A 59,782-nucleotide genomic window follows, 5' to 3' on the forward strand; every position below is an offset into this window, starting at 1 on the left:
TAGGGTGTTACAGCCCTCCCCTCTTAGAAAAATCTCGTCCCGAGATTTGGAAAGCGTACCATTTAATATAGAAAGTTGGATGATTTTCCTTTAGATAATCTTCCCGCTCCCAGGTTGGATCTCGATCACTATGATTACTCCAAACTACCTTGTATAACTTAACTACTCGTCTATGAGTCACTCTTTCTTGAGTATCTAGAACCTGCATGGGCTTCTCCTCATAAGAAAGATCATATTTCAAGTTGATTCTCCTCGTAGCTACTCTTTCCTCGGGAATACAGAGACACTTCTTCAGCTGAGACACATGGAATACCAGGAATATAGCTCCCATTTCATGTGGTAGATCGAGTTTATATGCTACTCTTCCACTTTTCTCGATAATGCGGTAAGGTCCAACATATCGAGGCTCAAGTTTCCTTTTGATTCCAAAACGTTTTACTCCTTTCATAGGGGATACCTTCAGATAAACATGGTCACCTACTTCAAACTCAATAGGTTTTCTTCTCTTATCAGCGTAGCTCTTTTGTCTAGCCTGAGCGGCAGTCATATTCTTCTGTATAGTTTGGACTTGCTCTTCGGCTTCTTTTACAAAATCAATACCATAGAATCTTCTTTCCCCGGGTTCCACCTAGTTCAAAGGAGTTCTACACTTGCGGCCATAAAGCGCTTCAAAAGGGGCCATTTTGATACTTTCTTGATAACTGTTGTTATAAGAGAATTCAGCGAGAGGCAACCATTCCTCCCAAGAGCCTTTGCAAGAGATAAGATAAGCTCTAAGCATGTCTTCAAGAATTTGATTAACACGCTCAGTCTATCCTAATATTTGCGGATGATAGGTAGAACTGCGGATTAGATGAGTGCCAAGATTCTGATGTAAGCACTCCCAAAAGCGAGCCGTGAATTGCGGTCCTCTATCTGAAACAATAGATTTGGGTACACCATGGAGATGTACCACTTGTTGAAAATAAATCTCAGCATAACTATGAGGGTGATAGGTAGACTTGACCGGAATAAAGTGAGCGGATTTAGTTAGACAATCTACGATAACCCAGATGGAATCACAACCCTTTTTGGTAGTGGGTAATCCAACAATGAAATCCATAACAATTTCTTCCCACTTCCAGCCAGGAATAGAGAGTGGCTGCAATAATCCGGGCCTCATGTGAATAGCCTTGACTTTGCAACAATTATCACACCTTGCCACGTAGGCTATGATTTCTTTCTTCATCTTGGTCCATCAATAATACACCTTGAGATCTTGATACATTTTACTGCTACCATGATGGATGGACAATCTAGAAGAATGGGCTTCAGCCATAATTTGATTTCTAAGTTCTTTGTCTTTGGGTACTACAAGGCTATCATTAAACTAGAGAATTCCTTTGTCATCGACCCTAAAGTGCTTGGTCTCCTGATCTTTCATCTTCCGCTTGATATGAAACACACCCACATCAGTCTTCTAGAGTTCGATAATTCGACTTCTAAGAGAGCAATCCACAGTGATATTATGGAGTACTACAGGATGAAGGAGGTGTGCCAGATGAAAGTCTTTACTAACTAAGGAATTGCAATGGGCCTTTCTGCTTAAGGCATTAGCAACCACATTGGCCTTGCCAAGATGGTAGTGCACTTGAAGGTTGTAGTCTTTGATTAATTCTAACCATCGTCGTTGATGCATGTTCAACTCGGGTTGAGTAAAGATGTACTTGAGACTTTTATGGTCCGTATAGATGTTGCACACATTACCCAGCAAGTAATGTCTCCAAATCTTCAGGGCATGAACAACCGCGGCTAGCTCTAAGTCATGGGTAGGATAATTGACTTCATGTTTTCGAAGCTGGCGCAAAGCATAAGCAATGACTCAGCCCTCCTGCATAAGAACACACCCCAAACCGGTGCCACATGCATCACAGTAGACATCAAAAGGCTTCTCGATGTCAGGTTGTGCCAATACAGGAGCAGAGGTTAGTAAGGTCCGCAAAGTGTGGAAAGCCTCTTCACACTTCGGAGTCCACACAAACTTCTCATCCTTTTGAAGTAGTTGAGTCATGGGCTTGGCAATTTTTGAGAAATCCAGGATAAAGCGACGATAGTAGCCAGCCAAACCCAGGAAACTTTGGACTTCTGTGACCATAGTAGGTGCCTTCCACTCTAGGACTTCCTGCACCTTAGCAGGGTCAACCGAAATTCCATCTCTAGATAACACATGACCTAGAAAAGGTATCTTGTTCAACCAGAATTCGCACTTGCTGAACTTAGCATAAAGCTGGTTGTCACGTAATCGAGTTAAAACAATTCTCAGATGTTCAGCATGTTCTTCTTCATTATGAGAATATACAAGGATATCATCAATGAACACGACAACAAACTTGTCCAATTCTGGCATGAATACTGAATTCATCAGGTACATAAAGTGTGCCGGAGCATTTGTCAACCCAAAGGACATGACAAGGTATTCAAACAAGCCATAACGAGTAGAGAAAGCTATCTTAGGTATATCTTCAGGACAAGTTTTGATCTGATGGTAGCCAGACCTCAAATCGATCTTGGAGAATACCTTAGCTTTGGAGAGCTGATCAAACAGAATATCAATGCGAGGAAGAGGGTATTTGTTCTTGATAGTAACAGCATTAAGGGGGCGATAATCTACACATATGCGTAGAGACTCGTCCTTCTTCTTCACAAAGATAGCCGGACAACCCCAAGGAGAAGAAGTAGGCCGAATCAAACCTTTCTTTAATAGCTCATTTAACTGACTCTTCAGCTCAGACAACTCATTGGGCGGCATTCTATAGGGCCATTGAGAAATAGGAGCCATACCCGGAATGAGTTCTATCTTGAATTCTACATCACGGTCCAGAGGTAATCCAGGCAAGTCATCAGGGAAGACATCTAGAAACTCATAGACAACCGGTATATCTTCAATGGCTTTGGCTAGGGTAGCATTGGCTGTATTGTGGATAGTTATATCACGAGGTAACTGCACTAGAAAACCCTTCTTATCCACAGGATCCCTCAACATTACCACATGGGTTGATGTATCGATCAACACTCCATTCCCGTTCATCCACTTCATCCCTAGGATTACATCGATTCCTACCCCCGGCAGAACTACAAGATCTGTAAGGAACTCTCGATCCCCAATCTCAATCTTTACATCTTTAACTACTTGGTTAGTCATGATATTATTTCCAGCAGCACTAATACAATAACCACCCTTGATAATTGTAATCACATTCATCTTATGCTTAGATGCAAAAGTAGAACTCACAAAGGAATGCGAAGCACCCAAATCAAAGAGCACAACTACAGGGTGATCATTAACAAGGAACTTACCAGCGGTGACCACTTCACCAGCAGGAATTTCCTCCACAGTAGTGTAGTGAACACGCCCCTAATGGACATTTCCCTGAGTATTCTTGGGAGGATAGGGACAAGTACTAGCCTAGTGACCAGGCTTGTTACAGTTCTAGCATAGCCTGTTTGTTGGCGGGACATTGGAGCTGCCCTGCCCAGAGGTATTCTTTGGCAAGGAAATTATGTACCCCTTGCGGAAACCAGTTTTAGCTTGATTCTTCTTCTGAGGTGGGCGGTACCGGACATTAGCATTGGGTGGATGATACTGGGTTTTGGATACCACTGGTGCCTTAGGCTGAGAAGCACCTGCCTCAAAGTTTCTTTTACGGGTCTTGGAAGCAGCATATACCTTATCATTATTCTCCTGAGTCAGGGTGTCACTGATAAACTCATTGAAGGTGATACACTTGCAGTTGCCCATAGACTTCATCAGTTTAGGGGAAAGTCCCCTCTTGAAGCTAGCTATCTTTTTGGTGTCAGTATCAACAAACTCCGGAGCATACCTCGCTAGGTTGTTAAATGCCTAGAGATATTCAGTAAGACTCTTGTTGCCTTGGGTTAGCTTCATGAACTCGGTATGCTTAATGGCCATGAGGCCAGGAGGGATAAAATGTCCCCTGAAAGCTACCTAGAACTGGTCCCAAACTATCTCGACGTTTGTAGGGAAGGTGGTCCTGTGATGGGTCCACCAGATGCCTACAGGGCCTTAGAGCTGGTGTCCTGCATACGAGGCCTTCATACCTTCTGTCAATCGGAGCAATCCAAACCTTTGCTCTATCGTGCTTAACCATTCATCAGCTTATAATGGTTCTTCTGCCTCTCTAAAGATAGGAGGCTTTGTGTCCATGAAGTCCTTAAAGCTGCTGTACTGGTTCAGCTCGGGTCCCTGGCGGACATGTCGATCATCGCGGTTAGCCATTTGGCGCATAGCCTCAGCTAGCATGCGCTGACTTTCAATGACTATCTGCATTAACTCAGCTGGTGTGGGCGATGGAGGAGGTGGTTGTTCCTCATCTCCCATGCTATGACCACGACGAAGGTTATAAGCCATCTGCAAAATGTATAGCCAATGAGCACTGACGATGTGGAAATTTTTTTGTAGATGAATTGTATAATTTGCCAAACTAATTCCATTAGAGAGAATGCATTTATAAAATCAACAGAGGCACAATTATTCATCACAATCACATAACTCATCAAGCGCATCAATTGACACATTAATGCGATGAACTTAACCAATAACGAGATCTATAGACCGCAAAGACGAAATTTATCAAAGGCTCACATACGTGGAGCATAACACGTTTGATAGGTTACATCCAAGCCATAGTGGTTCCAAACTTACATCCAAGATAACATAGGGTTCGATATTACCTCCCAACGATTAACTTATTACAAAGCTACTCGTTCATGCATGAGGATCAACAAAAGACTAGCTCTAGCGCATTAGCTAAGTAGTAAGCTAAACTACACATCGTCCTCGGAGTCAGTGTCGAAGATCTCTCCTCCATCTTCATCACTAGTAGGCTCTAACTCCTCATATTCCTCCTCTTCAGGTGGAACGTCCTCAGGTCCATTGACCTCAATGTCATTATCACCTTCAGCCATGATGACACCAGAGCCCATCTCATCCTCATCATCAGGGGGCAGGAGAGGGTGAAGTTGATTGTGTAACAGGTGAACCTCCTCATGGAGATGGTCATTGTATTCTTCGGCAGCTGCCAACTGCTGCTCCAGTTCTACCTGTCGCGCTCTCAACACATTCTCTTCGTTCCAGGCTTCATTCCGTTGGTTCAGCACGTGAATCAACATGCGCTCACAGTTGCGGTGAGCAACTGTCAATCTCTAAACCTTCAGGGTCTCTTGATCCTATTCCTATGTTACTTGCTCCAAGCGGTGCTGAGCTGTAGTCCTCTCAGCAGTCACCCAGGCTAGTTCTGCCCTCAGCCTTTCCGCCTCAGTAGGCTCTGGACGGGGCTCACGAGGAGCTAACCGATGACGAGGCGCCCTGCCTTCGGCGGACTTGCGAGCAGTGCGTTTCATGCGTGCCATCTGTAGCAAAAAGTTGCAACGTAAGGGGGGAATCATTTAAGGGATACGAAATTTAATTAGTCGGGACCATCATATTTTAAAGGAGGGAGTAATGCAAGAAATGCCATGTATGCTTGAACATGATGCATGCACGATCCGAACGTCCTCACAAACCTAGAAAAATTTAAAGGCTAGCGAAATATATGGTGGCATACATACGTTCTCTCATATACGGCAGCTAGTCGATCTACAATGATACGTTGTTAGTGTACCTGCAACAAATTTCATTTTAGCCCAATAATTTCCCAAAAAGACATGTAAAGTAAGCAGTAAACTAAATACTTTCGTACATACATCCCCCGATATATATACTCTAGTATCACAGCTACCCGACAGAGATACCCACACTTAAGTACTCTCATAGATACATGATCGAACATGTAAGTATGCGAGCAACCACAACTACTCTCCCCTAGACCGACGGTTGGATGGTCATGCTCTCACAACTCCCACTTACCAGAGCGTAGAGGTATTTTGATCCATACATTACCACCCAAGCGGATGGCATCCATACAATAGCACGCTGTATGGCAAACGAAACAGAAACAAGTAGGAACCCCCAAGTTAGTACTTTAATAAGCCACCTAAGAGTCCTTATTTGGGCATAAGGGATATGACCACTAGCAATACTTAGTATTTAATTTAGAATTTTCACAAATACTTTTGTTTTAAATACACAAATGACATGTTTAGTGTCAAATCTTGCTCTGATGCCAGCTGTAACAGAACCGACCAAATCATAAAAACGTAAGTACAAAAACAATCACCAAAGTGATCAAATTCCTGTACTTAAGCTCCCATAATCCCGGTAGTCCGGAAATCACGAAGGATTTCACCCAACTCTCGACATACAAACCAAGACCGTAGTGATTTAACATAACATATCATTCGTTACAACATTTCGCAAGTGGCATTAGGATTACATCCATCAGAGTGCAAAATAAAATATTACAAACTAAGTTCAAATTTGCGGAAGCAACATAGTTTAGTACATAACTTCATAGTTTCAAATACATTGCCAGATCTTAGTCATGTCCCACAAAAGCATCTTCAGGTACGAGAACTAGGAGAGACCACGCCCAACGGTCTAGTCTTCATCCCTAGCCGGGAGAAGGCAATACTTACAGCAACCAAAGTAGAACTGGTCATCTAAAATAGGTGGGAGATAAACCCTGAGTATGAGAAGATACTTAGCTAGTCTTACCCGTCAAAACTAGAAATAAAAGACACCAAGGGTCATGCAAGGCTTATGAGGTGGGCTAGCTGGACACAGTTGCATAAAAGAGCTTATGAATATAGTAACCAATTTAAACTTCGCATCAAGTTTATCAGCATTTACCTGTCCACTAGATTTGCACCTGTACTAGAGCACTCACTTATTAGGAGCAAACAATATTAACCATAGCAGGTATAATCAGGCTGTCATCATCATATCATCATTTCTGAACCATTATATTATTTAGTGTATCTACTTTGGAGATAAGCCCATCAAGTTCTCACTAACCGGGAGAGACGGCGACTCGAATCGAATTACAACTCAGCTGAGGGGGTATTCCTAACTCTCACCCTGGCATACTTTGTAAGGGTAGCCGTGGGTCACCTTTGGAATAACTCAAGAACCAAATTTGCGGGTTCGATCAGCGCCAGCACTCTCAGGGATTACCCTTCTACCAGGACGATCAGGACTTTTAAATCACCTACCCTTGGACTCACGCCTACGGCTCCCTTCCGAGGTGCACTTTATACTTATCGACTCCCGGCCTAAGGTGAGCTACTCGGCTTCGTGGTCGGTCTCTAGACCTGGCCAACTAAGAGAGAGGCATGCGTTCAACATGAATAGGAAAAGGCTCCAAGATTCAGTCCTTAAGCGACACAGACGGAGTCACTACAAACTGGCAAGCCTCTGCCCGGTCTTTATTTCAAATTAAGACAGGTTCTTTTCCACGATAGCAAATATAGCCAACCGTGCCATATGTATGTCCCTATATCTCGCAGGTGACAGGAAATCACCTGACTTCTACCGTGTTTAAGTAGGGCTAAGCACTACACAAGCCTGAGCTACATAGGATTCAGGGTATCAATATCTGGACAAGGATTGGATAACCAATGCAGCAAGTGTTTACATCCAACACCTAAACTTAATGCAACAATATATATGTAACAATAATACTTTAACTGCATTTCAGAAATTAGGAGGCTTAATATGCTCTGGGGCTTGCCTTTCACAAAGTTGCACGAACAGTGATCCGGGCACTCAACGGTGACCTCGTCTGACACTTCTCCTGAGGGCTGCACCTCCTGAATCTCCAGTGTTGGCTGCTGCTGCTCGCTCGGTTCCTCGAATTCCAGTAGTGTCACCCCTTTCGGTACACCTATTGCATGTCGATGCACAAGATAAATATCATGGATGCATAAGGAATGGCATGATGCTCATGATGAATGAATCACAGTAAATGTTTAACGAAAACATCACTGGACACTCATTTACCGATTAAGAATTGCTCTATTCAAATCACTTTAAAACATGCATCTAACTTAACTTGAAGACCGAGATCAACTTACCTAACTTGCATAACCTAAGATAAAGATGCTCATCTTCACTTAAAGGCCTAACACCTAGGAACATTACCACAAGCTTAGGAATAGTAAAGGCATACTTAAATTAACAGTTAAAGTTTCATATGTAAACGAGTAGTTCCTTAATTCAATCACAACTAGAGTTCTATAAATTCAAATGACTTACAAGAGGACATTCTGGAAAACTTATGAAATTCTCTACAATTTATTTATAAACATCAAAGCATGATTCTTACGTTAACCAAATCGAATTAACGCAAACATAGAATCTGTCCAGAAATGACAGGGTTACTAAATTAATTATTTAGTGATGATGAAAAAGCATAATTGGACCAAACCAAGTTTACCAACTTGTTGCACATACCAGAGGAACATCAGAAAGTATAGTGCGAACTTCTAAATAAATTATTTAATATCCTTTTTCTAATTTATTTAGTTAATTAGGTGATTAAAGCAATATATAGTAAAACTGTTCAGAAAAATCTACAAAAATTACCGTAGCTATCTCATGCTTCACATAGACTGCCATAAAAATTTCAAAGCAATTGGGCAAGCAGAACTTGTTGTATCCAAAATAACAGATGGCATGTCTATTTCTAGCATAATTAGGAAACCCTATTGAAAAGTGTCAAGCAATAGATTTCTTATTTTTTTTCTAGTATCACTCTAGCATAAGAATAGCACTCACCAAATTTTACCTTTACTGGATCTATATTAAAATTATGAAAATTCACACAAGATCCATCCATGCAAACAAGAGAATTTTCTAACTCCTACATACAGTGTCCAAAATGTATGAACATTTTACTACAAGCTATTCATGATATGAGCAGTACACCATAAAAATTTCATGCCATTTGGAGCTACATAGAAAAAGATATAATTACCCCTATTTCCTTCATGATTAAAAGAGATAATTAGCAACTCTATTTTCCATAACAGAACATGGCATAAATTATATTTTTATTGTAAACTAGACATTACCATGAACTCAACAAAATTGGAATCACGTCATTTGGATCTACTAACTAGGAGATACACATTTTTGAATATATACACAAAGCTGTGAAAAAGGATAAACAAAACAAAAATGAAAACCTAACCCTACTGCTGGGCCGGCCCCAAAAAGCTCGGCAGCCCGTGAAGCATGCGCTGGGGCGGCCCAGAACTCGGTGCGGCCCATGTCGGTTCCCGCCTTGGCTCAGTGATTGACGCACGGGTCCCGCACGACAGAGAGACAGGGGAGGAAGAAAGGACAGCGGCGTAGCTCGTCGCCGGTGACAGCTCCGGCGAGGCCATCGGTGCTACGGTGTTCGCCTCACCCATGCGCATCTAGTGGAACCATCTATTGAAGCTATTGCCACGGCTAAAGGGGGTGGCGACGGCCATGGCGGCGCACGCCCACGGTTTGGCTGGCTCCGACGAGGCCCAACCCCGTAGGGTGCAGCTAAGCTCGATACGAGCTTCCAGAGTTCACTACCAAGCTAAACAAGCAAGGAAGAGGGGATGGGAAGGCTACGGTGGCAGTTGGCCGCATGGAGCGCCAACTCCGGCGAGGTCCCGCCATGGCGGTGGTGGAAGAAATGGCGAATACGCCCTTACCAAGCCTCAAACGACCCGACTGAAAGGTGGAGGAGGGAGAGGAGATCACAGCGAAGCTAGGGGCAAGATGGCCGACGCATTTTTGCAGTGGCGAGCGCGCAAGGCGATGGCGAAGCTCGGTCAGAAATGGAGGAGCTGCTGCGGCTTGTCGCTGCGCGCGGTGGAGGCGAAGGAGATGCAAATGGAGCTGACGACTCGGTCGGGCAGGCGCTGGCTTTCATCTGGAGCATGGACACGCGACGTGGAGGCGCTGGCAGAGCATGCGCGCCACGCGGTGATCAACTCCTGAGCCGGTCGGCCATGGCGTGCTCTGTCGGTTTTCTGAAACGGACTAAATCGACGCCTGATGACACGATTGATAGCGTGAATTCGACGATCCGTAACTCCCAAACGGTGGTGATCTGGTTCATGGTATAGTTAACAAAATTGAAGACCTAAGTGAGTACTACAACTTCATCAATTGGAGCTCGAGTTGGTTCGGCCTGGTTAGGTAGATACAAGGCTCCAAACAATGACACACGAAACTGAAAATCATCTTAAGGACTTAGAAAAAAAATTCTAAGTGTAGAATTCCACCCCAAATCTGACTTGTGGGCCATGTTTGAGGCTGTTCCACACATTTTCATGAGTTGGTTATAAAACAACTTTTGTTCCTTGATAAATTGGCTACAACTTTGGTAAAGGGTGCACAGCCATGCAAGGTCTCTAGGTTGGTCTTTTGAATCAGTCAAACAGTGGCACTCTATAGGTCATTCTAAGTCAAACCTCCACTTAAGGGCATTTTTGTCATTTTGATCCACATGAACAATGTACCATCAATTACCCTAAGTGTAGTTAAGGTGTATTAGACCATAATCAACCACTTTACACAACTGCTATACCAATTTCTAATGATCACATGTGATAAAGCAACAAAACAATCAATTTCACTCAATGTTGCAATTCCATGTTTCACATGTTTCATGACTTTGTTGTTATTTTATACTTGTCATATTACTCCCAAGTTGCCATGTTTCAAGGTATAAGAAACTCATGTTGCATTCACATGTTGCACTACTACCTTTCACAAGCAAATCAAGTATGAAACAAACAGAATTGCGAATGTTGCATCTGTATGTTTCAGTGACAATGGCATAATGAGATAGATGATGCATATGTTTATGAAATGAAATGCACTTTAGTAGAAGCCAAACACCTAGGGTGTTACAATTAATTTATGATTTTTTTCATTTACTACGACAGAAACTATTTTCACTGTCGATTTTCTACAAATCATTGGAGATAATATTTCACCATCGATTCAATACCACCGGCTCGTGCTATGAATCGGCTTGTGAAACTTTTCATTACCCGTTCATGTTAAGAGCCGACTGTGAAGACTAATCCCTAGAACCCGAAATTTCTAATGTTTAATAGTATTCGGTCATTCGCACCACACTCTCTATGTTTTATCCTCTTCTCTTAGGCTCCCTCTCACTCACCTAGTCTCCCTTATGGATCCCTCTCTCCCTCACCCACGACACACGGCGGCAAACGACGCTGTAACACTACAACCCATTAGAAGCCTATAGTAGTTGCTACGCCCTTAAGGGGAGTGAATGTAACATCTTAGCCTAGTAGAAGGGTGCAACAGTAGTTTATGTTGTTTGCCCATGTGTCCCATGTGGCACATGACGAGTTGTAGTTTGTGGGTTTAGTACCACCTTGAAAATTTTACTATGGTGAGGCACTAGTACAGATAAGATTTTTAGAGACGTTCAAAAGTGATCTTCAGAGATGGTTTTAAAACCGCTACTATGCCATCGATTGTAAAAATAAGTGATTTTCAGAGGTGGTTCACTTAAGTCAACCTTCCTTAAAAATATTTTTTTATTTTTTTTAAATCATTTAGAGTCTAATAAAAATATGAAAAAAATAATTTTAATGTAGCCCAAAGTGCCGAGGATCGGCCATAGCTCACAAGATTTATTTTTTATTTTTCACTTATTTTGAATAAGTGCCAACACATTTATCATTTTCACTTGTTTTGAATAAGTGTCGACACTCGGATTCAAACCCACACCCTATTGTTTGTGCGATCCCTCCCCTACCACCATACCACATAGTCACTTATGTCTATTTCTATGATGTTGTCTATTAGTACTAATATGTACGAATTTTGTAATTAATATTTTAACTCATAAACAATCTTAAAAAGAGAAAACTTTCAACTACAAAGTTTTAGATCTTGTCGAGAACTACAACTTTAATACAAAATATTTCTCCATCCAAGGTCATTTGAAAAATTTAAAATTCAAAATCTGAGATTTAATTTATATATTTGGAACCATAAATGATCTCAAACAAAAAAAAATCATCAACCACAAAGTTTTAGGTCTCGTCGAGCTCTATAATTTTGATATAAATTTTATCTTCATCCGACTTTATTTAAAAAAGTTATGAATTTATTTGTGCTACAACTATTTTTAAGGATGGTTGAGTTAGTCAACTGCCTCTGAAAATCGATTTTTAGTTGCGATTGTCTTAAGAGAGCCATCTCTGAAAATCACTTATTTTTAGAGGCGGTTGACATAAGTAACCGTCCTTGAAAATAGCATTTTGGGAGGCGGTTCTCTTAATAGAACCGTTCATAAAAATGAGACGGATTTTTTAATGGAACCGTCCCTGAAAATGGATCTTCAGTAGGGCATCTCTAAAAATCTTTTCTGTACTAGTGAGGGCCAGCTTATTATAATCCTTATTGTTCCAAACCTAACACCTTCGAGTTAACCCTTTTATACAAAGCAAGGACGAAAGTGTAAGAGATGTGATATGCGTATACACGCCTATTCCACGTGCGGAGCCAGACCATATAAGTACATTTTTCGACACATTAGAAGCTTGCGGTAGTTGTGTTGTTGTCCCATGTGTCTCATGTGGGTCTCATGTGGCACATGAGGAGTTGTAGTTTCTAGGTTTGTGTCTCATGTGGCACATGAGGAGTTGTAGTTTCTAGATTTAGTATCACCTTAGAAATTTAGGAGGGTGAGGACAAGATTATAATCCTTGTCGTTACAAACGTAGTACATCTGGATTAAATCTTTTATAGGAAACGAGGAGAAAAATGTAAGGTTCTTTTACACCAGAAACGAAGATAAAAGTGTAAGGTGCTATAGTGACCCTTACTCAGGAAGGCGGGCTGGATTTCCATACCACGGTAGTAGATCCCACGCTTTTTTCTGGACCGGCGGCAGTGGTCGCGATGCTCTGCCCCTCCTCCCCACTCCATGACGGCAGCATGGTCATTGTAGTTTTTTTTTTTAAAATAAAAAATATTCACTTTTCACCGCCATAGCGCTCTATTTTTACTGCCAACCTTCACCGCCACGAAAAAATTAGCGATAATGGGATATACTCCCTCGGTCCCTAAAAGAATGTAATTCTAAAACAATTTCGTATTTTAGTATATCAACTTTGACCAATTATAAAATAAAAAATATAAATATTTATAATATTAAGTAAATACCATTAGATTAGTTACGAAATGTATTTTTATATAAATTGATTTGGAGCCATAAATATGAATATTGTTTTATAGAAACTTGGTGAAATATGAAGGACTTTAACTAAACACAACCTATAGTTGCATCATTTTAGGCATAGAGGTAGTATCTAGTAGTGATTATGGCAGAGTCGGGTAAAATAGCTTCAATTGTTATTATTGATAATGTTGATTAGGGTTTATCTACTCAAAGGCCAGATGATTATGATTATTCAGAGAGTTTATAAGATTTATTTTTAAAAAATTACGCAAAAAATACTCTGGGTAATAGATTTAGTCGACATCATGCTCATAAAAAATCTGACTAGCTAGCTACTTGTGTGGACCGTCGGACCCACTTGACAACCTTGAGTTCTGAATTTGAGTACTACTATTGATGAGGCATGATGGTCGACTTATCTCACACACAACTGAGTGAGTATGCCATTGTTGTGACAGTCCAATCATCGAATTAGACGAACACTCCCAAATAACTTCCATGGCTGTAAAAAACTTGTGCTCATGCTCAAGCAGCAGAGCTCGTCAGCAGCAGCTTCTATTCTTCTGCTTGGCCCTCTCACTGCATGTCCCTTATCATGCCAATTCTCTCGATCTCCTTCAGCTACAACTACAGCTCCTTCAACCCCGATGACTTCAGGCCGGAGGACGACGCACGGGTACTCGATGGCAGGATCGAGCTGCTCGGCGACGAGTTCGCAGGGCATTCCAGGGGGCGGGCGCGTGGCACAAGCAGCCGGTGCAGCTCTGGGACGGCACCACCGGCGAGGCTGCTAGCTTCACCGTGAACTTCAGCTTCACCATCCAGTCAGTGCCTGGCAAGGGCGCTGCAAGCGCCGGGCACGGTATGACGTTCTTCCTCGCGCCGTACACGCCGGACCTGCCGCAGGAGTCCTACGACGGCTGCTTCGGCCTTTTCGATGAGAGCGAGGTGCCTAACTACTCCAGGTTCAACGAGTCCGGCGACTCGAGGTTCGTCGCCGTGGAGTTCGACATCCACAAGGACATCTGGGACCCGAACAGCCAGCACATCGGCATCGACATCAACAACATGGACTCCCGCGGCGACTACACGGTGTTGCCATACGGCAGCCTCGTCGACGCCGGCGTGGTGTTCGCGACAGTCGTCTACGACAACCGCACGCGCGGTCTTGAAGTCAGCCTGATGGTAGGAAGCGACACTTACACGTCCATAGCCACCGTGGACTTGAGAAGCTTGCTGCCGGAGAAAGTCGCAGTGGGCTTCTCGGCGGCGACAGGCGGCGAGTACTCTGCAAACCACACGGTGCTCTCGTTCTCGTTCCTCTCGACGTTGGCAACCAAGAACAGCACCGCCATCCTTGTGACCTCGTCCACCAAGAAAACCACCCTACAATTCAGCGCCGGAGCGGCCGCCGCTGGGTTGCTGGTTCTCCTGCTCGTCGTCACCGTGGCGGTGTTACTAGTTCGGCGATCAAGGAGAAGTGGCAAGCAACCATACGACGAAGATAGGCTAACCACCGACGGTGACGACTCCCTCGACGTCAGCGACTTCGAGTCCAGCACGGGGCCCCGACCCATCCCGTACGCCCAACTCGCGGCGGCGACGAAGGACTTCGCGGCGGAGGGGAAACTGGGGCAGGACGGGTCGGGGTCGGTGTACCGCGGTCACCTGAAGGACTCCGGCCTCGATGTCGCCATCAAGGTGTTCTCTCGGGGGGCGTCCATGGAGGGAAGGAAGGAGTACCGGTCCGAGGTCACCGTCATCAGCCGGCTGCGGCATCGGAACCTGGTGCAGCTCATCGGCTGGTGCCATGGCCGGAGGCGGCTCCTGCTGGTCTACGAACTGGTCAGCAATGGCAGCCTCGATGGCCACCTCTACAGCACAGAGGTGCACTGACATGGGCGACGAGGTATGCGCATGTAGCTATCTTATGGTCGGATTCTTACCTTGTCCTTGCTGCTCTACTACTTTTCTCACTCCCGATTGGGGACTACAAGTCTTAAACTTGGCCGATGCAGTCTGCTGTATGGGTGCACGTAGCGATCCGCTAGTAGTAGCACGCTTATTTTGTCAGGACCAATATTTTTTCACTGATTAGAATCGGCCAAGAAAATTGGCATTGAGTGTTCGGCTGGCTGGCCGGCTGGGGCAGGGCTGGCCAGCCCACTCACGAGAATACTGTTCATCTGCACAGTGTTTTCAGTCAGAACAGTATTTTCCTTCACAACAATCAGCCGGAACAGTATTTTAGCTTATTTTTCAGTCCTGCCGAAAAAACAGAAAAATGCACATATGCCAACGTGGAACCAAAAGTGGAAATTTCAAATCAAATTAGATTGCGACATTCGCAGACACGAAAAACCCTTGAGTTTTACCAGTTTGGCATTTTTTGCAGTTTGATACGGTCTCTCTCCATTTATTTTTGGGCACTCAGCGGTTTAAAAACTCTGAGGCAATAATATTTGAAACTTAGCTCACACTGCAACACGTGAATGATTTTTAGAGAGGCGTTCTTGTTTGTGTTAAAGGCGGCATCTATCTTTAAAACTGGTTCCTTAGACAGTAAGCCTCTAGAAATTGATTTTTTAGAGACGACTAGGCTTTCCAACACCTATAGAAATGCCCTATATTTTTAGAGGTGACTAAAAACCTTAACCGCCTTTAAAAATGCTATGAAACTCTTTTAAGTTATTATATTTTTGTTTTTTTTAATTTTTCAAGAACGTTGGATGGAAAAACGACTTAAACTAATGTTATAGTAGTTAAAGAGACCTAGAACACTGTAGTTCATAACTTTTTCATTTGAAATCATTTATAGCCTTAAAATTATATTTTAAGATTAATTTTTTCAAATAACTTCTGATGGAGAAACGACTTAAACCAAAGTTGTAATATTTGAAGAGATGTAGAACTTTTCATTTCAATCCTTTTTTTTCATTTTATTCGTTTAGAGTCTCAAATATGCATCACAATATTCACTAAAATGGATAAAAAGGAATGTATCAGCTGCTTCGACTTAGAGCTCTTTGAAACGTAGGGAATTTCATAGGTATTGTATAGGAATCAATTTATTTTTCACTGGAAAACATAGGTATTGGAAAAAAAAAATCCTACATTCTAATGGGGCCTTAGTCATAAGTGACTTTGAGGCATGGCTTTAAAGATGCAAGGCACAAGGCCTGAGGTGCCTCTCTCAGGTTAAAACAATTTTTAGGCTAAGTTTTGGCCCACCTCCAGATATAGATAGAAAGCCTTCTCAGTCGTCTCTAGAAAACCTTCCTGTATAGAAGTGGAAAATGACAATAATTACGAAACATCCTAAAAATCTTTGTTTTTTGGGAACAAACATCCCAAAAATCTATTATCTTAATATTCTACCAAATAAAAGAGCTTCGGCAATAACTCTCAAGTCCAAAAAATTATCACATTAATCATACAAAACAAAAAACAAGGTTCTGGTACAAATGTCAAAAAATTACTTTTAAGGGCCATTAGGATCATTTCATTTGGAGGAATTGAAATCTACTTAATAAATTAGGCTATTTGGCTTAGAATTTGACATTCCACCATTTTTCAAAGTTCACCTATAAGCCTATCTCAAATTCATAGAGTGGAAGATGGAAATTGATTCTATAGATCACCATTCTATGTTTTTACTTTCAACTTATAATACGCTCTTTAACTCACTCCCCTATGGTAGAAATGCAACGCATAAGTATTTATCTCATATAGCCAACAATCATATACAAATATAATCAATATACAATCTTATTAGCTTAATTAATATGTGTCTAAAATATGATTACTAAAATGAATTTAATTCCAAGGATCAAACAGGGCCTTACTCTATTGCCATTATAAAAAATCCAATATGTATCCGCATATGCTTTATCTCGAATTAAATAAAGAAAATAAAGCCAAACCCCATATATTGCACCATGTATGCATTTTCAAAGATAATAGAAACATGTTTCAAGGTCACAGTAAATAAATGGTCAATTTAATCCTATCACAGAAGGAAAGTGTCGCTGAATATGAGAACAAATTATATCGGAGAATAAAATGGGTTACCGGTTTGACTGCTGGATGTTGTTATCTGCACTACATGCAAATAAATGGGCACCTAAAATATAGAAGAAGTGAAAAAAAAAACAGGATACCAGTGCTAGAAATTGGTGTCGGCTTAAAAAATAATTGACCTTGAGGTTAGCTTAAAAAAACTATAATTCATCTTTAGTCTCTTTCTCTTCTTCACTCAGACAAGTACTAATTGTGTAACTTGAAGATAGAGAAGGACATTGTTCATAAAACCAACTGTTCACATTATATTTATTTTATCTAACCACATAATAGAATTATACAATCAGAAGATATAATCTGAGAAAAATTATTTTATTTGTATTTAGACATTTGTTATTTTAATTGAAGAGACTTTTTTTACCTATAATCTCTATAATTAGTTATACTAATGAATAGTAGTAATACGTGCTATGCTTCCTTAGAGGGGCCAAAGGAGGCGCTCACTAGGTGCACACGGACGTGAGAGATGCACTCATGTACTCATTTAGAGCAGAGAGGAGCGGAGGCGGTGCTTACAGCATCCCCACTCGGTAGTTGATGACAGGCAGAAGGTATAGAAGGTAGCGGTGGAAATGCTGGATCCGGCACAGACTTGCCCTGAATACGTGCACAAGGGGATAAGGGGACCATGACGGACTCAATTGCGCACTCGTTGAAACAGTGATGGCCTACAAGGAACAAATGTGAAGCTTACGTCGACCTTCAGCTGCATACTACCGCTTGTCGACACTGAACTCACGCCATTTTCCATCGCCGGCACTCAACACCCTGTGCGTCAGACGCCATGCCCCTCAAAGAGTTGAGCAAGGATGGAGAAGTGAGGGAGGAGAGAGTAGCTGGCGGTGGTGCTTCGTGGCAGCGCCTACACTCGCGCTGCTTGCTGGCATCCGCACTCGCCACCCTTTAGAGACGTACGGAGGGAGTAACTAACTCAGGAGATCTAAAAGGCAAAAGAAGTAGAAGGTGGCAGTGGCGGTCTATTTCACAAAAGAACAAATATGTGAGGAATATATTTCAAGGGATGTTTGCTTTATCTCGAATTAAACGAGCTTAACAAGTTTTAATGCGCGGCAGAGCAGAGTATGTAGTGTGCAATATTTTGTACGAGTAGGAGTAATATGAACTTTGAACAGAGCACTCACTTGCTGGGTTTTCTACTATGATTATACCTTGTAGACTAATGAAGCTCTGTACTTTTTTTGAAAGGAGGACAAACCTCTGCTTATAAGAACGCGATGTCGATACATGACTCGGGTTACCAGTTAAACAGATGAGTTAAAAACTAGGCTTACAACTTCTACAAACAAAGCCTTTCAACAACCATTGAAAACTTGGCCTATTACACTAAATTTCACAGATATCCATCGACGCCACGTTGCTTGGTTTAAAAGATTTCAGCCACTGGACGTTCTCCTCCTTCATGTACAGCAAACGCTCCTAGTCCTCGAGCAGAATGCTCCACCTCTGCAGCAATGATAAGACAATATACTACATCAGTTGGCGCTTTAGGAAAGTATTTTGTATGGCCATATTGTTTCGAGCAGTCCAGAGTGCCCAAGTAAATCCTGAAAATAAAAATATTATCAATCTTTTAGGTATGGGCCCCTTTCCCTGTAGTCAGTTCTGAGAGAACTCCTGTCGGGACCTTGGAATGTTAGATAAATGGAAGACTTCCTTTATGATACCCGACAGCATCAAGTTGTACCTAATTTTTACCTCAATTTTGAATTTTCAGATACCAGATAATTCTTGGATTGTCTTCCGCCGTGTTGTACCTCCACCAAGAGTGGGACCAGTGCGTCGTCCATGGCGACATCAAACCGAGCAACATCATGCTGGACGAGTCCTTCAACGCCAAGCTCGGCGACTTCGGCCTTGCGCGGCTCATCGACCACGGCATGAGCCTGCAGACCATGACTGCCATCGCTGGCACGCCAGGGTACCTGGACCCGGAGTGCGTCATCACCGGCAAGGCCTCCCCGGAGTCCGACGTGTACAGCTTCGGCATCGTGTTGCTCGAGGTCGCTGCAGGCGCCGGCCGATGGCGCCGCCTACTAGCGTGGGCGAGGGGAAGGACACTACTGCAGAATCGATTTTTAGGAACGACTCGTAACTATTTGTAGGGGTGGTTTGTCCAGCCATCCCTACGTAAGGGTCTCTACAAATCATGTATTTATAAGGGGCGGTTTTTAGATCGTTTCTATAAATCGATTTGTAGGAGCAGCTTGTATTACCAGCCGTCCCAATAAATTGATTTGTAGGGGCGGCTGTAGTACCAGCTGCCCCTACAAACAGGTATTTGTAGGGGCGGTTCAATCTAAAACCGTCCCTACAGTATGTTTTTCCGCAAAATAAAAAATCAAATTTACAATTCAAAATCGCGTTGCCGAATGCCCGGCGATCAACGTTTTGAACCGCGTTCGCGTTGCCGAACGCCCCGCGACCAACATTCCAAACCGCATTCGCGTTGCCAAACGCCCCGCGACCAACGTTCTGAACCACGTTCGCGTTGCCGAACGCCCCACGACCGCGACTACAAGCACAAGAGTATTCTATAAACTACAATTACAAGTCCAATTCACAAGAATATATATAATCCATAATTAAATATATAAATTCCATACACATTATTATCAACGTCCTAGAGCTAGCCTTTTAGTCTCCCGAAGGTGTTGGTATTGAGGATTTATACCTAACTCAGACTCTCGGCCATGGTAGGCGCCTCTGACATGTACAATCTGGTCCAATATAAAGTTGCAAAGGTCGCCGACGAGCTCTAAGAGTTGGTCATCCTTGTATGGGTCTCTTTTCATTCCTTTCTCTTCTCTCCACTACAAGAGAACACGTTTCGGTTTAGTATTTCATACCATGTACGAAGTTTTTATACTACGGGTAAAGAGGTTCAAACTTACACTTAAGGGGTGTCTCCTGTAGGCACCGGTGTTACTCATCATAGAACATATATAATATCCACAATGTACACTCCCAGGCTTCTGCTTGGAGCACTGTGTGTTTTGCATATGAAAATGTTAAGTAATGTTTTTGACAGCCATGTAACGGAGCACTGAAGTAAGTTACACTTACCGCACATAGTGTTTTTATAGTCAGCTTTTCCTTTCTTGCTGGATCATGCCTTCCATGATGATTAGTGACATAGAACCTAAATGCCACGTTCGAATTATTTTAGCAAATACAACTTGTTAGTATCCAAAAGTGAACGTTACAAGTATGTATACAAACATATAAGCTAATGAGGATTGTCGATATGTATACGTCTTGAGAATCGATATGAAGTCTTTGTATGTCACCGTGTCCTTATCTAATGAATCAAAGACCCATGCCATGCTCCTCCCGACATCGATGGCTATACAAATCTAGTGGTTGCTGCATAGATTTAATCATAGAACTAGATAAGCTCTTTTGCGACGAATAAAATATATCGAACAAAGCTTTAAGTATAGAGTTGAACTTACTCGAAGTTGTATGGTAGCCATATAGTAGAGTGTTGTTGGAGATTTTTGAAAGCCAGGGCAATGTATGCCGCAATCTTAAGGGACTCTTCCCTTAGTTTCGCTGTACGGATGTGCTCTTTCTCCCGAAGAGTCTTTGCAGCAGCTAGCTCTTTGGCATCCAGTGTCCACCATTTAGGGTAATTAAAATTTGTTTGGGCTATAGCTTGAGGGTCTACATACCCGGCTTTCACACTTGATATTTTTTGACAATGTGCACTTGCATTCTACAAATCACGGCATGGGTTAGTTACAACAAAATTCAAAGATTACATTCATATCATATCGGGAGGACAAGGACTTACAGGCACCATATGCGAATTAGATTCATCTCTATTTCTCCCAGGTGAAAGCCTGTTTGCATGTCATTGAAGTCAAAGATAATTTTTCCGGTTGGGCTTCCAAATGTGCCGGTGGGGAAGCATGCTTGTATAATATCTATGCTCGTTGGGAGAACACACAAGTACCAATCATGGAACCTTCTCATTCCAAGTGGTAAGCGCTGGATGTCTCGGTTTGGTAGGAAGGGCTTGCCTCTTTCATATGTTTTCAGGCAATCCTTTGACCATTTGATGGCATCAACATTTGGATACTGCTTTGCAATTTGGTGGAGTTTGCTAGTGACGGCCTCCTCAGAACCCCGTGATGGGACTTTTTTAACTTGGTTCTTAGGCTTCAACTGGTCATGGGAATACCACTTGGACACCGATGAGACGTCTTTGATCGGAACATAAACTGACCTTATGGTGATTGGATGCTTCTTTCGAAGTTCCCATTCAGACACGTCCTCATCTTCTTGTGCTGCAGCTTCTTCAGGAGGCACTCGTTGTTCATGTATCGGCTGTGCTTGTTGAGAAGATTGTGGTATCTCATGATGCACTTGCTCGGTACGAGCTAGAGAAAGTTGTGGCATCTCATCAGGCACATGCTCGCTAGGAGGCGGGGAAGAATGTGACATCTCAGGAATGTGGGGGTCACGAGACAGTGAAAATGTCTCCCTTACCTCAATAACTCGCTCCAAATTTGGGAGAGGGGGAGGCGGCGAAGAAGCAGTCCATATAATATCCCATTTGTGCCAGAGGATGAACTGCCCCATAACGTCTCCGAGTAACACTAGCCCCTTAGGAGTTGCGTAGTCTATCCTCCACTGCATGAACTCGGGCTTCACTGTATGCACCTCGACCCTAGTGTATCCGGTGGTATCTTATTATTGTGGTGTAAGCCACCGGGAGGATGTGCCACACCCGTTGCCACCTCCATCATAGTGTTCTGCTAGCCGCTGAGAAACATCAAGGTGCAACTAGTTGGTTCCCGTATGCGATCGACTAGGGTTGTGGCTGCAGTGGAACTTTGGCTGCTAGGAATTTTCGGAGGGCTACCAACTAATGCCAGTTCTCCCAGCGGCGTCACTAATATCCGTGGCTCCATAGATAGTCCTTGCTCCTCCAGTGCCTTCGCAACTAGAGCCTTCACTTGGAGCTCAAGACCAGTCTCCTGATCTCGGCCATGTTTCTTGTACATGTGCCTGTCCTCTTCGAATCCTTGCTTTCAGGTCATCCTTTTCCCTAGCCCCCTGGTGCGGCCTGTGTGCTCCTTGTTTCCCAAGCCTGTCGATGTTTTACCACCGATAGCCTGCCACAGGGATACCCGAGGTAGTATGTTCGGGCTTCGGCGTATGCTGAACTCGATGGTGAATGCAAGAGACAGTCGATTTATCCTGGTTTAGGCCCTCGATCGTAGATTGAGTAATAACCCTATGTCCAGTCGGCGTTAGCCTTTGCGTTGGATTGATTGTGAAGTGTTGTGTTGTACAATTGATGTTCTTTTCTCCCAGGAGCCCTGCCCTCCTTGATATAGTTAGGAGGCCAGAGTACTAGTCGGTTTACAATGAGATTTCCTAGTAGGATTACTAAATAGTACTACTACTAAGATTACATGGGAAGAATCCTAGTTGGACTAGATCTTCTCTCTCCCTTGTGGGGTATCCTGTGGGTCCCGCATCGACAAGCCCCCGAGCACTTCATGGTTGAGCTCTGAAAGTCTCGTTTTGCTCCTTCAAGTCTTGTTGAGTAGGAACAAATGTCATCCGAGTGCTTTCTGGAGTGAAACCTTGTAGCGCTTCTTGGGACCTTCGAGTGGTGAGTGCTTTTTTGAAGAAAAAGTACATTCATCTGGTTGTAGCCTTTTGAGCCTCTTGCTATTTGGAACAAGGAGCTGGAGGATCTTGTCTTGAAGTTGCTCTGTTTGTTCGTTGAAGTTTTATCAAAAAGAACTCGAATATGGCTCGTTCCGGGTTCTTTTTGTCATAATGTCTTGAAGTGGTCTGCGTTGAGGAAGTCTTTTGGTGACGTGCGCTTTTTCGAAGAAAAAGGGCACTCACTGAGTGTAGCCCCCGAGCCTCTAGCTATTTGGAACAAAAAGTTGGAGGGTCTTGAATCTTTATGTTGTTTGAAAATTTGTGTTCTGAAGTAGTCCCTGAGAGTTGGATTATGTCATCATCTGAGTAGTTTTGCGGCATCTTTCCGAAGCAGCCCTTTAGTCTTGGATTAAACCATCATCCGAGTAGTTTCGCAGCATGCAGCCTCCGAGCGTATATCCTTGTTGTTTTGTTCAGGAAGAACTCGGATGCGAGGTCTTGGCGTATTCTTTGATAGTCTGCTGTTGTCAGATGTAGTTGTATGGTGGTGGTTGAGTGTAAATGCCTTTTGTTCACGGGTTGTACTGTGCTAGTATATTCTTCCGAATATGCCCGTCTTCGAGTACTGTTCCCTCTCGCCTGAGTCATCCATTATTGAGTCCTATCTTTTCACTGTGTCCTTTGTTAGGCTTATTTTATTGGTACTCCTAGTCCATGTGCACCGCTCCTTTGATATATAAATACTGTCCTAGAGTGCTTGTTTTCATCTATTGGACATTCTGTTGAAACCTTCGTGGTCATGAACATGGTAGTTTGTGAAGTAGAGCAGCCCCCAGGCATATTTTGTAGTTCCTGTGTGTCTTGTCATAGCTGGAGGAAATCTTGTGATAGGGATTAGAGGTAGGCTAATCCCGTGACAGCATTGTGACAGGATGTACGTGGCGGTAGTTGGAGGAAGTCTTGTGATGTGGGCTTCGTTCCTTCATCTGGCAGTTCTGGGTTGATCCTCGTTGCCTGTCCTGAGACTGTCCGATGCAGATCAACACCATATCCAGCATCACATTGGTCTTGGGTAGACAGATGCCCGCCGGCCTTCTCTGCTCCATGTTGTCTTGCCGTGCTGCCAATTTCCGCCTTGGATGCACTGCGTCCGTCCTTTGAAGAAAATAGTGTAGCTGATGGCGGTTTGTCCTTCCGAGTAGCAATTTGGGACACGTAGTCATTCCAGAGCCTAGCCGTGTCCGTGTTCCTCTTTGCTACTTTGCTTTTCGTGGTGCAGAGTTCGTTGGGTCTTGTAAGATTTGTAATCTTCTATTTTTGAAGTCGCTTGTAATGGAACAAATCTTGTCTTCTGAGTTGTCCTTTACTTTTCTGCTGTGATCCCTGTCATTCATGACATTACCGAGTTCTTTCTTAAATGACCGGGTTCTTTTGTTCCTTGCGAGGTAGCCCTTCGTTTCTTCCTGTTTGATGGGTTGTTCTTGTAGTGATCTGATAACCCTGCCGTGGTGCTGGACGGATAAGTCTGAAATCTGCCTGTTGGATTATACCGTTGTGTGGATTTGTGCCCTCCGTCATTTTAGCTGCGTCGGTAAATGGACCATTGCGTTCTCACACAGTGTTTTAACAGGCCTGGTGGGCCATTTCTAACGCTGTAAAATTTATTTATATATCCTTCATCCTCTTTTTCTTTACTGCCTTTCTTTTGCCTTCAAACCCTAGCTCTTAATCATCCACCGTCGCCATTGCCGCCGCCGTCCTTAGCGCCGCCATCTAGCTTCATCTTCCCCAGTACCTTTTTGCTTCCGCTAGTTCATGGGTAGGAAGAAAACCGCGAGCAAGTCCCAGGCGACCTTCGTGGACGAGGAGTCATCCCTTTCTTTGATCGAGAACCAAGAGTTCATGGCAATGAGGGCTGCTCAGAAAGTTTGGCCGGCTCCAACAACAAGCGAAGATCAGCTGCGCGAGCTTGTCAGTGACAGCTTGATCCAAAGCAAAGTCATTGCTGAATGGAGAGTTTCGAGCGAGCATCAGGTTCCTGCTCCGGGTCCTGGTGAGATTGTCCTCTTTGTTTCCTTTGTCCGCGCTGGACTTTGCCTTCCTGCTTCCTCCTTCCTTCATCAGTTTCTTGGTTATTTTAGGGTTAGTCTGAACCATCTAACCCCTAATGACGTTCTCCATCTTTCCGTTTTTGTTCATCTCTATGAAGCTTTCCTCGGAATCCCTCCTTCTCTATCTCTTTTTCGCTATTTCTTTCGTCTAAAACCTCAACCCCGCCGCGAAGAAACCAGCGTTCTTAGCGGTTGTGGGATTTAGTTTCGCCAGGGTCTTAAGATTAAGTTTTTTGACTATGACCTGGTCGATTCTATAAAAGATTGGCGTGGCGACTGGTTTTACGTTGCCAATTTGATCCCTTCCCTTGTCGTCCACTCTAGATCTGGTCCTGTGGTGAATGACCGATGGGACAAGAAACTTGATTCACCTGCTGAGATTCAAGTGATCCAGCCACTCCTTGATAGGATTAGCATGCTGAAATAGCAGGGTTTAACCAGTTTCGGCATTGTTTCGAGTTTTCTTCATCGCCGAGTTCAACCCTTGAAAGAGCGGGAGCACCTTGGCTTCGAGTATTCTAGGGCCGAGGATCCTTCACGCATGGTCCCAGCCCTTGAGCTGACCAATGAGGAGGTACTCGAGTGTCTCTAGAAGATGCTGAAAGGAGTGAGCGTTATTCCTCCTATTGTCTCCGAGTTCTCTGTCAACAATCCGCCCCCAGCGGTGAGTTGTTTATCTTTTTATTTGGATACTTTATGTACTCTTGCTGCATCCATTTTTGCTTAGCTTTTCCTTGTCTTGCTATTTTATTCTTTTTCGTAGGAGCTTGGGCGAAACTTTGTTGACTCGATCCCTCTTGATGTTCTCCCTGCCGTGGCGGAGACTAGGGATAAACTTGCTGGAACTTCTGCAACTAGTAAGTCCCCACCCTCCACAGTGCTTCCTGGAGTTTCTTCCGGATTTGTTGATGTATATGAAGAATATGTTCCTCATCTAGTCCCTCGCGGTCCTCGTAGTGTCCCAAAGAGGGGGCGAACGGATGGGTCTTCATCTGGCCTGCCTGTCTCCAAGAAGCCTCGCAAACCAAGTACTCTCTCAGGTACTCCAGTTGTTGCTAGCATGCTCTTATGTGAGCACATTTAATACTCTTTGTTCCTTTGTTTTCCTGTTTCTCTCTTGAACCGAGTACTTTTTATTCTTTTTTCAGCGGGTGCTCTGGTTTCCTTGGCTGAGGGAGAGGAGGATGACGAAGTACCCCTCATCATGCGGCGGTGAGTTGTTTTCATATTCCTGTTGCATTGAATTTCTCTTCTTTGTCTTGACTTTTAGTCTTGAACTTTTTTGAAGTAACCGGACGTCGGGTATGAGTTCTTCTGAGGCTCCCACGCCGACTTCTTCTGAAGCTCCGGTGTCAAGTTCTTTGGTAGCCTCGGCACCGAGCTCTACCGCCCCTCCAGTGCAGAGTTCTTCTACGGCTCTAGCCCCGGCTTCTTCTGTGGCTCCGTTATCCGCTATCCCGCTCCCGTCGTCGGGTGGCGGGGACATTTTCGCCATCGTAGTCCCCCCTGCGAGGCCTTCTTTTGGCTTCGCGAGGAAGAAAGTGGTTGGGTGAGTAGATTCTGACTTCATCTTTTTGCTTCTGTCTTCCTTCTTCTGGTTCTCATCGGTGCTTTCTTTTATCAATTTTCAGTGTTTCGTCTTCTCTTGTTTCTTCATCGACTTTTTCTCAGCCTTCTGCCGTGCCCTCGAGTTCCGAGCCTCAGGACTCGCAACATACTATTGGTGAAGTTGCTGCGGGGGCTTCGGAGCTACCTAGCGAAGTTGCGGACTTGGCCGCCCCGGAGGTGACTGTGGCCGTCGCGTCGGGTCCTTCTAAGGGATTGGCTTTGGCTTCCCTGGAAGTTGCTTTGGTCGCTCCTTCTTCGCCCCAGCCGGCCTCTCCTTCCCCTTCTCTTGCTTCCGGCGGTCCCTCTTTTACAGGTGACGTGGTGCAACAGTTCGATGCCACCCATCGGCTATCAGAGCTGACCGCAGCCTGGGGGAGCTTGGCGTCCTCTGCGACTTCTTTCGGGGAGAAGCTTCATGTAAGTTTTTCTGAGATTCTTTCTTAGGCCATTTGTTTTGCCTTCATCCTTATGCCTTATTTTTCTCTTTCTTTAATTGTTTAGACTTTCTCTCGTGACCATACCGGCTTCTTCTTTTCGTCTAAAACCGAGAAGAAGCTATCCTCCGAGGTAAGCTCTCTGAAGACTGACCTTGACCTCCTCCAGGCCGAGTTGGAGACTGAGCGTAAGTCACATCAAAAAGAGGAAAAAACTCTCCATGCCCGGGTGGTAGAGGCAGAGAAACAGAGAGATACTACTGCCCAGGAGTTGGAGAAACAGAAAGATGCTGCTATCTGGGAGGCTTCAAAGAACTCGGAGGCCATGAAGAGCTTAGAAGCCATGAAGAAAGAATGTAAAGGTATTCCGGGTTCTTTTTGTTTCTTTCAGTATTCAAACCTTTCTCTTCTGTTGACTTGTTGTTTGGTGTTTTGTCCAGCTCTCCGAGTTGAAGGAAAAAAGCTCTCGGAGGGCATTGATGAAATGAAGACTCTTGTTCGTACCAGCCATAACAAGGCTTAGGAGGTAACTACTCGTGCTAAAGAAGAACTTGCACTTGCTAAGTTGATCAGGCGTAGAGCTGATAAAGATCTTGTGCAGGCCCAAAAAACTATTGAAGACTTGTCTGGGAAGCTGGCGACGGCTACTGAAAATTGGAACGTTTTGTGGAAATCCTTTTGTTTAGTAGCTGATGTTCTCCGGACTCCAGCGGATGACGGGCAATCTTGGGCTCAGTTCATTCCTCGGATTTCGACTCGTTTCTAAGAGTTCACGAAGAAGTGCGCTCAAGTATGTACCAAGAATGTGCTGGCCCAGGTCTGGGTCCTTGCTCTAGAGGCGCCTCTGTCCAAGATAGCGGAGGAAGCTGATAGTCAAGAATACCTTGATGCCGTTGAGAGGATGGAGCCTGAGGTCGAAGATTTAGCCAGTAGGGTTGTAGACAGTCTTAATATTGATATTTCCCTTCCTGATGACAATGCCTGATCCAATTGACCAGCCTCTTGTAATATTATACTCCTCTTCAAATGAAGATTCTTTATTTTCATTGATGTATTCTTTGCTCGGGTGTGGTCGGAGTTACTTGACTTGCTGAGTACTTTGTCTCGTTTTCATCTCTGCTCTGTAAACAACTCTGTGCGTTATCCTGACGAAATCCCTCGATTTGTCGAGTACTTTTCTTTTCTTCCTCTTTTGTGACCCATCGAGTGCTTTGTCCGCGCTATGACTTGTTAGATGTAGATCTTTGTGTTGACAACCTTTCGTTTGCGCTATGTAAAATGACTCGGCATGGAATGTTGCTTTGACAAACTTTGGCATCCGAGTGCTTTTTTGAGTGGCGCTTGTGCTTTTCTGAGGAAAAAGTATTCCTATCTGGATGTAGCCCCCGAGCCTCTTGCTTTTTGGAACGAAGAGCTGGAGGGTCTTTTGAAGCTCAATTTCGGTCGACTAGTTTTAGGTGTTAGCTTTTAGCTACCCTCATCGGTGTGCTCAAGCGTCTTTTCAACTATTTTGCTCTCGGCCGGGATGCTCAGGTATGTTTTCAGCCATTTTGCTTTTTGTTTCGGGTGTTAGCTTTTAGCTACCCTCATTGGCAGGCTCAAGCGTCTTTTCAGCTATTTTGCTCTCGGCCGGGATGCTCAGGCATGTTTTTAGCCATTTTGCTTTTTTGTTTCGGGTGTTAGCTTTTAGCTACCCTCATTGGCGGGCTCAAGCGTCTTTTTAGCTATTTTGCTCTCAGCCGGGATGCTCAGGCATGTTTTCAGCCATTTTGCTTTTTGTTTCGGGTGTTAGCTTTTAGCTACCCTCATCGGCGGGCTCAAGTGTGTTTTTAGCTATTTTGCTCTCGGCCGGGATGCTCAAGCATGTTTTCAGTCATTTTGCTTTTTGTTTTGGGTGTTAGCTTTTAGCTACCCTCATCGGCGGGCTCAAGCGTGTTTTCAGCTATTTTGCTCTCGGCCGGGATGCTCAGGCATGTTTTCAGCCATTTTGCTTTTTGTTTCGGGTGTTAGCTTTTAGCTACCCTCATCGATGGGCTCAAGCGTCTTTTTAGCTATTTTGCTCTCGGCCGGAATGCTCAGGCATGTTTTCAGCCATTTTGCTTTTTGTTTCGTGAAAACAACTCGTTGAAAGTCATGACAAGACATGCTGTGGATGAATATCATCTTTATTGATCATGAATATAAACTAATACATATGTTGTCAAAGAATATTGTCCTTCGTCGATTGTGAACATTGGTCCCTTGTGGCTTGCATATCTGTTTTTTCTTGAGTTGTTTTTACGCGTAGAATCTTCTTAGCTGGCTGATGTGCCATGTATTGCTGACTTCTCTTCCATCTTCGGTTATTAACTTGTATGTGCCTGGTCCGGTGACTTTTGTGACAATGAACGGACCTTCCCATGGACTGAGTAGCTTATGTCGTCCGTCAGTCTTTTGTATCCTTCTTAGCACTAAGTCTCCGACTTGTAATGATCGAGGATGGGTACTCTTATTGTAGTGTCGTCTTAAACCTTGTAGGTATCTAGCTGATTGGAGGGTAGCGTTTACTCTGACTTCTTCTAAGCTGTTGAGTTATAATCTTCTTGTGTGTTCTGCTTCTCCTTCATCGTATTGTTCTATCTTTGGTGATGTCCGGATCAAGTCGGCAGGCATTACGGCCTCTGACCCGTAAACTAGGAAGAAGGGTGAGTAGCATGTTGCTCTGCTTATTTGAGTTCGTAGCCCCCATACTACTTTCGGTAATTCTTTAATCCATTTGGACCCATAGTCCACTAGTTCTTCGTATAACCTTGGTTTTAATCCAGCTAGTATGAGTCCATTAGCCCTTTCTACTTATCCGTTGGCTTCTGGATGTGCAACAGATGCATAGTCTATACTGAAACCATAGTCTTGTGCCCAGCTTTTGAATTCTGTAGCTGTGAAGGGGGAGCCTAGATCTGTGATGATTCGATTGGGCATGCCGAAGCGGTGCGTAATGTCTTGGATGAACTCGACTGCTTTGGTTGCACTGTATTTCGCGAGTGGTTTGTATTCAATCCACTTGGTGAACTTATCGATTGCTACAAAGATGTACTCAAAGCCGCCTTTTGCTTTCTTCAGGGGTCCTACTTGATCTAGCCCCCAGTAGGAAAAAGGCCAAGCGGGTGGGATGCAGATAAGATTGTGAGCTGGTACATGAGCTTGTCTTGCAAACATTTGGCAACCTTTGCATTTTCTGACAAGTTCTTCTGCGTCTTTCAAAGCGGTTGGCCAGTAGAATCCGGTGCGAAATGCTTTGCCAACCAGTGTCCTTGAAGCGGCATGATTTCCACAGCAACCTGAGTGTATTTCGTCTAGGATCTCTTTGCCTTCTTCAAATGAGACACATTTTAGGAGTACTCCTGATGATGCTGCTCTTCTGTAAAGTCTATCTCCTACTAGAACGTAGTTTTTGCTTCTGCGAACAACTTGGGTGGCTTCTGCTTTATCTGCTGGCAATTTATTTTCTTTGATATAGTCGATGAAAACTTGGCTCCATGAAGTGTTGATTACCAAGATCTGAATGCCTTTAGCCTGAATTTCATGGGTTGTTTCACTGGGTTGTTTGATAGAGGGAACTGATAGCTCTTCTATGAATACGCCGGGTGGAACCTTCGCTCTATCTGATCCGAGCTTGGCAAGGACATCTGCTACAATGTTGGAATCGCGCAGGACGTGTAAAATTTCTAATCCATGGAAATGTTTTTCAAGTTTCCGTATTTCAGCATAGTAAGCACCCATGTTTTCTTTTATGCAATCCCAATCTTTGTTTACTTGGTTGATGACTACTGCTGAATCGCCATATATGAGTAATCTCTTTATTCCGAGGGTAATTGCCACTCGTAGCCCGTGGATGAGGGCTTCATATTCTGCTTCGTTATTTGTAGCTTGCCATAATATCTGAAGGACGTACTTGAGTTGTTTTCCTTCTGGAGAAATGAGGAGAACGCCTGCACCGGCTCCGCCTAGTTTGAGTGACCCATCAAAGTACATCTTCTAGTGGTCAAGGATTGTATCTGATAAAGGCTGTTGAATCTCTGTCCACTCGGCCACAAAATCGGCAAGGGCTTGAGATTTGATTGCTTTCCATGGGGTGAAATCGATGTTAAGAGCTCCAAGTTCAACTGCCCATTTTGATATGTGTCCCGTCGCATCTCTGTTGTGTAAGATATCTCCGAGCAGGAAGTCTATCACTACTGTGATCTGGTGGCTTTCAAAATAGTGGCGAAGCTTGCACGAAGTGATCAATAGGGCGTAGAGTAGTTTTTGCACATGCGGGTACCATATTTTTGATTCAGATAATACTTCGTTGATGTAGTATACGAGTCACTGTACTTTATACATGCGTCCTTCTTCTTCTCTTTCCACGACTATTGCCGTGCTAACTATAGCAGTGGTTGCCGCAATGTATAGCATCATATCTTCGTCTTTCCTTGGGGGTGTGAGAATTGGTGAGGATGTGAGGTATGCCTTAAGTTTCTTGAAAGCTTCATTGGCTTCTTCTGTCCATTCAAACTTATCTGTCTTCTTTAGTAGTTTAAAGAAAGGTAGTCCTTTTTCACCGAGCCTTGAAATGAAGCGATTGAGTGCCGCCATGTAGCCCGTTAGCTTTTGCACATCTTTGATGTTTCTGGGTGGGCCCATTTCTATTATAGCTCGAATTTGCTTGGTGCTGGCTTCAATCCCGCGCTGACTGACCAAAAATCCGAGTAGTTGTCCTGAGGGAACCCTGAATACACATTTATTTGGGTTCAACTTCCATCTCCATCTCTTCAAGTTTTTGAAGGTTTGCTTTAAATCTTCAATCAGTGTCTGGGTTCTTTGTTTTCACCACTACATCATCCACATATGCCTCCACATTTTCACCGATTTGATCCCCGAGGCAAGTTTGGATAGCTCTTTGGTATGTGGCGCCAGTGTTCTTTAGTCCAAAAGACATGGTCTTGTAACAGTAAGCGCCGAATGGAGTAATGAAAGACGTCTTGCTTTGGTCTTATTCTTTTAATGCGATCTGGTGATACCCTAAATAGCAATCGAGAAAGGATAATAGTGCAGACCCTGCTATTGAGTCAACTATCTGGTCAATGCGTGGTAGCCCGAACGGATCTTTTGGGCAATGTTTGTTGAGATCTGTGTAGTCGACGCACATGCGCCACTCGTCCGTGTTCTTCTTCTGCACAAGGACTGGGTTTGCTAGCCAGTCTAGATGCAGGATTTCTCTAATGAATCTGGCTGCCATCAGTTTTGTGATTTCCTTTTTAATCGCTGCCTTTTTGTTGGGTGAGAATCGTCGTAGCCGTTCCTTTACAGGCTTGGAGCTTTCGTTAACATCAATTCTGTGCTCAGCCAACTCTCTTGGGACGCCTGGCATGTCGGCCGGCTTCCAAGCGAAGATATCTTTGTTGTCCCGAAGAAAGTTGGTGAGCGCGAGTTCCTATTTTGCCGAGAGGTATGCACTGATGGTTGCTGTTTTGGAGGTATTGCCAGTGCCCAAGTCGATTTGCTTGACGTCGGCTTCTTTTGGTAGTGTGATGATGCTGGGCTTTTTAGGTGGTATTTCTAATTCTTCTTGGCTCATCTCTACAACAATTGTGGCTATTTCTTTTCTTCCATTGTCGGCTTGTGCTTTGGCTGCAATTTGGATTGCCTGAACGTCGCAGTCAAAAGCACGCTTCAAATCACTTCGAAGAGAAAGGATACCATTGGGTCCTGGCATCTTAAGCAGTAAGTATGGATAATGTGGTATTGCCATGAATTTTGCCAGTGCTGGGCGTCCGAGGATTGCATGATATGACGAATCAAAGTCTGCGACCTCAAATTTGATAAACTCTGTTCGGTAGTTCGAAGGAGTTCCAAAAGTAACGGGTAAAGTAATTTGTCCGAGCGGCATGGTTGCTTTGCTGGGTATTATTCCGTAAAAAGGTGTGCTTGTTGGTGTGATCATCCCGGCGAGTTGTAGTCCCATTTTCCTTAGTGTTTCTAAAAAGATGATGTTGAGTCCGGCTCCCCCGTCGATTAGTACTTTGGTGACAGTCATACCAGCAATAGTTGGATCTAGAACCAGAGGATAATGACCTGCGTTTCCTATGCTAGTCCATTGGTCTTCTCTGGTAAATTGGATAGGATACTGTGACCAATTGAGATATCTTGGTGTAGCCGGTTCTGCTGTCATGATAGTCCATAGTGCTAGTTTTTCTTGATGTTTGCTTCTGCAATCTGGGGCCCCTGAGAAGATCACTGCTACCGTTCCCCTGGGTTTTTGGAATCCTTTGTCCTTGTGGTTGTCTTCATCTTTTTTCTAAATGTCCTCTTTGGTGTTCTCCTTACTATCTTTTCTTGTGTATCGATCATTGAAAGTGTAGCAATTTCCGATGGTGTGCCTCCCATTAGGGTGCAGTGGGCAACGTATGTTTTCAATGTCATCATATCTTTTGGGTTTGGAAAACTTCTTTGATTTGTCGGCCATTGCCACGGTATTGTCTGGTCTATGTTTTCTTTCTTGATGTCTGTTATTCCGATGATTTTGCTTGTCCGGGTTGTCCTGGTTGCTTCTATCCGGGAACCTCTCTCGTGTTTTTTCTTCTACAGCAATCATCTTTTCTATTGTTCGTCTGAATTCTTCATTGTTTCTTGGATTTTCTTTGCAGAAGTCTTGAAATTGCCACCTAGCCATGATTCCGTGAGAGAAAGCTTTAATTACTTCTTGTTCGGTGATGTCATGCACTTGAGCCCGCAGTTCGCCGAATTGTCGATAGTAATTTCTAAGACTTTCGCCTCCCTTTTGCTTGAGTCCTTTCAATTCTGCAAGAGTGATCGGGTGTGTGATGATACCCATGAAATTTTCGCAAAAAGCTCTTTACAAATCCTCCCAATTTCTGATCGATCCTGGGTTCAATTTATCGAACCATTGGAGGGGCATAGTTTCTAATGCCATAGGGAAGAACAGGGTTTTGATATCGTCGTCTCCTCCGGCTAGTTCAATTGATTATGAATATATTCTGAGCCATTGCCTTGGTTCAGTTTTGCCATCATACTTAGAGTGGTTAGACGGTTTGAACTTGTGAGGTAATCGTACTGATGCAAGCCTGTTCACGAAACAGGGGAATCTGTCGTGCATTCTGGCTTCTTTGAATTCAGATTTGGCACCTCCTTCTGGCCAACTATTGTTTTGATGGGAATAACTCTGTGAGGCTGTCCGGGTAGGCATCTTACTCCTGGTCTTTCTTGGTTGTTCAAATTGGTGGCCTTGATTATGTTCCTTCCTACTTCCTCCGTTATGGCTTCCACCTGGCCCAAGTCTTTCGAAGGCGAACTTCCTTTGATTTTGATCTTCTTGCCTGTGGGTTGTTGATCTGGCGGGTAGTCTTGATTGGTCTTTATCTTCATGCGTTCTTGGGATCGTTGACCGGAGTAAGTCTTGGAGCTGTTCATACTTCTCATCGGGATGTGAAGTTGCTCTGAGTTCTTCTAATGCTTCTCGAATCTTATCGTAAGGCGTATTTGCCGTGCGTCTTCCTTCGACTTCTCGTTGTGATTTTCTTCTGTCGTATTCAGCCAACTCTGACTCATATCTGATCCTAGGCTTCCCTACGCTACCTAGCACAGTGTTGGTGCCCTTGCTTCAACTTGTTTTTCCTTTCTCTAGCTTGTTTCTGACTCTCTATTTCTCCATCATAGCCCTAGGCAAAGGGTGATATGTTGGATTCTGATTCATCCGATGACCTGACATTAGGTGCTTCTAGGGGATTTAATGGTGACCGAGGACATCGAACCATGAGTACTTCCCATGCATGAGCCATTCTGTTATTGGTGTTAGTTTTCATACTGTCAGAGTTGCTGATGACTTCAGTAGATGTTTCGATGTTGCAGATCGAGTCTCCTTCTTGGTAAGGTAGAATAGCTGTTGTTGTTGTGCCGACTAGTTGGGTTCCACTATCTTCAAGAACAGAACCTGGCCAGTGGATGATACAATCTTGTGATGTTATCATTAGCACGAGTCCCTCCTAGGCTCCTGTCAGGGGTATCCCAAGCATTGGATTGAAAGATCTTTTGAATTGTCCCTGATAGGATTTTGCCATGTTGTCGAGCCCAAATGGAAAAGAATTCGACTTCTTGAAAGAACTCTGAATGTAATCCAAGTTGTTTTGGGTTGTGCTCTAGAATCCTGCTGAAAAAGAACTCGATTTTTTGAAAGCACTCGAATAGAACTTCACCTTGGACATGGAACCTGAATTCGAGTCGAACGCGCATAGCCATGAAATCTGATTTGAATCGGATATTATGAGCTGCGTGAATCTTCTGGCGAGCTGATCCGTCATAGTTGTCGAAATAGGAAATTCTTCATGATGATTCGGATCTTTGAGGAGGTGGCCTTGAAGCTTGCCATAGTTGTCTGCCTCGTAGATCCATGAGCCGAAGATGAAAGTTGATCCCATCGGGAAGATCATGTTATCGAGGTCCATCGAGCTCTCGGATGCAAAGTCGCCGAAAGCCCCTACCTGGCGCGCCAGCTGTCGATGTTTTACCACCGATAGCCTACCATGGGGATACCTGAGGCAGTATGTTTGGGCTTCGACTGTATGCTGAACTCGATGGTGAATGCAAGAGACAGTCGATTTATCCTAGTTCAGGCCCTCGATCGTAGATCGAGTAATAACCCTACGTCCAGTCGGCGTTAGCCTTTGCGTTGGATTGATTGTGAAGTGTTGTGTTGTACAATTGCTGTTCTTTTCTCCTAGGAGCCCTGCCCTCCTTTATATAGTTAGGAGGCCAGAGTCCTAGTCGGTTTACAATGAGATTTCCTAGTAGGATTACTAAATAGTACTACTACTAAGATTACATGGGAAGAATCCTAGTTGGACTAGATCTTCTCTCTCCCTTGCGGGGTATCTTGTGGGTCCCGCATTCAGCTCATCCCTCTCTCTGGAAGGATTGAATGAGCCCTTCTCCTTGTCTTCAGCATATTTCAGTATCCTTGATACCACCTCTTGGGTCTCTAGGCTTATCAAACTTAAGAATACTACCGGATGATTCTGTACTCCTCGCATATATCCAGTTCCTTGAGCGTACCTTCAAATTTGTCACATCGATATTCCCAGTAGCTGCGGCCTCTTCGTCCATCTTCCTAAACTGTTCTTCCTTGGCATAGTAGCCATCGAGGCCTAGATGATGGTGGTGTTTGTTCCTCTTCGCCAGCTCGGTGTTACGGGCACTGAGCTCCAATTCCTCCGGTGAAGTCTTCTGAGCCACAAGCTCCTCCCATTGACTAGGAGTTATTTTGCCAAACTCGTTGAAGGGAGTTAACCCCTTTTGGATATACTTTGTGTTGAGCTCCGACCTCCAACGTCGGAGTGACTCTCCCATCATCCTGATAGCATTTTTTTTACCAATTCGTGCTTACCCTCTAAAAATCTAAAATTGAGCTTCAACTGCCTATCCCATAGTTCATTCTTTTTGTTCTCTGGTACCTCTTTCCAGTTAGGGATTATTGGGTTCATTTTATCTCTTACTAGGGCCCCGATCGTATTACGGAATCATCCTCTTAATTCCTTCGGCTCAAGGATCTCCCCTACTGGCCCGACCTCCATTATCACATAGCATGTCTTATCTAGATATAGATTTCCTTTTCTATCCCCTCATTTCCTCTTAGGCTTGGTAGTCGAGGTTGTGTCTTGAGGTTGTGGAGCAGAGGCATCGTGATCCATCTCTGTGGCTGTTGCCTCTGCTCTCCTTTTCTCTACTCCATCTTGTCCAGCGAGATGTCATGGACGTCGACGTCGTCTTTTTCAAGTTTTAGGAGGGACCTATATATACAACAGGTCAAAGTGTTAGCAGAGGTAACACAGCCAAAGCATTAGCAAAATTTACAAGCTAAGGCTTTTTTCCCTACCTCCTCGTTCGGGTTAAAATCCTTGTCCAAATCTTCCTCCGTTGGCCTCCTTCTGGCTTCACATGGGAAAGGCTCATCGGGACTTTCATATCCCTCTTCTAAGTCATCATCATCATCCTCTTCTTCTTCGCCTTCAGGGCCTTCCTCCTCGTCACACTGCTCCTGAGTAAGCATCACTTCTAGATCTTTTTCTACCCCATTATCGAACTGTTCTTGAGTAAGCTGGTCCTCTAGTGCTTGCTCCTCAAGGGTTGGCTGCTCATCATGCTTGGGGCATCGGACTGCACTGTCTGGTGCCCGTGACATTATTTCGTGCTTTGTTCTAATAGATGCAAGAAAGTGTGCTTTAGGTACGCGAGAAGGTATAAGAAATAAAAAAGGTCTATAAAACAAAGTAGTCCTATAAAGCAACAATATGTCAAAAAACGAGAAGTAGCAGTAGTAGAGGCCTTAGAAACATGTCAATCGTCATCTGATCTTGAACTTCGAGCATCAAGGCATCATAACAGAGAAGAGAGGAGAAGGTAATGTAGGGGCGGCTGCTAATGATGCCAAGTTCCTCACAAGTTCTTGATCATCAGTTCATATTCCTATATAATGTATGGACTTGGACAATTTCATCATCGGCAAAACAAAGGAGAGGGGAGATTTGGCAAAAAAAAAAAGCAACAGTTGCTTAGCAAACATAGAGAGGAAAAGGTGTAGAAAAAGCAACAGCTGCTGAGTAGAGGAGGAGTAATAGTAGATAGAGTAATAGTAGAGGAGTATAGTAGAGGAGGAGTAGAGAAGTGTAGCAGCCAGTAGTTAAGAGTAGCAGCCAGCAGCTAGGGAAGAGAGTAGAGTAGCAGCCAGCTAGTAGGAGTAGGAGTAGCTAGCAGTAGCAAGTAGAGTAGTAGTAGTTCAGTAGAGTAGAGTAGTAGTAGTTCAGTATAGTAGTAGTATCCAAAACAATTAGCTATAAGCACCGGTTCATTAAGAATTACAAGATAAAAACAGTGTCATCCTGGGAAAACATAGGTATTTGAGAAAAATGAAGTGGAGTAAGTAACGAAAATAACAGGGTTAGAGAGCAGTTAACACGTAAAATGGAACTTATATGTTTTAACCTAAGTTTATATTAACAAAATATTTACATAGGCTAATTTCAATCTGTATGACTCTAAATTGAAATGAATTTGGTCACATAGGCTAATTTATAATGCCAAAGTGGCATAGTAAAGCAAACTACACACATAGCTCTTTTGTTTTTATAAAGTCATGCTTCAAAATTCATTTGTAATTGACTTTCCTAATATATAGCACCGGAGATAGAAAGAACTGCTGGAACTAAACAAAACTAACCCAGACAGCTAAAGCAAAAAAAAGGTACACTCATATAGCAATGGAGAACATGACTATAAATGGAGTAACTGAGATGGGAATATGACTGTCATTCAATTCCACTACTTATAGAAGCCAACATGTTGGAAAAGCAAATAAAAAACTTAGTGACACCCAGATGTCCATCACTCTTGTATGTATGCTGATCTGTCAGTTGCCACTTAACTACACACACCACACACCAACCAAAAATAATAATAATAATTTTCCAGAACTTCTACTTGCGCAGTCCAAGAAAAACTATTATATCCTTCAGTGCTGCTAAGATGGAAACCAGGCTCAGGTGCAGCATACGCATCCAACGATCGAACTCGATGAGTCGATGGTCTCTCAGTGCTGCCTCCATCAGGTCCATTCAGAAATTAATCACTCCGATCTGATCCATTCGAGAAGATTAATGCATGTATACACGATGAGCTAGCGTCAAATCCGGAGATCTTTTAACTTGAATGGTAATATATATGCTCTAAGAATGGAATAATGTACTAAATCATTGTGTATGTATGAAGAACCTGCTGAATGGTTTCAGTATGTATGTACGAAAAGGGAAAAAAAGATCAGGATTCAGAAAGTAGCACGCGCGTACAGATACACAGTCAGCAAGGTGCAGCAGTAACCACAGAGTTTTGGACTGATCTGGTAACCCAGCAGCAAGCTACAGTGGTGACCACAAGTTTTCATTTTGACCTGAGAGTCTGAAAGCCCAGTTTTATTTTGAAGAAGGAACCCAGAAGGCAAAGCAATCTCCAGCCACCAAAAGATTGAAAGGCACATGATCGGAAGAAGCAAGCAGAGCAGAGGCATGCATAGATGATAATTGATAGGTCGGTAGGTTTGGTGCAGTCAGCAGAGAGATGGGGAGGGAGATGAAAGTTTCCAGTTCCACGCAACATCAACAATGCCAAGAGATAGGGAAGAAAGAAAGAAAGGAAGCATCATGCATCGGCAGCCAAGGAATAGAAAAGGCGAGCATGACAACAGGAGGATTTAATTTAGGGGCGGATAGGAGATGGAGACGGAGACGGAGAGGGAGAGGGACGTTACGCTAGGGATAAGATCTTTGGTTTGATGATGAAACGCAACCCAGCCCCTGAGCCCCGGCTCCCATCGTCACGGGAGTCTGGAATCCAAGACAAGAATACACCACGCACGGCAACACACACAGCCCCGGCTCTCGTGGTCTGTCCCGCAAAGTTTGCAAATAGGATCATTTGGCTAAATATAAATAGTATACTTTGAGTAAGCAGCACAATAAATAAATAGATAAAGAATAAATAAAAACACCAGGCAGGGAATATGGCAATATATGGTCTCATGCATTGGCAATTGACAATTGGCATTGCCGCTGCCCCCTGGTGGATGTGGATCTCTCTTTCACACGGGACACGGGACATGGGATCACAAGACGCGTGCTCGATCCTCTGCCGCCTGCCCCATCTCTCCTCTATATATATATGAGAGCTCCAATCCATATCCATGGCACACGCCAACATATCACACAAGAGGTGAGGGACTTATCCATGTCAAGGGATAGGATACCCTAGACTTTGGCTTTTTCTAGGCATGGCCATTTTTATTTTAAATCAGGCATCCTATGGTTTAATTTCATAAATCAGGACCATGTCATTTACTGGATGTAGCAATTGCCGTTTCAGAAATTTCAGCATGATAACACTGTACGCAAATAACATATATGAATGATCTATTCCGTAAAAAAGCATAAATCAAGGTGGTTTGAATTAGTGTTCGGGTGCTCAATTTTGCCTAGAAGGAAGAGAAGAGAGGGGGGCGGGCATACCTGGTGTGTGACTAGTGGATGCTCGTTGCCGACAAAGGGTCCTGGCGAAGACCTGGGTAGCTGGGAGTAGGGTGGCGGCGGTCGGCAAGGCCGTGTTCAGCCAGCCGAATCCAGTCCTGGGGCAGGCGAGGTGAACGGGAGCAGGGCGCCGGGAGCCATGTCATTGGCATGCGGGGGTGGGACGCCGAGGGCCAGGCGCGGGGCGCCGGGAGCCTACGTTGTTGGCGCGCGGGAGCGGACACCGAGGGTCGGGTGCGGGACCGCTAGAGGCTAAGGCTCCTCGCTCGCCGGCGGCGTCGCCGCTCCTCTGGAAACCCTAGAGCGGGCGCGTGGGAGGGGGCGAAGTGGCACGGGTGCGGGGAGGTGGCGCGGAGATGGGGCACGCGGGTGCGGGGAAGGGGCGCGTGACGGCATAGGCGGGGAAGGGGCGCGGGCCGGCGTCGGCGGGGCAGCCTGACGGCGACGGAGGAGAAGAGAGCGCCCAAATAAAGACAACACCCGTGCGCCCTTGGTTTTATAGAAGGGGCGATTTGTACGGGCAGTTCCTGATCCAGCCACCCCTACAAATGCATTTGTAGGGGCGGTTCCTTATCTAGCCGCCCCTACAAATGCATTTGTAGGGGCAGTTCCTGATCCAACCGCCCCTAGAAATATATTTTTATTTTTTTTAAATTGTTAATTCTGTATTATAAAAACAATTATGTATATATAAAATAATTGTGACCAAAATAAAAGTAATATAAAAACAATTGTGTATATGCACAATATAATATTTGTATTATATGAAGAAATATATATATAAACAATTGTACTCAAAACAATATAGAAAACAAAAAAACAAAAATTAAAAATTTGAATTTTAAAACTTTGACTACAATTTTATGACATTAAATGAAATAAAATGAAAAGGTTGTAAACATAAAAGTTGTATAACTCATCAACATGTACAACTTTTATTTTGGTCATCTTGTCATGTGACTTTGTTTGAACGATTCAAATTTTGAAATTCAAACAAGTTCAACTTGAAACAATATTTTGAAAGGGTAAATGATTTCAGATGAAAACTCATGAATACCAAAGTTGTAGAACTCATCAATATGTACAACTTTTATTTTGATCATATTTTCATTTGACCAAATTTGAACAGTTGAAATTTTGAATTTTAATAATTGGCAACTTCAAACAAGATTTTGAAACCTTAAATGATTTCAACAATAAAAGTCGTGAACATAAAAGTTGTTGAACTCATCACAATCTATAACTCATCAAGATCTCCTACTTTTATTTTGGTCATTTCTTTATTTCATAAAGTGTTAAGTGATTTCATAAAGTTTTAGTAGTAATAGAGTGGATGTTCAAATAGAGTCATCTGGATGTTGCAAAGGGTAGTCTCATACACATGCATAAATGTAGTCTCACACACATACAAAAATATATAGTCTTACACACATACATAAATATATAGTCTCACACGCATCCATAAATGAAGTCTTACAAACACACATTTACATAAACACTCCACGTTCAACAACTAGCTAGCCCGCTGTAACAAATTTCCCCTTGACACCTTTTTGTTCCCATGGCAATATGTCTTTGGGGAGGTTCTTTTTCACAACACTGATCTTCTTAGGAAAGTCTATGAATAGTGGCATCTCATCGTAGTTATTGTAAGCTTCAACATCATCCACGCCATCAACTCCAATAATGTGCTGTTTCCCAGAGGCAACCACGTGTTTTGTCTTCTTCTTCGGAGGGAGGTTACTTTGTGGGTCAGACATATAGAAAACTTGTGCGACACGTGAAGCGAGCACCCAAGGGTCATCTTGGTAGCCTAGATTCTTGAGGTCTAGGACTCTTAATCCGATCTCGTTCAGTTGGAGTTGTTTGATCTAGCGGTATCGAAACAGGGCCACCATTATATCCCTTCCATAGTCAAGTTCCCATATCTCTTCAATGATGCCAAAGTATTGGATCTTTCGCCCCAATCCATCGAGAGTCTCTATTCGAACGCCATTGTTTTGGTTCACATATTTACTATCCTTTGCAGTGGGTATAGTACGTATACCCATTGATGTCATAAGCATTCCAAGATGTCACTTGTCTCGATGGCCCCTCCGCTAACCGTACTAATGGTAATAGAGTCTATGGTTTCTCCAGGCGGTTTGTTTTGGTCCTTCAACCATATAGTTAGTCGTTGCTTGTGTTGTTTCATGACCCAATCATCCGAATGGTTATTTCTCTCCGCCATAAAGATAGCCAAGTGTTCATCAATGTACGGTTGCATCAGTTGCGTACTCTGCAAGACACTGTAATGCGCCTGACTCACCTCTTTGTAATCATGGTCGATGAACACTTTTCTACCACTAGTGCCCTTCCCAGCCAGCCTACCCTTGTGATGAGAATCGGGTTTACCAATCCCTTTCTGTACTTTTAGGTACTCTTGACAACACTCAACGATTTCTTCAGTACTGTAACCCTCTATCATGGAGCCCTCTAGGCATACTCGATTATGCACGTATCGACTTAGAACCGACATGAACCACTCGTAGGACCACATTTCATGCAAGTAGCAAGGGCCTAGCGCCTGTATCTGATGAACCATGTGAATCATGAGATGTGGCATTATATAAAAAAAGCAGGAGGTAAACACATCTCTAGTTGATTTTGTGTCTCCACCACAAATTCATGTAGGTCACTCAGCTCTTGCTTGTCAATCATCTTTTGTGAGATCTTTGAAAAGAAGTAGCACATGCGGGTGATGGCCATTTTCAAGAACTCTGGATTTATATCCCTGATTGCAATAGGTAGAAACACTATCAGCATCACATGGCAATCGTGAGCCTTGTAGTGTGTTATTGACAAGTCCTTCATCGACACTAACTTCTTCATATTTGCTGAAAACCCAGTCGGAACTTTGATCCCCCTCAGGAAAGTGCATATAGCTCTCTTCTCGTCTAGTGTTAGGTTTAAGCATGCCGTAGACAGAGTGTATTTTCCATTAGCCTCAGGTACCGGGTGAAGCTATGGCATCACGTTTAGCTGCACCGTGTCTTTTCGTGCTTTCATACCATCCTTTGACTTGCCTATGTCCATCAAGGTAGCAATGAGACTCTCAAAGACATTCTTCTGCACGTGCATAGCATCAATGGCATGGGAGACCTCCAAGTCTGGCCAATAAGGCAGATACTGAAAGAAGATCGATTGTTTCTTGAAAGGTACGCCTTCGATAGGAGGTGTGCTTCTATCTCTGTTCGTCCCATCTAGATTCTTCTTTCCATATACGACGCATATGTTTTTCACTATTCTGTACATGTGTTCTCCGTTATGACGTCTCTCCGGAGGGGGTTTAATCTCTGGAGCGTTGTCATAAAATCTAAAGAACAATTTGCTACGGTACATGTGACTTGTCTAAGAAGTGTCGGTTCCTTAGGTAAACTATCTTCTTGGATGCATCCAGGTACACCCTAAGTAGTACCATCCAAGCAAACCAAGCATCATATCTTCCCTTTGATCTATCCAGACAAAGCAAACAGCGCGGGGTAATCATTGGTAGTAACAAATATTATTGCTCTACATATGAAGTCCTCCTTTCGGAATGCATCGTACATCTGCTCCCCATGCCTCCATAGCTTCTCCATTTCTTTCATCAAAGGCTCAAGGAACACATCTATATCAATGCCTAGTTGTTTAGGGCCAAAAATAAGAATAGTGAGAAGAAGGTACTTTCTCTTCTAACACAACCATGTTGGGATGTTGTACATGGTCAAGATCACTGGCCATGTGCTATGGTCGCTCATCCTCTCATTGAAGGGGTTCATTCTATCGGTGCTCAAGCCAAACCATACATTCCTTGGGTCATCGCTGAATTCTATGTGCTTCTCATCAAACCTTTGCCACTGAACACAATCAGCCGGGTGTGCAATCTTATCATCATCCACCTTGCGCTCATCATCCCACCATGTCATGAGTGCAACTTCTTTAGGGTTTAGGAAGATACGTCTCAAGCGGTCGATCACTGATAGGTACCACATTACTAAGGCGGGAATTCGTCTCTGCTTTACATCGTTGTCTAATGGAGTGTCCTCTAGGGGCTGAGATTCTTATACCATCTTTTTTGTACCCTTCTTATTCCTCTTTTTTCCTGTGGAGGCTTCGTCCCCATCGTAAAGGTCATTGTTCTTGTACCAGCTGGCCCCACACCAGGGACATTTATCTAGTGACTTGAACATTTCGCCACAAAAAAGTATAAAGTGGTTGGGGCATGCATGGAGTTTTTCAACCCCCATTGTCAATGGACTTATAACCTTCTTCGCTTGGTATGCGTTGGTGGGAACTGAGTTTGGTTGTGGCAGCACCCATGATAGGAGATGTAATAGATCATTAAAACTACAGTCTAACCAACCGTACTTAGCCTTCAGGATGAGCAGCTCAAGTACAAAATGTAGCAATATCCAATGTGTCGGACAACCCTTTTCAACACCATACACAGTCTCCTTCGATGCTTTTGTCACCCTTTCTAAATTTTCTAGACCTTTCGGGTTATTTAGTAAAATCTCTGGTCCAAGCACTCGAATCATGTCCTCCAAATCATCTTCATCCCCGACACGTGCTCCACCATCATTATTGGCACCACCTTCGTCGTTACCAGTCCCAACCACTAGCATCACCGCCTTGTTTATTGCCAAACTCAAAATCCATTCATGCATCAAGCTCTGCTGAATATTGGGACAGGGATTCTATGGTGTCGTCGTCGTATTCCTCCTCATCCTCATTGTTAACAATAATCGTTTCACCATGATGAATCCACACTGTGTAGTCCTTAACAAATCCTCGTATAATCAAATGTGATCTGATGAAAGTCACATCTGTCCATGCTATACGGTTCTTGCAATCTTTACAGGGACAAATAATTATATCCTTATTCTCTTTCAATGTCGTTGCATGCTTCTTTGCGGCTTCAATAAATTTATCCACCTCTTCACGGAAACCTGCTTTGAACCTTAACGAACCATACATCCAACTTCAATAAATTTATCCACCTCTTCACGGAAACCTGCTTTGAACCTTAACGAACCATACATCCAAGAGTTCATGTACTCCATCTTTTACAACAACAACAACAAAACAAACATTAAAGGACTACTTTTTTAGATATATATAAAAATGAATTAAATTAATAATTACTTGAGAATAATTGTATATACTTCAGATATATATGAATATAAATCTAATATAATTACATGAAGCATACAAACACACCATGGTAGAGGAAAATTAATTAATGGCCCATTTATCCATAATTAATTAAAATACATATTTATTGATTACAATAAACAATTTTAAAGACAACAATTAGCAATAATTATACTTTACTCAATATCTTTCATACAAACCTTAGTCCAAAATTACAAAAACAAAATTAATAAAAAAACCAAACCCTAGATCTAGATCTACATGCACATGAAACATGCATAAAACTAACTAATTGTTCACTAAAATCAAGAAACATGGATCAAATAAGGGTATGATCTTGTTCCCCTCCCTAATTTATCCTAGTACATTTAAAACTTGGATCTAATTTGCTTCATAAGTAGCTCAAGCACCATAGAAGAGAGAGAAAAACAAAACTTTAATTACTCACTAACCAACCATTAAAACTACAAACAAAAGTGTGGAATAGCATTTTCTTACCTTCTACAACCTCTCCACCAAAGGATTTGAGACCAAAACCTTCCCCCCTAGTAAAGCAATTTTTGAGAGGTGCCCAAGGCCTCCCCACCTTTCTTTTACGGGTTGGAGTGAGTGACCCGAGGAGAAAGAAGGTGCTGCAGTTGTTTTATATGTGGGTTATTTGTAGGGGCGGCTGGTGATTGAGCCGCCCCTACAAATCGAAGCTATTTATACGGGGGTCATTTGTAGGGGCGGTTGGTGATTGAGTCGCCCCTACAAATCGGAGCTATTTATATGGGGGCCATTTGTAGGGGCGGCTCAATCACCAGCCGCCCCTACAAATAGAAACGCCGGGGGCGGCTGGTAAGTGAGCCGCCCCTACAAATCAGACCCATTTATAGGGGCGGCTCGTATCACCAACCGTCCCTGCTGTTCCATTTGTAGGGTGGCTGGTGTCTGGGCACCCGAGCACGGCACTGTAGGAGCAGCTCCATCACCAGCCGCCCCTACAAAAATTCGACCTGTTGCTAAAAATCGTTTTTTACTTAGTGGGAAGGACAGGTGTTCCGGCTGGTTGAGTGGGCTTGGGACATGCACGGCCGAGGCGCTGCTCTGGACGCCGCGGACGAGCGGCTTGGTGGAGCCTTTGACCAGTGGGGGATGGAGTGGGTGGTCGCCATCGGGCTCTGGTGCGCGCACCCAGACCCAAAATTGCGACCAGGGATCCGGCAGGCCGCGGAGGCACTGCTGGTCGAGGAAGTTCAGGATGCCGCTGCTGCCGCCCAAGATGCCGGTCGCTGTGTACCTTCAGCCATTCGGTGCCTCCACCATGCAGTTCAGCGACACCACCACCTCTGTCGGGTCTTCTGTTACCATGCCATACGCTTCGACGACGAGCCGTGCGACGGCCGACAGCGACGGGGACGTCTAACTCCAGCTCGCCGCCGGCGGTCACTCAACACTTCAGCCCAAGAGCATAGATCAAATATACGGAGTATGTCGGTATGTGTGTAGTGTAATTTTGTTAAAGCAAATTAAATAGACTACTTAACCGCTAGCCCTTCATTTCAAAATTTTATAGTGTATTTTTTAAGAAGTTATGTGCACTTATTGCATGAGAGTTTACTGCTAGCTTTAAAAATTAAAATGTGATTAATGGTGTACAGTATCTTGGGTACAACTTGCTGCTTAGTCCCTTCGGTTCCTTATTGAGTTTCAGTATTTTCAATGAAATTAAGTCCTAGTTGATGCTAGTCGGATTATTATTACAAAATTTTTTCATGCAAAATTTGTCAATGATGGGAACCTCTTGGCGTTTAGTTGCATTGGAGGCATCAGCATATGCCCTCCTCAACCATAGTTTGAAATCCGGATATGCCAAAGATTTACAAATAAGCGTGTTTAGCTCTTCATCAATTTTGCCTGCAAAGGGCCCGGATTGGAGGGAACAAGATCCTCTGCAGTCGACCTGGCTGCGACGATTTCTTCATGTACGAGTTCAAGGTCCGGCTGCAACGGCGGTGGAGTCCAGGACTCTAGGTACGAGTCGCCCAGGGGTATCCTTCACGTGACTAGGCTGAGATGGGCCAGCTGCACGCTTGCAGGCGGCATGTTCAGTTGGCTAGTTCGTATTGTTGCTGGTTCGTGAAAAAGTACTGTTGGCTGGTTTGTGTGAGAGAAAAATACTGTTCCGATTGAAAATTTATGATCGTTTACGATAAGCCACAGCCAAACGAATAGGCAGTTTGGTTCTAGCGTTTTGTGGGCTCACGGTTGGATCTGAAATGCATGGCTCAGTTGCTTGACTGCAGAGGATAGTTGATTTGCTTGACTGCAGAGAATCTGGTTCCGATCGGAGCACCCCGGCATTGAGTCTCTGTTGAGTACTGCATTGAGTCTGCAGGAGAGGGAGAGAGTTTTGATTGGCTCTTAGTGCTCGACAATGAATCGAAGTCATAGCTCAAGGACAGACAGGCCGGTAAAAAACCAGGAAAGTGTGCAGCATAGAAGAAAGTAAATGGCTGTTTAGATTGATCAATAAAGAGGGGGTCTGGCAGAACCTTCGGAGCAAATATAATAGCAGGCTATAAGCCGACTAAATGTTGATGTGGAGGAGAGAGGGGAGGAGAGAGGAGAAGCGGGCTGTAAGCTTACAGTCGGCTTGGGCATAAGAACAAAAAAAAAGTCTGTGAGAGAGACAAGTGGGCCATGTATTAACGGTAAAGAGCTAACTACTATATGAGTGGGCTGAGAGAAGGCTGCAAGGAACCTTACAGCCAGCAAGCCGGCTGTATTATTAGCCTCGCTCTAAGAAGGAAATATTTATCTAATAATGCCTCAGGTGCAACATAGGCCGGGGGTTCTCATTTCTGAGCCGATCTTACGAAATCAATGGACGATTCCCTAGGTCGTGGTGCTTTTAAGGTGAAGAGTGGGGAGTAGGTGAGTTTTTGGGAGGATGTGTGGTTGGAAGATAAATCTTTTAAAGAGTTTTACCCTAATTTATATAGAACTGTAAGGCAGAAAGATGATACGGTGGCAAATGTCTTGGGGACAATATCACTTAATGTGTGTTTTAGGCAGGGTTTGGTTAATGAAAAACGAAATGCTTGGTTTGACTTAGTGTCAAAAGTTGTACAACTTCTCCTCTCTAACAGGAAAGATGTATTAATATGGAACCTCAAGTAACAACGGCATATTCACCAGTCTGGTCGATGTATAAAACTTTGATCCAACAAGGCGTTCTCTCAAAGAAAAGCCCTATATGAAAATTAAAAATACCGTTGAAAATTAAGATTTTTCTATAGTATTTGAAAAAGAGGTAACACTTACAAAAGATAATCTAGCAAAGAGGAATTGCAAGGAAGTGTCAACTGTTGCTGCCACCTTGCACGCTTTGTTCTTTGTAGTTCAATCGAAACTATTCAACATTTGTTCTTTGACCGTCACCTTGCACACTTTGTTTGGAATACTGTGCATATCACGTTTGGAATTCAACCACCTACTAGCAAAGCTAGTTTGTTTGGTTATTGGCTTCATGGATCATGTCCTAAACTCAAAAACCAAATTCTGCTAGGAGCAGCTTGCATTTTGTTGGGCAATATAGTTGAATAGAAATGATATGGTATTTAACAAGGCTAGCTGTAACACTTTTGTATAAGGTAATTTTCAGGGCAATGTTTTGGATCTGACAGTGGTCCATGCTGCATAGAGCAGAGGATAGACCTCAGTCCAAGATTTCCTATGGAGACTGGGAGACCTTAATTATGGCGGTCTTTCCAAAAGTTGGATGGAGCTTTAGGAATCGTGTTGCCGACTAGTTCTTCCCTTGTTTGTTGTGCTCACTAGCTGGACTGAAGTTTATTTTCCTTGTGGCCTTATGGCTTTGATTTGTATTTTGACTATCGGTTGTTTACCATCTACCAATGTTAAAGGCTTGAACTTTGTTCCCTTATTAAAAAAGGGTAAAGTATATTTTCAACCTCCAACTCGCATTGAAGTTCTATTTCAACCTTTAACTATAAAACCGGGTAACATACACCATCCAACTGTCAAAACCGGACAAATTTGGTCCTTCACTGGTTTCAAAAGCGGTTTTCTATTTTCTAATAATAAATCTAGAAGTTCGTAATTAATTTATTTTAAATTATAAAAATACGATACTAGTTCATATTTTCTTCTAAAAATGTTATATATATTGATGCTGTATTTAAGGTTGTTTTAAATTTTGCACAAAATTAATATATACAGTAGCATTGCTATCCCCTGCCGTCATTTATTTTAGATGAAACTAGTACTTTTTTAAAAAAAATGTTCTCTACTTGTTTATGGTCTATATATAGGTATTTGGAATTGGTTTATTTATGTTCCTATTGCTTTATTGCTCGTTGTCATGCTTGTTGTTTGTTTAAAACAAGTAAGATCTAAACAATGTTAAATATAGCATCAACATATATAACATTTTTAGAAGAAAACATGAAAAGTTTCATATTTTTATAATTTAAAATAAATTAATTACGAACTTCTAGAGATCGAACCAGATTTTTATTAGTTTTAGAAAATAGAAAAACCACTTTTGAAACAGGTCGAGGACCAAATGTTGGGGGAGGTACCCTGGCACTGCTCCTCCCCTAACCCTCGACCTGGCGCTGGCTCAACTAACCTGCCCTCGTCTTGGGCGCCACCCCCATGATGTGGGTGCCCTTGATCGGTTTTTCTTCATCTGTGTGTTTAGGGGGCACGATCGAAGGTCAGCTACGCCGGAGGAGCATGGCGAGAAGGTCGCAAGACGGTGATGGCAAACAAACCCTCGCTGGGGGCACACGAAGGTCGTTACCTTCTACGAGGAGGAACCATCCCATTAGCAATTGGACGCGGGAGTGGTTGGCTGAGGAAAGGAGATTACCGCCATACCCCTGGTTCTTGTATAGCATTTACCGGCTAGGGTTGAACCCTAATGTAATTCTACCGCATCTCCAGGTATGGCCTATAAATGCCCGGAGCGCTCGTGTAAGAAACAAGGTCAAACTTTTCTGGACAAATTAATGGGCATTTAATCCACACTTTTCCATCTCCTTGTCTTTGTGTACCCTCGCTCATCCCTTCACCACAGTCTAGTAATTCACCTAGTGGGAAACCCTCGTCCTCTCCCCCCTTGTCCCTTAGCTAGGGCGAGAGGCTTGGAGTGACCCCACAGTTGGCGCCGTCCATGGGGACACTAGTTCGCCACTCCTCGAAAACAATGGCAACAACAAGAAGAAACAACCAAAGGGATCCGCCCCCGCCATAAGGGTCGGACTCGACGGTGGGAACCTCCGTAAGCGGAGCCAGCGGAACTCCGATACTCCAACCCACCGCTCAACTGACAAGAACACAACTCGAATCGGATGGGGCCGAGGCAGTCAAGGCTGGAGCCAATCCCCTAACCCGAACTGTCTAGGATGGAAGAAGCCGGCCACGTACCGGAAGATGACGACGAAGGTGCAGAGGTGAGAGGCCTCGAGGCCCTAAACCAAATGCATGAGGAACTCTAGGAGAAAAGACATCGAGTCAAAGCCCACCAGACGTAGGCATGCCTGCAAGTGATAAGGCAGAAGGTAGATGAAGGCAGCGAACAACTTAGGCAAATTAATGAGTACCTAGCTTCAATCGAAGCTAACCCAAACTATCTACCCGAATAGCATGAATTGCCACCTCCGCTCCACCCAAATCCACCTCCGCTCCACCTAAATCCACCTCTGCTCAACCCGAACCCACCTCCTACCACCACCACCTCGTCTTCACCAGATCTACCTAGAATATGTTCCCCCAGCTATACAACAACACCACAGAAACCAACCTCCGCCAATGCCATATGACCCGAAATCCCCATTGAGCCAGTTACTCCAAACTAGAAATTGGCCGCTCGAGTACAAACCACAGAACCTACCAAGGTACGACAAAAACATAGACCCTCGCCAATTCATAATGAGCTACGAAGTGGTAGTGGCAGTAGCAGGCGGGGATGAGTAACCATGGCGATGTCCTTCATGATTATTGCAAGGGACATTGCCCAAAGCTAGTACAGTAACCTCCCACCAGGCTCGATAGATTCCTAGGGGAGCCTCTACAAAAAACTATGCAACAATTTCAAAGGTATCAGCCCTTTGGCAACCAATCCCATTGAATTATTCACCTGCACTCAAGCCAAAAGAGAACCCCACCGAGACTTATGGTGAAGATTCATCCAGCTCTGAGCTGAGGACACCAAACATAACAGATGATGCAGTGATCCTAGTAGTAGTCAATGGGGTAAGACAAGGGCCATGTTCCTCAAGGCTAGCACGGAAGCCACCAAAAACCATCGTAGAGTTACACGAGGTCATGGATAAGTACATCAGATTAGACATTGTCTTCTGTTCAAAGACCGACGCTTTGAAACCTCAAATGCGCCTGCCTTCGAGACCACCACAGCGCAACCAATACCCTCGCAACAAACCAATCAATGTGAATACCATAGAAACCACACCTCCGCAACAGCCAGAATGATAACAGAGACAATACCCAAAGCAGACCCAACCCAAGAGATCCAACGAAGCTATACTGCCATTTCTGTGGACTAGGCAAAGGCCACTCAACAAAGCTATGTGCATGTTTCACGAAGGGAAAAAATATCAAGAAGCAAAGCAAGCCGCCACTTTAGGCCCACCAAAACCTGTTAACTACACAAGGAGACAACCCACCCCCGCAACCACCCCATACCAATACACACCAGTAAACTACGATATCCCTTCGCAACTACATCCTCAGCAATACCCAACCTTCACTGACTACAATCCCTCCTATCACCATTACAATACCTACGACAACCCCAGCCATCATACGGCTACAACAATCGCTCCAACAGCCAACCATACATGGTTACTCACCCACCCACCCCACCACAAATACAAAGCCAACACCCAGCCTTACAACCACCACCCCTGCCACCACCAACCCAACCGCAATAACAGCAAGTAAAACCAGAACCCGCGAGCCAACCCATTCAAACAACAATCAACAACCCAGCCACAACCTTCGGTGTAATACTCACAATCACCGGAGGATCCAACAACAATCACGACAATAAGAGACAGCACAAAGAGCATATGAGGCGGGTACACCACCTATCCACCGAAGGGCCACACAAGAACTCGCAATGGTCTCACATCCCAATAACCTTTGCCAGCACAGATCTCAAACTAAAAGACTACCCTAACACCGATGCCATGGTCATTGAGACAAATTTGGTTGGTTGGGTAGTAACAAGGATCCTTGGTCGACACTGGCAGCTCCGCCGACATCCTGTTCGCTTCAACCTTCGACAACATGAAATTAGACAGAAATCTTCTCCAAGTAGGACAGAGCACATAGACTTCGATGTGGTTGACATGCTATACAACTACAATGCAATTTTCCGCCAAGGCGTCACAAACTTTTTCAGCACAGTCCTCCACCCGGGCTATCTCTGTATGAAGCTACCATCCACTAGAGGTATCATTGTCGTGTATGGCAACCAAGACCTCTCTAGAATAGCAGAAGAAAAAACCACCCTAGGGCAGAAAAATGTACACAACCTAGGAAAAGAAGAGCCAATAGTCAAGATACCCTCGCCAAACAAACCAGAACAACAAGTCAGGGCGAAGCCCGCAGAAGAAAACAAGAAAGTACCACTATTTGAAGGTAACACCAGCAAGCAGGTCATCATGTCTGCTATGCTGGATTATGAAACCATGGTTGACCTCATCCATTTCTTGTGCGACAACAACGACATCTTTCGCATGGTCCGTAGAGGACACCTCTGAGGGGTAGACAGGTCCATCATTGAGCACATCCTTGATGTCGACAAAAATCAACCTCCCCCTGATCAAGCAAAAGCTTTGCAAAATGTCTAAAGAAACAAAGCAGATAGCCAAGGTGGAGGTTGAAAGATTGCTCGACGTAGGGTTCATCGGACCAGTTAAATACCCAATTTGGCTATCAAATATCGTGCTAGTCAAAAAGAAAAATGGCAAGTCGAGAATGTGTGTCGATTTCACGAGCCTAAACAAAGCCTGCCCTAAAGAGATTTACAATTACCAAGAATAAGCACCCTTAGTTGATTCAGCTACCGGTTGCGAGCTCTTGTCACTCTTGGACTATTTTTCAGGATACCATCAAATTTGGATGAACCAGGAAGATGAGGAAAAAACAAGCTTCATCACTCCTTTTGTAATGTACTACTTCAAAAGAATGGCAGAGAGGTTACACAACGCAGGGTTAGCCTTTGCCTGCATGACAACAAAAGTATTCAAAGAGGACAAAGAAATATCAGCTTATGTTGAATGATATCATTGTACAAAGCAAGCTCAAACAAGAACACATCAAGGACCTCCGTAGAGCTTTCAACAACCTCTGCAATGCGGGGCTCAAATTGAACCTAGAAAAATGCATATTTGGCAGTAAGCAAGGGAAAGCTGCTTGGTTGCCTCGTCTTAGTAAGAGAAATCAATGCCAGTCTAGAGAAAATCGACACAATTCTCAACATGGAACCCCTGAACTCAAGAAAACTAGCATAGAGGCTTGCGTGAAGACTGGCAGCATTAAACAGAATCATTTCAAGGTCCGTAGAGCAAGGGCTCCCTTTCTTTGAAGTACTAAAAACACAAATCCATATAGCTATGGACCCCAACAACAAAAGGCCTTCAAAGATTTGAAGGTCTATCTACACAACCCTAACAACCCTCGCTAGCCCCCAACCCGGCGAACCACTCCTCCTATATGTCGTAGCCTCGCCACATGCGGTTAGTGTAGTTCTAGAAAAAGAAAATCAAGAAGAGCATCAGAAGAAGCAGCTACTAGTGTATTACGTATCTGAAAATCCTCGACGAAGCAAAAAAGTTCTATATAGAAATGGAGAAGGTAGCATACACAGTCGTCATGGCCTCTAGAAAATTGAAGCACTATTTCTAGGCACACAAGATCACTATACCCTCGAGTTTCCTGCTTGACAACATCCTCAAGAACTCAGAAGCCATAGGTCGAATAGGAAAATGGGACACCAAAATCAATGACTTCGCAATAGAATTAGTCGAGAGAAATGCAATCAAATCTTAGGCCCTCATAGACTTCTTGGCAGATTGGACCCCCGACACTCACAATATAGCGAAAGTTACATAGCCAGTATGGACAGTGCACACAGATGGGGCATGGGGATCAGCGGGAGCTAGAATAGCGACAATCTTAACCTCGCCGTCCGGTATCAAACTCAGATATGCAGCGAGGCTAGAATTTTAGTGCACAAACAATAGCGTAGAATATGAAGAAATCATATTGGCTCTATCAAAGCTTCGTGCACTCTTAGTAAGGCGAGCAATCATCAAAACTGACTCCCAGGTCACCTCCGACCACATTGAGAAAAGCTTCAAAGCCAGAGATCCTGAATTACAAAAGTACTTGCACACAGTCTGCAAGATCGAGGCTTTCTTCCTAAGAATCTCGACCAAACCAATCCCGATAGCAGAGAACAATGAGGCTGATGAACTAGCAAAAGCCGCAGCTCAAGGCATCACCTTACCCTTAGATGTTTTCTACGAGGTCATCAACCAACCCTCGATAGAACTAAACATAAAAGCACCAAAGCTCATCAATGCAATACACAACGAAGACTAGAGAGCACCCATAATGGCCTATCTCAAAGGATATCATGAACTAGAAACCAAAGAGGAAGAAAAAAGGATGCAACAAAGGACACGAGGGTACAGAATCATCAATATTGAACTATACAAGGCTAGCATAACAGCACCGTTGCTCAAGTGTGTTACATCCAGCGAGGGAAAACAACTATTAAAGGGGATACATGAGGGTTCATGCGGTTCCCACAACGGACCTAGGGCTCTAGTGGGCAAAGCGTTCAGGTAAGGATTTTACTAACCAATAGCAATCAATGATGCAACCTTGCTAGTGCATCATTGCGAAGGTTGCCAACTCTCAGCAACGCACTCAAACAGACCAGGGGCTCAAACAACCCTAATCTTCCCAACATGGCCTCTCTAGCGATGGGCAATGGACCTAGTCGGACCATTACCAACAGCTCTAGGAAACCTCCTCTACGCAGTGGTCACCGTCGAGTACTTCCACAAATAGATATAAGCAAAGCCACTAGCTACAATAACCTCACAGACTATCAAAAGATTCTTCTAGCAACAAATCATATGCCGCTTTGGAGTGCCAAGAGAACTCATAGTAGACAACAGAACCCAATTTGGTAGCGAAGTATTCAAGGAGTTCTGTATGCAGATAGGAACAAAGTTGTGCTTCGCCTTGGTAAGACACCCTCAATCTAATGGCCTCATCAAAAGAGTGAACGGTATAATCCTCCAAGGCATCTCAAGAAGATTACATGGTAGACCCAAGGGAAAATGGGCAGATGAACTCACCTCAGTCATGGTCACACAATAATTCCTGAATCGAGGGCAACAAAATTCACCCCCTTCAAACTCCTCTTCGGAGAAGAACCCGTCCTCCCAGAAGAGCTCACTCACAAATCACCAAGAGTGACCTTCAGCAAAAGATGGAACAAGCACCCTCGACGAAGAACAGTTAACAAAAGACCTCACAGAAGAACTCAGAGGCCAAGTAGTCAACAACCTTTGCTTATATCAAGCTAAAATTGTCCGGTGGTGAGACAAGAAAGTGAACCCCCACCAAATTAACATAGGAGATATGGTGCTAGTCATTATACAAAACACAAAGATGGTAGGCAAGTTCCAACCAAAATGGGTAGGCCAATACTTGGCTACTCAAGCAAGCAGACCTAGAGCATACAATCTCCAAGATAGCGAGGGTAACCAACTACCTCACACTTGGAACATAGATGACCTTCGAAAATACTATCCCTAGCGGCACCTTAGCGTGCGCTCGTACAATGTAATTTTCCTTTTTTTTCATTCAATAATTTAAAAACTTAGCGCTGCACTCTTTTTCCTTGCGAATGGGCGCAAGGTTTTTTAATGAGGTGGTCACTCTACCCTCTAATGTAATATTTATTCCCCAAAACGCCAACCTCTATCGAAATGGGTGGGTCACAGCCAACGCACCCTCATCGATGAAAAAGCACAGGTAAAGATTTGTACCAAGCAGGGCCTCTAACCAATCAACCCCCACTCAGTACAAAACATTTCTCCAAACCTCACAAAAGCAAACCCCACCTGACCTTAAGATAAGGATGGACACGGAGCTCAAAACATGTGAACACCCTCACAAAATGCTAGGGGCTCACAAAAGCAAACCCTAGCCGACCTTAAGATAAGGATGGACACTGGAGGTCAAAACAAGTGAGCACCCTCGCAAAATGGTGGGGGCTCACAAAAGCAAACCCCAGCCGACCTTAAGATAAGGACGAACGCGGAGATCAAAACAAGTGAGCACCCTCACAAAGCACAAGGGGCTCACAAAAAGCAAACCCCACCCGCCCTTAAGATAAGGACAGACACGGAGGTCAAAACAAGTGAGCACCCTAGCAAAGAGCTAGGGACTCACAAAAAGCAAACCCCACCTGCCCTTAAGATAAGGACGGATGCGGAGGTCAAAACAATTCAGCACCCTCGCAAAAATGCTAGGGGCTCACAATGTAAATCCCCCAATCCCCAAGACACAAAGACGGACATAGTGCCACCCATCCTCAAAACAAAAGGACGGAAATAAGGGTCAAATCGTGCGAACACCCTTGTAAAGCAAAACAACCCCAATCGAAGGGCATCCTCGCACCGCTGACTCAAAATCCAACAAGACAAAAACAAAAGGGGCCCACAAGAATACTAAATCAATCGTCAAAAGTCAAAAACAAGTCCAATCATCTCAAAATGACGCATTCACTCCACACACCAACCTCACCAACAAAACATCAATCTCTCATAACTAGCCACATTCACCACTGCATCGAGAAACGAATCGACTGGGATTAAATGCTCCACCCACCCAATCAACATTAAAAACAAATCACCACACTAAAATCCAACAGCCAGGTTCACCCTATAAATACCACCCCAATCCACCTAATGGATCGATCAGCAACCACAACAACAGCCACAATTCTCAACCTTCCCACACTCGAAAATGCCTCCCTATGGCAGAATCTCCTAAGTTATAGGGCCCACATGCACCTGTTACTGTCCGACGACCTTTGACATTTATGCATATGTTTCCATTAACTTAAAAAGATTGTCGGGTGTCCTCGGGGAACCCCGAATCAACCACGATTTCCGAGCAGGATCACGTTACAGAGTCATTACAGTATTACAACATTTATTCAAACATCAATACCAGAGTAAAAACAGCGGAAGTCTTACAATAACATAATTTACAAAACAGTAGTTTCAAACCTCGCAACTAGGTTCGATGTTTATTACAAAACGGAATAGTGGAGTAGCATTATAATATAATACAAAACACACAATGAAAACTGCCCTGCCCAAGGGCCACACATTTACTTCTCATCATCATCACAAGGTACAACTATCATGTAGCACGATCCAAAACATATCTGCTCATGAGGCTCACCTGCAACAAGGGTCAACGAACCCTGAGTACAAAAGTACTCAACAAGACTTAACCGAAATAAAACTGATAGAACTCAGGAATGCCGGCTCATGGGATTCAAGGTATGGCTTTAACAATAATCAAAGTTCTTTTGCGTAAAAAGCTCTTTAACAAAATTCTTTATATAGGAAACTTCATAAAATCATATACAAAGCTGACACGATCCATGTTAAGATCATGAAACTTCATATCCAACACCTTCACAAGCCTTATTCGAGTTCTAGTTATTAGTACTACGATGATGAACAGAGAAGTGAGTCTCCATAACCGAGGAGCAACGATGATTCGAACTGATTAAACCCAACTGGGGATTCTAGACCACACGACATATGCAGGTCCCCGACCTACATATATCAACCTACTCTCGGATCTTATAAGGCAAGAACGAGTCCACGCCACCCGAGAATACAGTACTCCACCAATCTAGCCCATTGCCACGTGGGTACATGCTATTCCCGCCATCTCTCCACTCCCAGTGCACGAGTAGCCATTCTCATAATAGAATTGCCAAGTTCAGGCTTACTAGAGTATGTGGTCAGTACTACAAAGTCTCACCGCACACAGTTCAACAACGGACGTGCCTTAACCGACACAGGCAGAAAGAACCTGCTCACAAGACCTCCATGTCTTGTGGCTCACACACACCGAGTCCACCTGGTCTAGATTTATTACTCCACATTCCCATATCACATGATAACATAAGTTAATCAAATCCCGTTTAAAGTTCACAGGTGACAGGTAATCACCTGACTTTCATCGTTCTACGCATAGCTAAGCATAACTAGGCATATACGAATTTTAAACTAGTAATATGGTAATTATGGAATAACAAGGTGGGTAATGTACCAATTTGACTTGTACTTGACTCCTAATCACTTAATGCAGTAAAAAGAAGCAAAAGCGAAATCAATTTGTAAAATACAAGGTAGGGTTGTATGCATCCGGGGCTTGCCTTCGTTGATGGAAAAGTCCGGTTCCTGCGACGTTTCACAAGTATTCGATCCGACCTCAACAGACGGATTAACCTCCTCAACAACTTGATTAACTACCACGTGTTCACCTTCGTTCACTACACGTAATAACAATGCCATGTTTAACATGATGCGGAATACGAAACATGATGCTCGATGATGGATGCAAAAATTAACAATTTGAATACAACTTTCCTTCGCGGTACAGTTGCAAGTCAAACAACTAAATCTTTTTCGTAACACATACATCAATTGCCAAGGATCATTATCAACTAATGACCCAAGGTCATCACTCAATCCAAAATTTCAAACAAAACCTAAATCATCAAAGGTTACTATTTGCTTTTATGAATTAATTATTTAATTCAAAATTATGAAATAAATCAACTTATTCTAATTGAGCTCAAAATTTTAGTAAATGTTCATTACATGATAACTAAGTGGCAAAACAAATTTCATAATTTTTGGATAAATAAATAAGCCTAGAAAAATCATGGAAATCCATTTATTAATAAATTGAGCAATTTTTATCACATTCAAAAATTACTGAAAAACATTATTTCATATTTTTCTTAAATAATATACATCACAGAGAAGTCACACAAAAAATTTCATAATTTTTGGAGCTCTAAATTAATCTACACAAAAATAACAAATTACATTACTATTCATTCAAATCTGAAAATAGAAAAATCCATTTGAACGCTGAGTCACTGACAACGGGTCCCACCTGTCATCCCTAACCTCACGCGTTTGACCACGACGGTGACGGCGCTGACCGGCGTAAACTCGTCGATGGTGAGTTCAACGGCGACGGCCAAAGTACCAAAATGATCCCCAAGACTAGGCGCATCGATTGACGTCCCTATCAGCACTGATTACGGCCCTATACTAGCTCGTCGTCGGCCATGGCGGACGCGGTGGCACGGCAGT

General features: G+C 43.6%; 1 pseudogene; it reads left to right on the forward strand.

Annotated features, from left to right (window-relative positions):
• The first annotated feature begins 13,646 nt into the window (after nt 1-13,646).
• On the forward strand, nt 13,647-46,762 carry LOC136498524 (L-type lectin-domain containing receptor kinase IX.1-like; annotated as a pseudogene).
• The last annotated feature ends 13,020 nt before the right edge of the window (nt 46,763-59,782 follow it).

Source organism: Miscanthus floridulus, chromosome 12, assembly GCF_019320115.1.
Source record: "Miscanthus floridulus cultivar M001 chromosome 12, ASM1932011v1, whole genome shotgun sequence".
In the NCBI taxonomy this organism is placed as follows: domain Eukaryota; kingdom Viridiplantae; phylum Streptophyta; class Magnoliopsida; order Poales; family Poaceae; genus Miscanthus; species Miscanthus floridulus.